Below are 72,089 nucleotides of genomic sequence, written 5' to 3'. Positions count from 1 at the left end.
TTAGGAATGTTTATTTAGGTAAGAAAAAATAGGGAAAAGTGAATTTATATTTGAGTGAAAGATATTGGGAATGAAAATGTGATTTTTTTGGGTCTTTTTGGTGGTTGTTTGGTGTGTTGATGGCATGAGCTTGGGTGACTTTTGGGCCCAAATGAGGTGAAGGGCTGGCTGGTGATTGCTTTGGAAAGCAATAGGCGTGGGCCATTTGATGGCTGAAACAAGCATTGTTGCTGGCAGGCGAGCTGGGAGGCCCACGGTGGGAAGCTGGTGGAATGAAGGCTGCTGCTAGGTTGGGCTTTGGAGGCTGGCGGGCCGGGCCTGGTGCAGAGGCAAAAGGAAATTGATATATGTTGAAGGAGGCTTCGGTGAGGTGCTGGCGTGAAGGCTGGAGTGTGAGCTGCTTTAGCTTCAAGTTGATACAAATGGACAGCTGGCGGCATGGGAGCTGAAGAAGCTGCTGAGGTGGAGCTGCTTGGTGGGAATGTGATTGCTGGACGTGAACTGATGCTTGAGCCAAAGATGTGGAACGGGCCTGGCCGTGGGCTTGGCATCTGCTGGGCTTCACTTTTCAAATTTGCCAATCTTTCTCCTTCCAACTCCACTTCTTTTCCTTTTTTGTTTTCTTACTTTTCACCCCAACAAATACAATATATTCCTTAATAAAATAAAAAAACACAAATTAAATTAAAACTAAATATTTTCAATAATAAAATATACATCATAAGTTCCATGAAAATATTAATTAAAACTTAATTTATATTTAACATTTGAGTTCGAAAATACATGTTTTTACTTCTAACTTAACAATATTATTTTTAAATAATTAAACTATAACATTTTATAATAAAATATCTATAAAACATATAAAAATCTAGAAAACAACAATAAGACTAACAAATTAAAAATTACATAAAAACTTAATAAGTTAATTAAAAACTCAAGAACTAAGCAACAATTAGCATATAAAAAGTGGTAAAATAACTCTATTTTGTAGAGTTATCACACCCCCAAACTTAATATTTTGCTAGTCCTCGAGCAAAAGAAAAATTAAAAACACAGCTTTTTTTTTTGCTTTTTTTTTTTTTTCTATTTTGGTGATATCAAAAATGTCCTCAAAGATTGCATATTGAAAATAATTTTTAAAAAAAAATATATGAATAAAAATTAAGTTTATGTAATTAATTCCATAGTCAATCTTACTTTGAAAATATATTTTAAATTATAAGTCCAAAACTATTTATCAAGTTATTATGTGAATTTTGGAAAAATTGTTGTAATAAACTATTTATTTCACATATTATGATGAATAATTTTTTTTCAAAATTTCATTTTTTTAAGCAAAATTGACCCAAGAATTAAACACAAAGCTTAAGAATGATTCATATATTTTTTAAACTAAAATCAAACTCAATCAAGGGTATTATCATAGGAAAACGGATATCACCAAAGGGGTTTTTTTTATTTTTTTTATAATTTTTTAATAGTTTTTGATAGAAAATAAAGTATAAAAATACAAAACTATATATATATTACTAGAAAGATAATATTTTTGTTTTTGTTTTTGTTTTTTTTTTTTTAAAGAAATTCTACCATTTTCAAACATATGAAAGAAGTAACCATGTAAACCCACTACCCTCAAACTTAATTTATGCATTGTCCTCAATGTATCAAAATACAAATATAAATTGAAGCGTGAAAGAGTTTAGAGTTTAGAATGGTCGTACCTCATCATGGAGCATGTCAAGAGTGCAACAAAAAAGAAACAAAAATCAAAACAAGAAGTTAACATAAAACATAAATAAAACACACATTTACCAATAATTGATGAGAGCGATCAAGGACCATGGTAAATAGGATCCTCAAGAAGGATTTCATCCACTTTAGCAGTTTTCAATTCTAAAAATGGTTTCAATTTTTGTCCATTCACTTTGAATATATTACCATTATTAGGATTTTCAATTTCAATGGCTCCATGTGGAAAAACAGTGCGAACAATGTATGGACCTACCCACCTAGAGCGTAACTTCCCCGGGAAGAGATGCAAACGAGAATTGTATAAAAGGACTTTTTGACCGGGAGAGAAATTTTTTCGCAAAATGTTTTTGTCATGGTAAATCTTCATTCGATCCTTATATTTTTTGGAATAGTCATATGCATCATGCCTAAGCTCTTCTAACTCATTTAATTGAAGCTTTCTTCTCTCACCTGTTTTGTCTAAGAAAAAATTCAATTGCTTAATTGCCCAATAGGCTCTATGTTCTAGCTCAACGGGTAAGTGACATGCCTTTCCATACACAAGTCTATAGGGGGACATTCCAATGGGTGTTTTGTATGCAGTTCGATATGCCCATAATGCATCAATGAGTCTTAAGGACCAATCTTTCCTAGATGGATTGACAGTTTTCTCTAAGATGTGCTTAATTTCTCTATTTGATATTTCAACTTGACCACTAGTTTGTGGGTGATAAGGTGTAGTGACTTTATGTGTAATATCATATTGTTTCATTAAATGCTCAAAAGATCTATTACAAAAGTGTGTACCGTTATCACTAATGATAGCACGTGGTGAGCCAAAACGGGAGAAAATATTTTCTTTCAAAAACTTAAGCACAACTTTATGGTCATTTGTGTGGCATGCAACAGCTTCAACCCATTTAGACACATAATCAACACCAACAAGAATGTACAAGTTACCAAAAGAGTTAGGAAATGGACCCATACAATCAATGCTCCAAACATCAAATATTTCAACAATAAGGATAGGATTCAAAGGCATCATGTTTCTTCTAGTTACACTTCCTAACATTTGACAACGTTCGCAAGATTTGCAATAAACATAAGTGTCATGAAAAATAGTAGGCCAATAAAATCCACATTGTAAAATTTTCAAAGCAATTTTCTTACCACTAAAATGTCCACCACATGCATGATCATGACAAAAAGATATGATTTTAGTTTGATCACAATTTGGAATGCATCTCCTTATTATTTGATCAGGACAATATTTAAACAAATAAGGATCATCCCACATGAAATTTTTTACTTCAGAATAAAATTTAGATTTGTCATGCTTAGACCAATGAGAAGGAATTTCACCAGTGACCAAATAATTCACAATGTCAGCATACCAAGGCAAAGAAGATACATGCATGAGTTGTTCATCAGGAAAAGTTTTAGTTATAGTGGTGGATTCATTATTAGTCTCAACAACAATTCTAGACAAATGATCAGCAACAACATTTTCAGAACCTTTTTTATCTCGTATCTCTAAATCAAATTCTTGTAAAAGCAAGATCCAACGAATTAAGCGAGATTTAGCATCTTTTTTCGACAAGAGATATTTCAATGCAGCATGATCAGAATAGACAATTATTTTAGATCCTAACAAATAAGACCTAAATTTCTCCAATGCAAACACAACAGCAAGCAATTCTTTTTCATTTGTAGAATAATTTAATTGAGCATCGTTCAAAGTTTTGCTAGCATAGTAGATTACATGAGGTAACTTGTTAATTCTTTGTCCTAGAACGGCACCGATAGCATAATCAGAAGCATCACACATTATTTCAAAAGGAATATTCCAATCAAGAGGGCGAATAATAGGTGCACTAGTCAAAAGGGATTTCAATCTTTCAAAGGCAACATGACAATCATTATCAAAGACAAAAGCATTTTCTTTTCCTAGCAAATGACATAATGGGCGTGAAATTTTGCTAAAGTCTTTTATGAATCTTCTATAAAAACCGGCATGGCCTAAGAATGATCTAATTTCTTTTATTGTTTTAGGTGGGGGAAGTTTTGAAATAAGATCAACTTTTGCTTTATCAACTTCTATTCCCTCAGATGAGATTACATGACCTAAAACAATTCCTTTTTTAACCATAAAATGACATTTTTCCCAATTAAGAACTAAATTCTTTTCTTTGCAACGAATTAAAACAAGAGAAAGATGGTGCAAACAGTCATCAAAAGAATTTCCAAACACAGAAAAATCATCCATAAACACTTCAAGATTTCTTTCAACCATATCAGAAAATATTGCAATCATACATCTTTGAAAAGTTGCAAGAGCATTACAAAGACCAAAAGGCATGCGACGATATGCAAAGGTTCCAAAAGGGCAAGTGAAGGTAGTCTTTTCTTGATCTTCAGGGGCAATGGGGATTTGGTTATATCCCGAATAGCCATCAAGAAAACAATAATATGCATGGCCAGCTAAACGTTCAAGCATTTGATCAATAAAGGGTAAAGGAAAGTGGTCTTTTATAGTAACATTATTTAGCTTTCTATAGTCTATACACACTCTCCACCCCGTTTGTACTCGAGTAGGGATTAATTCATTTTTCTCATTTTCAACAACTGTGATCCCAGACTTTTTAGGCACTACTTGAACTGGACTAACCCATTGACTATCAGAAATAGGGTAAATGATACCTACATCTAACAGTTTAAGTACTTCTTCCCTAACGACCTCTTTCATATTTGGATTTAACCTTCTTTGACATTCTCGAGAGGTTTTAGCATTTTCTTCTAGATGGATTCTATGCATGCATATGGATGGGCTAATTCCCTTGATGTCTCCAATGGTCCAACCTATGGCTTCCTTATGTTTTCTAAGGACATTTAACAATTTATCTTCTTGTTCTTTATCTAAAGCAGATGCTATGATAACAGGCAAGGTTTCAGACTCTCCTAAAAAAGCATATTTTAAATTTTCTGGCAAAGGTTTAAGGTCTAACTTTGGAGACTCGGAAATTGATTGAACATGATCTAAGGGTGAAAATGGTTCAACTTTGGTTTCATTTAAGGGTATAGACTCTAACAAAGAATTTACATCATCATTAAAATCATCAATATGCAAGTTCATACCAAAGTATTTTTCACAAAAATCAAGTAAGTCACTTCCATCATCTTCACACATATTCTCTATCATGTTAACTTCATGCACTTCCTCACACTCAACAGATTTAGCAACATTAAAAACATTTAATTCAACAGTCATGTTTCCAAACGATAATTTCAATACATCATTACGACAGTTGATAATTGCATTAGATGTAGCTAAAAATGGTCTACCTAGAATGATGGGTATTTGAGCATGAGCATTTTCAACAGGTTGAGTGTCAAGAACAATAAATTCCACAGGGAAATAGAATTTATCCACTTTAATTAAAACATCTTCTACAATACCTCTAGGGATTTTCACTGAACGATCGGCTAATTGAAGTGTTATAGAAGTTGGTTTTAATTCTCCTAGACCAAGTTGCTTATACACAGAATAAGGCAGTAAATTCACACTAGCTCCTAAATCAAGTAAAGCTTTGTTAATAAAATGATCGCCAATGATGCATGAAATTGTTGGACAACCGGGATCTTTATATTTCACAAGGCTTTTATGTTGAATTATGGAGCTAACTTGTTCAGTTAAAAATGCCTTTTTTGGAACATTTGTGTTTCTTTTAACAGTGCAAAGGTCTTTTAAGAATTTAGAATAGGCAGGAATTTGTTTAATGGCATCTAGGAAAGGAATGTTTATGCTTACTTGTTTGAAAACTTCTAAGATGTCACTATATTGGTTGCCTTTCTTAAGTGGAATTAATCTTTGTGGAAAAGGAGCTTTTGGGATGGAAGGAAGGATTTGAGCATCATCTTTTGAAAGGTCATTTGTGTTGGAACTTTGAGGTTGGCTTTGGTCTTTTTCAACTTGAGGTGTGTAATCGGGTTTGACAATTTGTTTTCCGGACCTAAGAGTTGAGATAGACTTAGCTTCTTCTTTATGACTAGGAGTTCCTATTTCATATTGGCCTTTAGGATTTGGGATGGGTTGGCTAGGAAATCTTCCTTTTTCTCTCTCGGTTACAGCACTAGCAAGTTGACCCAATTGTGTCTCGAGTTTGGCAATGGATTGAGACTGATTTTGTAAGATTTGTTGGGTGGATTGCATGAATTGTTGTAAGGTGTCTTCTAAGGAAGATTTTCTTTGTGGAGGGTAAGGTTGACTTGGTTGGGCATGATTTGGATTTGGCAGGTGGAATTGGTTTCCTTGATTCATTTGTGGTTGGTTTTGTCTCCATGAAAAATTAGGATGGTTTCTCCAATTTGGATTGTATGTGTTGGAAAATGGGCTATCAGAAGAAGGTTTTCCATATGAATGTAAAGCATTAGCCTCTTCAGAAAATGTTTCAACAAAAGAAGGACATGATTGAGCATTATGACATGAACTAGCACATAAAGAACAAACATCTTTTTTAGGTTGCACATGAGAATTCATAGATTGACTTATTACTAAGGCTTCTACTTTTCTTGCTAATTTATCAAATGATGTTCTTAAATCACTTTCTTCTTTTATTTCATATTTTCCTTCTTTTTTTTGTGAAGGGTTGGCTCTAGACCTAGGCTCAGAATAATTCCATTGTTGTGAATTAACAGACAATTCTTCAAGAGCGTCCCAAGCCTTTTGCCCTTGCAGTTTTAAAAATTTTCCAGTATGCATAGATTGAATCATTTGTCGGTTGGAAGGGGTTAAACCATCATAAAAATATTTCACAAGTCTCCATTTTTCAAAACCATGGTGAGGACATTTTAATAATAAATCTTTGAATCTTTCCCAACATTCATAAAATTCTTCGTTATCTTTTTGATAAAATTCGGAGATTTCTCTTCTTAAATTATCAGTTTTGGACATGGGGAAAAATTTAGCAAGGAATTTATTAAAAAGTTGATCCCAAGTAGTGATGGTTCCAGTTGGAAGTGAGTTTAACCAAGCTTTGGCTCTATCTTTTAAAGAAAAAGGAAACAACCTAAGTTTAACCGACTCATTTGAAAAATTTTGAAAACGAAAGGTTGAGCAAATTTCCAAAAAGTCTTTTACATGCATGTATGGATCCTCTCTTTCTAAACCATAAAATGATGGTAACAATTGAATGATTGATGGTTTAAGTTCAAAATGAGTGGCATTAGTAGTAGGCAAAACAATGCATGACGGAGCATTAGATGAAATAGGTGAAAAGTATTCAAGAAGAGTTTTTTCTTGCACAACATTAGGTTCTTGTTCCATTATGCTTAAACTTTCAAAAACACTTTCAATTTCACGTAAAGACACTAATTTTTTCACCAAACGATTTTTTGAATTACGATGTCACTGATGCATACAATGTCACAAATTTCTCAAAGTAACACAAACAATCACAAGGAAACAAATTTTTGATGTGGAAGATCAGTTAGAACCGCAACCACAGAGCATACTTATAACAAGAATAAATTATAATATTTATATATATTTTTTTTTTTGATTTTTATGATTTTTTTTTTTTTATGGTTTAACTTGTTCCCAGGCCTATTTGATTCCACTTACTCACAACTTAATAACAACTCCCCGAGGTTAATTAATAAGCGTGGATGGGAACTTTGCCAAATTTCCTTTAAGCAAAAATTGCTTATGTTGAAAGAACAAGCTTTGTTTTTTTAGTTTTTTTTTTCTTTTTCAAGTATTTTCTTAAACAATAAAATTACAACTAACTAAATGCGATAATTAAGAAAAAAAAAATGACAATAGCAATAGTAAATAGTTATATAAAAATTAGGAGGCACTTATGCCATCAACTAAATGATCAACAAAAATAAAATTAGGAGGCACTAATGCCATCAACCAACATTAATAATAATAATAATGATAATAATAATAAAAATTAGGAGGCACTAGTGCCATCAACTAAGATAAATAAAAATAAATAAATAAATAAAAGCTAGGAGGCACTAATGCCATCACTAGAGATAGATTGCTCAAGTATGTAGGAGGCAAAAATTGCACTCAACTATCAAGTATTTAGGAGGCACAAATGCACTCAACTAAAAAAAAACATAAAAAGTAAAAGAAAAAGAAAAATGGTTAGGAGGCACTAATGCACTCAACTAATAAGTAAGTAGGAGGCACTAAATGCCATCAACTACCAAGATATATATATATAATATAATATAATATAATATATATAACAATATAAATAAATATATGTATAACTTTCTTTTTTTTTCTTTTTTGATTTTTACTTTTTTTTGATTTTTTTTATAGATATATATATTTTTTTACTTTTTTTTTTTTTTAAAGATGATAATGCAAATAAAAATAAAATAACTAGTAGAAGAATTTTACTTACCTTGTAGAAAGATCGTTTCTTTCTTGCAACTCCCCGGCAACGGCGCCAAAAACTTGTTGGACCCAAAAGATGGTGTTTTAAAATTTAAACTCGCAAGTGCACGAATCGTTTCGGAATATAATGTTCATGTAAGTACGAGGTCGAACCCATGGGAGTTGACTAACATCAAAAGAAACTATTTCAAACAAAGCAATAATATTCTAACCTAGTTCCAAATATTTGATGAGATTTTGTTTTAGAAAAATAAAAGACAAGTAATAAAAGTATTAATGATAAAAATGGTTTTCAAATGAGATATGTAAAATAAAATTATTAAGATTTTAGAATCCACAAAATGCAAGTTCAATAGTATTTATAAGTATATTGATTCCCAAGTTTTAATATAGTTGAAATAAATCACACTATATATTTTTTTTAAATATATTTTCTATTCAAGCACAAGTTACTCTTTAAAAAAAGGTAGGATTTTTCTTCACTTATATAAGATATAATTTCTAAGCATTAGTTGTGTTACAACCTAATGAAACTACAAAAAATCAAAGAGATTATGTTTAGGCAAAATATGATACTTATGCTCTAAGAATTAGATGTGAACAATTTAATGAAAAACATTTAATCAAAGAATATCATATTTTTGCATAATGAAGAACTAAGTGTAATATGCTTTAACACTCAATAATAGATGAAAAATGCATATCTTTGATAGAAAAATCCATAAACAATGTTACACAAATGGGAAATCAACATACAATAAAAAATACTATCTAGTTACATTTTGCTTCATCATCATCTTAATAACCTTTGAAAAAGATTAGAAGCTCATAACTAGATGAAAATTACAAAATAGCATACTTGACATGCTCTTCAAAAGATGAAAATGGTAGAGAGAAACTAGTGAAAAGAAGAGAGAAAAATGTGTAGAAGATGTGGAAAAAAAGATGAAGAAGAAGAGCTCCCCCCTATGGTCTTACAAGACTCTATTTATAGGCAAAATATGGAGATTAAATTAATCAAATTAAAATGAATAAATTGATTAATTTAATTGTGTTGGGAAGTGGTAGGATAAATAGAGTAAGTGTAAGAGTATTGGAGAGATGAAATGTTTAGTTGGGTAAAAGATTAGTGAAAAGCTAGGGTAAAAAAAATAAATTAGGAATGTTTATTTAGGTAAGAAAAAATAGGGAAAAGTGAATTTATATTTGAGTGAAAGATATTGGGAATGAAAATGTGATTTTTTTGGGTCTTTTTGGTGGTTGTTTGGTGTGTTGATGGCATGAGCTTGGGTGACTTTTGGGCCCAAATGAGGTGAAGGGCTGGCTGGTGATTGCTTTGGAAAGCAATAGGCGTGGGCCATTTGATGGCTGAAACAAGCATTGTTGCTGGCAGGCGAGCTGGGAGGCCCACGGTGGGAAGCTGGTGGATTGAAGGCTGCTGCTGGGTTGGGCTTTGGAGGCTGGCGGGCCGGGCCTGGTGCAGAGGCAAAAGGAAATTGATATATGTTGAAGGAGGCTTCGGTGAGGTGCTGGCGTGAAGGCTGGAGTGTGAGCTGCTTTAGCTTCAGGTTGATACAAATGGACAGCTGGCGGCATGGGAGCTGAAGAAGCTGCTGAGGTGGAGCTGCTTGGTGGGAATGTGATTGCTGGACGTGAACTGATGCTTGAGCCAAAGATGTGGAACGGGCCTGGCCGTGGGCTTGGCATCTGCTGGGCTTCACTTTTCAAATTTGCCAATCTTTCTCCTTCCAACTCCACTTCTTTTCCTTTTTTTTTTCTTCTTACTTTTCACCCCAACAAATACAATATATTCCCTAATAAAATAAAAAAACACAAATTAAATTAAAACTAAATATTTTCAATAATAAAATATACATCATAAGTTCTATGAAAATATTAATTAAAACTTAATTTATATTTAACATTTGAGTTCGAAAATACATGTTTTTACTTCTAACTTAACAATATTATTTTTAAATAATTAAACTATAACATTTTATAATAAAATATCTATAAAACATATAAAAATCTAGAAAACAACAATAAGACTAACAAATTAAAAATTACATAAAAACTTAATAAGTTAATTAAAAACTCAAGAACTAAGCAACAATTAGCATATAAAAAGTGGTAAAATAACTCTATTTTGTAGAGTTATCAGTACTCGGTGCTGCGGGTAAAGGCAAAGAAGTGGTTATAGCGCAATAAGTTGGAGAGCTTTGGCGGAGGGCATACATGTCAAGGATTTAATGATCATATGGGATCGGGCCTATACTGGAAATTTATTAAGTATTTATTTTAGAAAGTTGTTTTGGTTTTATGGATTGAATTTTAAGTTGTTTATTTTACTTTATTTATGAAAACTACGAAATTCTAGAGTTTCATTTTTTTCTTAACGTTTAAGTGATGTTTATGAACTACATTTATAAATAAAAGAGTATTTTTATTTTAAACATTAATTATGGTAATTTTCAATTTAACACTTCAAGAAATTGGGGCGTTACAATGTTGCTAATGAATTTTTTGGCTTAGGTGAAAAATTAGATGAATCTGTGTTAGTTTGAAAATTGTTTGTGTTTTACATGACAGGTTTAACATCAAGCTAATGGCTATGGAGGAGACTAAAGATTTGAATTCCATGAAAGTGGAAGAACTAATGGGTTCTCTACGAACTTTTGAAGTGAATCACATCTTCTAAACCTTTTGTTCCTAACAATAAAAATTTAGTTCAATGCAGGGAGTGTGATGGTTCTAGTCACATTCGGTCAGAATGTGCAAATACCTTGAAAATAAATAAAAAAGGAATGAATGCTATTTGGAGTGATAATGACTCTGAAAGTAGTGATGAAGATGGTGAAAATGTTGATTTGACATCTGTGTTCTGTAGTCTTCCTTGTTTTTTGCAGGAAAATAAAAAACTTGTTTGCCTAAACAATAATGTCTCGGTAAATAAAGTTATTGAAGATATGACAGATACTAATGATATTGATGACATTGATTCTGATGAAAAGTCTTTCGCTGGAAGAATCTTACAAAAAAAATGTATGATGAATGGATTAAATTATGTGTTGCAAATTGGTCAAATGCAAAAATGATCAAATCTCCTTCATGCAGAAAATGATGAACTTGAATCAAATGCCAAAATTTTGTAAACTGAGCTTTTTGATAAAAATGCTGAAATTATCCGTCTAAAAAAGAGCTTGATCTTATAAAGAAAAATGTTAAGATGCTTAATCTAGAATCTACAATTTTTGAGGAGGTCCATAATGCAGGTCAACGAAACAATGCTGGATTGGTATCTAAAAGGTCTTAATCAAAGGGGAAAACAGTGTTTGTTCAAGCCCGTTCATTACCTGTTCTGTCTTCTGATCTAACTCTGTTGGTTTCTGATCCATTAATATCTCAAAATGCCCCATCAACAAAGAGACAGATAGGTAAGATTCTTACGTCCAATGAAATGACTAAGAAATTCATTCCCACTTGCCATTTTTGTGGATTCAAGGGTCGCATTAGACCAAAGTGTTCTACAATGATGAATTTTTTCAATTCAAATTATTTTCATCATGCAAATTTCAAAAAGGTGCAAAAGAAACATCATGAGTCTAAACAAAAATGGGTCAAAAAGGGTGTGAATAATTATCTTGCTGCATTTACTTGTCATAAGACCCATACATCTAATTCTTGGGACTTTGATAGTGGATGTTCTAGACATATGGCATGTGACAAAAATATTCTCATCAATTTCAAGGTTGTAAATTATGGTGCAGTCACTTTCGGTGATGGTGTAGCAGGGAAAGTTCTTGGAAATGGAACCCTAAATTTAGAAGGGTTACCTAAACTGAAAAATATTATGTTGGTTGATGGATTGAAAGCTAATCTAATTAACATAAGTCAGATTTGTGATCAGGGATATACTGTCAATTTTTCTTGAGATTGATCAAAATAGAAACTATGTTCTAAAAGGATTCAGATCAGTTGATAATTGCTGTACTCTCTCTCAAAATATGTCATGTCCCTCATCCATAAGCAACCCAACTGATCTCTGGCATGAAAAACTCGGTCACATTAATTTCAAAATCTTGAAAAAACTGTGAAATGCATGTATTGTTTGAGGATTACCCAAACTGGGTAAAGAGTCTACCAGTAAGTGTGAACCTTGCCAACTTGGTAAGCAATTAAAGATCACTCACAAAGTTATTTTAGATGTGAATACCACAAAGGTCTTAGAATTTGTAACGCCCTACTACCTTAGAGTCGTTACTAAGTGAGTTTAAATCGTGCAATTAACTCGCTAAACGAGATTCATAGAACAAAAGTGTGACTAAGCTAAAATCAAAGTCATATTTTTTTAAAATAAACTCATTTCATTGAAAATTATAAAAGTTTAACATTTGGGATCCCAAAATACAGTTTAGAAATATTTACAACTCAAAATGTAATCACGATCGACTAAATGACAAAATCCAGTTTATACATTCATCTCCCAAAAATGCCCCTGACCGTGGCAGTCAGGCTGACCAAACATGTACACGTCGCCTCGTGCTCGCCATACTCATGATTGGTTGATTTTCTCCTTGCCCTTACCTGCACCACAGAGCACCCGTGAGCCGAAGCCCAGCAAGAAAACTCACAACAGACAACATATGCATATCAAACACTTATCAGTTAAAGAGGCCATCAACTGGCTAAACACATACGGCCATGCCCTCCCAGGCACTTTACCATGCCCAGGATTCGCAGTCCATACCATGAGGATATCCCAGGTATCCTTTAGGATCTATCCTAGCAACTCACACTCCGCATGCTGAATGCTGCTTCTGGCCCTGGCCCCTTGCCACACACGGCCTTGCACTCCACGTGCCTATCGCCGTTCCCGGCCCATTGCCGTTCTCGGCCTTTGCTGTTATCGGTCTTCACCGTTCACGGCTCATGTCGTACAATCATCACATTCACATATGATAAAGCTAATCAACAAGCTAAACATACATAAACTCAAACAAAGGGTCAAACCCCACAACACAGCCATATAGGGCCGAGCCCTGCAACTCATGCTCTACAGGAAACAGTAGTTTTATTACCTGTGTCCCAAGCTTCTTACGCACCAAAGTCACGAGCACAGTCCTCTAACTCGAGCCTCTCCGAAAACCTAGTCACAACACATTTAAAACATTCTTTAATACTAACCAATCCAAACCATTTTCCGGGACCAATCTCGTACTCTTGGGACCTCTAATTTCCCAAAACAAAGTAGCGGAAACATCCCCCGAGCCCTGGGCAAAAGCCCTAAAATGGAAAATTTCCCCTACCCAAAAATAGCCTAGCGCCGCAACACTACCCATTGAGGGCCGCGACGCCCCTACGCGAACCCAGAATTCTGGGTTTTCCCCTGCATTTCCCCAAGCCAAAACACTCCCAATTCAACCCCAATGCATACCTACACTCCAAAATCAATCCAAAACCTCAAATAAACCATCTAGCAACCTATAAACACCAGCAACAAGCACAAACACATAATCACACCCAAAACTCACACTTTGGTTTCAAATTTCAGAAGTTTAAACCAGTAAACCAGAAACTTAAACCATGCTTCAAAATTCTTAAACCACACCAAAAACAAACCTCAAAATTGCATAGAATTCTTACCTCAAGTGGAAAATTCGACCTTAAGCTTCCTTCAATTCCAGCTTCAAGCTAAATCCTCTTGTTTCTCAAACTGAATTCCCACATAAACCAGCCACAAACCAACTTTCAATTTTCATGCTCACACTCTAAAAATCAAGCTTAGAAACTTAAACAAAACAGAGATAAATTCTTACTTCTGAATAATTCTTGGCCTATACTTGGTTTTAGTTGCCTCAAACCAACTTAATTCTCCTCCTAGGTTTCACAATTCCAGCCCCCTTCCTTTTTCCTCCTTTCCTTCTAGGTTCTCCTCAAACTTCCAGCAAGAACAAGAGCTTCTAGGTGTAAAACGTGAATGACCTTTTCCCTCAGCCAGACTTATCCAAATCCATGCCAAAAGACCACTTTACCCTTCCATCTAATTTCCTTTCCTAACTAAACCTCAAGGGTATCCTAGACATTTCATATCCCTCACAAATATACCATTTTCTCACCTAGAATAGTTATACTTAATGGTTACAAATGGTCACTCAATTTACTAAAATACCATTAACCATTAATTAAAGTCCACAAACCCAATTAATAAAATTCCCAGAATACCCCTAGGCTCCTACCGAGCTGGGTATTCAATCCCGTTGTGACTTTTAATCTAATTAGCTCCCTAGGACCGTCTCGGCATGTGCATCACAATTATATCACCATTATATCATATAAATCACATATTCATTAAATTCACATAGATTAACACAGTATAACAATTATTGCCCTCCAGGCACACTAATCAAGGCTCCAAGCCTTATTAGCAAATTTGGGTCGCTACAGAATTGCTTCACATGGATCTAATGGGTCTAATTCAGGCTGAAAGTTTAAATGGAAAAAGATACATCTTTGTGTGTGTAGATGATTTCTCTCGTTTTACTTGGATTAATTTTTTAAGAGAAAAATCTGCTACTTTTGAAGCTTTCAAAACTCTGTATTTAAAATTAAGAGTTGAAAAATATTGTAATATTGGCAAGATTGTTAGACTACGTAGTGATCATGGTAAATAATTTGAGAATATTGTGTATGATGAATTATGTAAATCTTGTGGTATATCTCATGAATTTTCAGCATCCAAAACTCCTGAAAAAAATGAGGTTGTTGAGAGAAAGAATCACACTCTTCAAGAAATGGCAAGATTAATGTTGAATAGGAAGAAATTGTCCAGAAGATTGTGGGCTGAAGCTATTAATACTGTTTGCTACACAATAAACAGAGTGTTCTTGCACCAAGGTACTGCCAAAACTCCTTATGAGATCTGGAAAGGTAAACATCCAAAGGAACATAAGGCCCTTATTCAAAACAACACATGGGCACTTGCACCTGCTACTTCTCACATGAATATTGTTGGATGTAAATGAGTCTTCAAGGTGAAAAAAAATTCAGATGGTTCTTTCCAACGATATAAAACTCGCCTTGTCGCCAAGGGATTTCATCAATGTCCTGGTCTTGATTTTGGAGAGACCTTCAGTCCTGTTATTAAGGCATCCACAGTTCGCATTATCCTCACCACTGTCATCTCTCACAGGTGGGCAATTCATCAACTTGACATCAATAATTCTTGCCTTAACGACCACATTGATGAAGATATTTTTATGAGTTAACCACTAGGCTTTGAAGACATTGAGAAGCCCCAACATGTGTGCAAATTACACAAGTCTGTCTATGGCCTTGAACAAGCTCCTCGTGCTTGGTTTGATAGATTAAAAGCCAACTTGCTCGCTGGAATTTCCTCAACTCTCGGGAAGATATCTCCTTGTTCTTCTACAATTGCCAAGGCATTATCATCATTGTTCTCATTTATGTGAATGATATTATCATCACAGGGAATCACACGGAGACATTCACTGGATTCACCACTCGGTTACATAACATCTTTGCTCTTAAGGACCTTGGTGATTTGCATTACTTTCTTGGCATTGAAGTTCACCGAGACATTACTGGCATTTATTTATCTCAGTTGAAGTATATAGAAGATCTACTCAAATCTATCCATTTTAGATGGTGAATTGCTTACTGAACCCAGCATGTATCGAAGCATCATAGGCGGTTCCAATACTTAACCCACACTTGGCCTAACATTAACTTTGTTGTCTACAAACTTAGTCAGTTTCTCAAAGCTCCTATTACTGTCCATTGGAGTGCTGTCAAACAAGTACTAAGATATTTTCAAAGGCACTATTGAGCATGGTCTTCACATCAAATACAACATTCATCTCAATATAATTGGATATTCATATGTAGATTGGGCATGTTGTCTCGAGATAGAAGGTCTGTCGCCGTCGCTGCCTATTGTGTATATCTTGGAGAAACTCTAGTTTCTTAGTCATCCAAAAAGCAAATCGTTCTGTCTCGCTCAAGCACGGAGTCCAAATACAGGGCATTAGCACATGTTGCAGCTGAAATATTGTGGATTCAAGGATTTCTTCAAGAACTTGGGCTATCTTGCCCCACTATCCCTGTCATTTGGTGCGACTTTCTCAGGGCTAGCGCTCTTGCCTCCAATCTTGTATATCATGTACAAACAAAACATATTGAGTTGGACATTCATTTTGTTCGTGATAAGGTTATGCATAAGAAACTTGAAGTCAGGTTCATACCATTACATGACCAAATAGTAGACTGTTTGACCAAAAGTCTGATCCCAGCTAGATTTCAATTTCTCATAGACAAACTTGGCATTGCTCACTCACTAGTGCGATGTTGAGAAATAAAATTCAGGCCTATTCCGTATAATAGAGTTGTAGTCCCCAAACATAACAAATTCCTGCTGTCACAAAATCATTGCACTGAAATATTCTCTCGGTTGTGATTTTGTAATGGTTTTTAGAGTATTCTGTAAACGTGTCATTTTCCATTTGTGGCTCCTTGTATTCCTTATTTAGAGTGTATATATATATATGGCCCCCGATTCCAAACCGCACATATTGTTAGCGGAATGACTTCTGCTCCTTTAATCTATTATATCCCAATTGTTTTATTGAAAAAGTGTTGGGTCAAGTACACTTATGTGTACTATTCTGACAACAGCTTAATAGGATGAAGACCTACTTTTTATTTTAATATACAATTTTTACTCATGACAACCGGTTTTGGTTACCGATTGGATTTTTTTATAATAAAAAAGTTAGTTAAATAGGGATATAATAAATGTCTTTCTATACCATGTATATCTTTCCATATAAAAATAGCTATCTGCACATTATTTACAAATGTTAGCACAGAGATTAAATAAAAGGTACACAACTTTTACTATAGGATGCACATTTATATTTTAATATTTTTTTGTTGCTAGAACTCATGGCCTTCAACATTTATATTAATTTTTTTGACTTGAAAGATGATTATCTACTATTTATTTATCTTTTTTAATTTTTGGAAATACATGGTTAAATTATTTTCTTAATAGTGAGATTTTGATTGTAAACTTGCTAATTTAAGTTTTAAAATTCTAGATATTTAAAATTCAATGTTCCAAATCATATAGGAATTGGGGTTATTTTAAAAAAAAAAAATTAGTTTATATTGTATGCAATATATTTATATTAAATTTGACAATGTATCATATTAAATAATTGAGTAAGTAACACAACATTCAACATGTTAGTGAATATAATTTTTCCATATAAAAATAGCTATTTGCACATTATTTACAAATGTTAGCACAGAGATTAAATAAAAGGTACACAGCTTTTACTATAGGATGCACATTTATATTTTAATATTTTTTTGTTGCTAGAACTCATGGCCTTCAACATTTATATTAATTTTTTTGACTTGAAAGATGATTGTCTACTATTTATTTATCTTTTTTAATTTTTGGAAATACATGGTTAAATTATTTTCTTAATAATGAGATTTTGATTGTAAACTTGTTATTTTAAGTTTTAAAATTCTAGATATTTAAAATTCAATGTTCCAAATCATATAGGAATTTGGGTTATTTTAAAAAAAAAAAAAATTTAGTTTATATTGTATGCAATATATTTATATTAAATTTGACAATGTATCGTATTAAATAATTGAGTAAGTAACACAACATTCAACATGTTAGTGAATATAATTTTTCCATATAAAAATAGCTATCTGCACATTATTTACAAATGTTAGCACAAGGATTAAATAAAAGGCACACAACTTTTACTATAGGATGCACATTTATATTTTAATATTTTTTTGTTGCTAGAACTCATGGCCTTCAACATTTATATTAATTTTTTTGGCTTGAAAGATGATTATCTACTATTTATTTATCTTTTTTAATTTTTGGAAATACATGGTTAAATTATTTTCTTAATAATGAGATTTTGATTGTAAACTTGTTATTTTAAGTTTTAAAATTCTAGATATTTAAAATTCAATGTTCCAAATCATATAGGAATTTGGGTTATTTTTAAAAAAAAAAAATTTAGTTTATATTGTATGCAATATATTTATATTAAATTTGACAATGTATCATATTAAATAATTGAGTAAAGTAACACAACATTCAACATGTTAGTGAATATAATTTTTCTTAGTTATATTTATTGCAATTCAATATAAAATGTTATTACATTGAATTACCTTATTTTGCTTGTAGTTAAATAATCGACATGTTCCATCATCATATGTTAACACAGCTTGGTTTGGCCTTGATCTTAAAATTGTTGCATAAGTTGCCTGTGTACTGCCAAAATACCACCGATCATAGGTCTGCCTTTCATGACGGTTGGTATTTGGATCTAGACCACCTCGAAGGGAGAAGTCTTCATTATAACCTATATGCTGGTATTGTATTGTTACAGGCTCTTGAAGACGTGATCTGATTGGGAACATGTGTTCCATAATCAACTGAAAGTAAGATAATTATTATTCATGCAATGATAGTGTTAAATAATAATTAATATATTTATTTTTATTGATTTTAACATATAAATAAAACATATATAGATCAATATGTTAGTCGGTTTGTTTATGAAAATATGATCAATACGTAAGCGTAGTAATAACAATTACAAAATGATTCCATGATTTAACTATTAAGAGATAGTGATCTTATAAATAATATCCAGTACACAATAACATTGCATCCAATAGGTTGCGCATTACACATGATCATCATAATCATTCCCAAAAGACTCCTGCGTTGAATAAGGCATGTCACTTTCACCTCCCGCGTGTTCATTCCCCGATTCTGTGTACCGATCGATACTAACACTGCTTGTGTTTGCCCCTCTTCCTCTTCCAGTTGTGCGGCCACGATTGGGACATGTTTGACTGTTGTGACCAAGGGCACCGCATGCTCCACATGCCCTTTGTCTGAAACCTGATCCGTCTGTTGGAATCCCATGCTCGTTGTCCCTTCGCTGCCCTGGATTTCCTTGACCATTTGTTCTGACTCTAACTGGGTCTTGCATTATGTTTGGATTTTCTCGGTAAGATCTCCTCGTGGATGTGCCCTGTGACACTCCTTGGATGTCTATACCTTCCTTGAAAATGGCAGTGAGACGAGCAATTTCCTCCTTTGCTGTGTTATAATATTGTGGTGACTTAGATGCGTAGAAGTTCATCATGGTAACATCTGAATTAAGTGCACCAAATCTTGACATTTCGCAATGCACAGACTCTTCTTGAATAGGTTGGCTTATCTCCATGTTTTTCGAATGAGATTTTGCATGCAAGCTCCATCGTTTGAGGAGTAGTGAATTTGGGATTATTCTTACGCAATAGGACTTCATCATTGCCCAAATATGTCTGCATGGGTATCCATTAGTCTCGTAGAATAAGCAACTGCATTCGAAATGGTTTGTTCCAAGAGTACGAGTGACCTTATATCTCGTTTGACCATCTCGAAAATTTCCAACATTGAAGATAGTGTGATTTGCATGATCTTCATAGCTGCTGATGAAATACGCATTTTCTCTTTTGATTTCCGATTCCACTTTGTAGTACATTTCCCGGGTGTAGAATTTTTCACATTGATCATAATAAATACTAAGAGCATCTGAGGATGGGAGATTGGGGAGTGTGTGCTTTGTTGTAAAGTCATTTTCTCTTTTGATGTGCCTTATTTTTGTCACCGCGATGTCAATGGCTGTAACGAACTCACGTAGGGTGTATCTCTTCAAAAGGAATTTTTTTAGGCAGAAATTCATTGACTCGCAGCGCTGTGTTGTTCTCATTCCAGCAACAAACTGCCCATGGAGGTAGGTTTCTGCCCACATTCGCTTTCTTCTGTATTGGAGTTGGCACCATTCGTTGTCTTCCATTTGATATGTCTCCATCAACTCTTTCCATTTGTTCTCAAACACCTCCTCGTTGTAGTATGAGTACATCAAATTATTGAATGCTTTCGTGAATCCAGGATCATTACCAGCCCTAGATGCATTTGTGCTTAGATGCCAAGCACATAATCGATGTGTGGATTCTGGAAGTATTTCTTTTATTGCCTCACGCATTGCATTATCCCCGTCAGTGACCACGACTGAACGTTTTTTTTTTATGGTGACATTCTAAGAATGCTCTTAGCATCCATGAGTAAGTCTCCATTTTTTCATTTATGAGCAACGCAAACCCAAAAATACAAGTTGAGAAATGGTGGTTGACACCCATCAAAATGCACAATGGCTTGTTGTACGTGTTGGTCATGTACGTTGTGTCAAATGCTATCACATCCCCGAATGCTCGGTAGTCAATTCTTGCAGTTTCGTCAGCCCAGAATACATTGGCGAGTCTGTTTTCTGTGTCAGCTTGGTGGTACACAAAAAAGTTTGGATCTCGCACAGAAAGACAATCCAAGAATCCTAATGCACCTTCCGCATTAGTTTCCAGTTTTTCTTCCCTAATTGCTCCTGCTACTCTATTGTACACATCTCTGACTTGACATGGCATTCTCTCATAACCTCCTGATTGCATAGCAATATGGGACATAATTTGAGAAGTCTTTATCCCGACTGAGTTCATCGAACGAACTTGTGCAAGCAAATCGTCAGACACCACACGATTATTCTTGAGGAATTGCAACTCAGGGACCGATACCATTTTATGATTATGTTCGTGGCTGAATTATTTTGCCAACCATAAGTCGTTATCTTTCATGTGAACCACTCTGAGAGCTGCCTGACATCCAAATCTTGTGTTTGGTCTTGATCGTTTTTTGCGATTGGGCATATCCACATATTCACTCCGTCTATAACCTTCTCTTGTACAAACCCACCTTCCCATTGATACTACCTCATTTCTTCTCTTCACGTCATCTGACCTTTTGCCAAACCCCATCCACTTTGCATATATTTCATAGAACGACTCCCACTTATCAACCGAATCTAGATACTTACCAACAATGTCCATTTTTTCTAGTTCGTTAACTGTATTAGTTATATTTAACTCATGTATTATCGAAGCCCACTCAGGATTTGAACTTGTATCAACGTCTACCATCTGTAAAGAAATTGTAAAACTTCTTAAATTTACCATGTTATATTTTTTTCAATTTAAATTACATGTGGATTATGGAATAAGCCCATTTATTATTGGGCATTTGACACACTATTGTGATTGGGCTACATCTTTAAATGAAAATGGGCCCAATGTATGTGTGTTGTACTTTTAGTAATACCCATATTGCTAGGCCATGAATAGTTGGCAAAAAATAATATTCAAATGTACTTTCAGCCCTTGGTATTAATATAAAAACTTATAATTTTTGACAATGGTGTTGTGTAAGTAATAATGTGGAATTGTATCAAATCCTTAAACATTATCCAAAAAAGAGGACTAAAAAAATAGACAAATGAGATTTTATTGATTTATCATGAGTTGTGATTTAGCAACTTATTTGAACACTATCATTAGAAATTTTGTTTTTTTAATAAATTATTGTCTCATTCAAGATTCTTTTAATAAAATGTATAATCTTTATTTAAAAAAATAAAAAAACAGTCATTGTGACTAGACTACATATATTACATATGTATAACCTAAAAATATTGTGATTTCATAAAGCCACACGTATGACTACATAGATTTAACTACGGTTAATATCATCATTATACCACCAACATATATGCACGTTTATGGAGCACTATAATCTTTACTAACATGTACAGATTATTTTTCGTTAATTAAGACTTAGATTAAAATAAATAAGAATGTATCCACATGCATGATTCACAAGTAAGAATACATTTCCAGTTAAAAAATTCGTATATTTAAAAAATAAATGCGTGATACATACCTTTGTAGATGTTGTAGTGTTACTTGTAGTGGTGCCCTAGCTTGACTACTTATCATGTAAGATGCCTGTTTTATTAAACAAAACATTGCATTAGGAAGGATATACAGATAGATTGCTCAACAATTTAATTGAAAATAAAGAATGTATTAGGGTGAAGAAAAATTACTAGTTATTAAACAGACCTTGAGATCCTAACTTTGCTTAACATACTTGCATTGCCATATCTATTTGATAGATACGAAACTCTAGAGCATCATCATCAAAGAGAGTTGGAAATATGTCTTCCAATTTTATTAATTTTTATTTTTTGTAATGAAAGTGTATTGATGGACTTGTGATAAACTCATGCATCGTAGCTATCACCTTATAAATTGACTTGTGCGGGGAAGGTTAGGTTATGCAATTAAATGCATATCTTTAATACAACAACTAATGACCATATAATACATTAAATTTGGCAGTTGAATCATGGATGTAACTACACTAATATTTTCTTGCAGTTTGCTTCCCAAACACCAATTTTATAGTATGTGAAGGAATTCCCTTTATATATAAAATCATCATTTAATGCTTGAAAGTGCACCTGAGACTAATCACCTAAATGGACACACACTTAAAGTAGATGTGACAATTCTTAAAGAGAAAAGTTAGCAAGTTTCTTGAATAAGTAAGAACACTTTTCTATGTTATAAAGCTTACCCAGTACATGCCTCACGGCTCAAAATTTTGTAATTAGTAGAAGAATAAAAGGTCAATTGTAATATTTGACTAACTTTAAAATAATACTTCAATCAATTATTTTAGTTCCAACTAAACTTCCAACGTTTATCTTAAAAAAAAACATAGAGTAACCATTTCTACCATTTGAATATAAGTACATAGTGCCATGATTCGGTTTTGCCATTCCTAGAGTATTTAAATTTGAGAAAATCTCTAGGAGGGAGTTGAAATTTGAGGCAGTATAAGATTCTTAGTTGCATATGGAGGGAGTGACCATGTTCTATGTCTTATTCAAAGGGCCAAGATCTGGTGTGTTCACCAACTTGAAAGCTGCCTATGAGGAGTTCTTAAAGACTGATGACAACATTTTAATCCCTTATCATTGTTTCGTTCAGGCAGTCGGAGCTTACAACTCATTCCTGATGGGCTCATTTAACCCTCTGAAACAATACTTTGTGGACTGTGGATGCATTATCGGCACACACGTTTTCAAGAATAACATTGGTGAAGAAGACGACGAAGGAGTTGAAGAAGAGGGTGATGAGAAGAAAGAGACCGACTTCAACGTGGAGGATGTCAAAGATAGTGCAGGAGAAGATGGGAAAATTTAGAGTCATTCTATTTTTTGTATTTCTTTTATAGTAGTTGGAAGTTATTATTATGTATGAATTTAGTGCTCTCTTGTCGTGTTAATTTTCAGTGTTCAGATGGTCTACTTGAATGTCTTTTGATAGTAGTTGGAAGTTATTTGTATGGATTTGAAAGTTCTTATTTATGTTTTGTTATATTTTGCCGTTCATGGTGATGTTTTGGACAACTTCTCCTGACTAAATATTTAATGTTATTTATTTAATGCTATCATGTCTCTTTCTAACAACTTGTTTAAAAAACTCAAGAACAATTCTAAAAAAATGAACAAAAAGTTAACTCATGTAGACAAATATAAAGGAACTTTAATACATTTAATACTCATAAAAAAGTTACAATCAAGATCATTTCCTCCTCATCATTTTAAACCATACGTGGTAACACATAAAAAGGACATCTAATGATGCCGAATTAGTTATCCTAATGCCAAGGTATTTCCAAATGCATGATATGCATGGATCACCCATAATGGCTTCATACACCATATGAAATGAGCCTATGAATCTTTATTCTAATGCTAATAATTAGAAGTAGTACAAAGGAGGAAAGTTTTCCATGATATCTCAGTCAATTTGAACAACATCTGGATCGTCAAGGTCCAAGTCGCCTAAGTCAGCAGCCCTCTCAGTGTGCTCCTCAACTTCCCTCAGTTTCTCGATGCAAGCTTGTGCAGCCTCCACTATGGCGTACAACATGCCAGCTAGCTCTAGAGAAGCAAGATGTCCTTTCTTTGCATGCGAACCACCAACACCACGAAGACGTCGATCTTGAGCTCGGAGTGACTCTTGAATGACGCAATTTGTACATCCACCTGTACCAGCCGAACGGAGACACCTACTACGGACTGAAGCAGGAGTTGAACGACGACCACTTTTTGACCCAGATGGGCTGTTCATCATCATAGTCCGGGGGGGGGGGGGGGTCGTGAAGTCTTCAGACGACATCTGTAGTGAATAACCACACGGCTAGGGTATACTTTACAACAAAAGTGAAGATGGGTTTCTAGTTGGGGTGTTAGGGTATAGCTGCAATAATCACTTGTTGGTCCATTTTATATCACCACTAGATTTTTTATAATGTATTTTTATTTTAGTGACGTATCAGGTAAAGCCATGTTTGATTGAATAGAAAGATAAGGTTCATCTAATAAACATGGTTTAATGGAATGTATTTGAGTTTATTATTTTGAGTTCATAGAAATGTTAACTCTATTTTTCCTTTAAAAATACATACTCCATTTTGCTATCATGTTGTCTTTTATGTTCAACATAGATAATACTAAGTATTTATTTTAGTCTCAGTCTAAAGTATTTTATTTTCTATCCAGTAAAAATTAAATACGGTATTATGATAAAAGAGGAAACTCTTGCACTGCACAAAGCATGCATGAGAAAAGTAAACAAAATGGGAAAACGTGTTAAAAGTAAATTTAGATAACTACTGTAAAGAATATTATATTCAACATATATGATTGCAAAAAAAATTTTGTCTTATGCGTACAATAAGGATATTTTTTACTTTATTGTATGTTTAATTAGTAAGTCATTATGTACATCTACTTATAGTTGAATGCATGCATTCATTATATTATACAAAATAATTAGATAGATAAAATAATAGCAATAAAAAATATTCTTATTGAACTAGTGTGATTAGTATGACTAACATCATGTCGGCGCTCTTTCGGGTGCACCGGCATCCACGCAACTCATTAGGGGTGACCGAGGGAATCGTTGGGGTGATTACCCAAGATCTGGACTCGTTTCGATTCACCGAGACAGGGGTTCGGTCTGGAGTGTCGAGCTGGACTCAATCGGATTGTCTCACGCATTAGTGTGACTAACATCGTGTCGGTGCTCTTTCGGGTGCACCGGCATCCACGCAACTCATTACGGGTGACCGAGGGACTCGTTGGGGTGATTATCCAACATCTGGAGTCGTTTCAATTCACCGAGTCAGGGGTTCGGTCTGGAGTGCCGAGCTGGACTCAATCAGATTGTCTCACGCATTAGTGTGACTAACATCGTGTCGACGCTCTTTTGGGTGCACCGACATCCACGCAACTCATTACGGGTGACCGAGGGACTCTTTGGGGTGATTACCCAACATCTGGACTCGTTTCGATTCACCGAGACAGGGGTTTGGTTAGGAGTGCCGAGCTGGACTCAATCGGATTGCCTCACGCATTAGTGTGACTAACATTGTGTCGGCGCTCTTTTGGGTGCACCGGCATCCACGCAACTCATTACGGGTGACCGAGGGAATCGTTGGGGTGATTACCCAAGATCTGGACTCGTTTCGATTCACCGAAATAGGGGTTCGGTCTGGAGTGCCGAGCTGGACTCAATCGGATTCTCTCATGCATTAGTGTGACTAACATCGTGTCGGCGCTCTTTTGGGTGCACCGGCATTCACTCAGCTCATTACGGGTGACCGAGGGACTCGTTGGGGTGATTACACAACATCTGGAGTCATTTCGATTCACCGAGTCAGGGGTTCGGTCTGGAGTGCTGAGCTGGACTCAATCGGATTGTCTCACGCATTAGTGTGACTAACATTGTCTCGGCGCTCTTTCGGGTGCACCGGCATCCACGCAACTCATTACGGGTGACCGGGGGAATCGTTGGGGTGATTACCCAACATCTGGAGTCGTTTGGATTCACCGAGACAAGGGTTCGGTCTGGAGTGCCAAGCTGGACTCAATCGGATTGTCTCAAGCATTAGTGTGACTAACATTGTCTCGGCGCTCTTTCGGGTGCACCGGCATCCACGCAACTCATTACGGGTGACCGAGGAAATCGTTGGGGTGATTACCCAAGATCTGGACTCGTTTCCCTTGAAACCATTACCTTAATAACCTCTGGTAACCCCTCAACTAAGGCAACCAAGGAATCCATTTGAGAAGATAGCTTCGTAACCTTCTCCATCAATAAGTTAATAACATCATTATTTGAGGTAGACGGACTAGTATCATTGTCATTCAGGACATCCACGAGTTTGATCTGGTATCAACAGACAACATTAGCCAACATAAAATACAAGAATCTTAATAAAAAAAAGGAAATATAAGAAGGTTCTTACAGTTTTGCACCCACTATAACCACCATTGTGACAAATATGATTCTTCACCCTTTTGCAAAAAGCATCATTCCAAAATTTAATTGGAGGAACACTCCGGTCAACAGAAAATTTGGGCACATCAATATGGTTAAAGTACAAAAGTTATAAAGTAAAATAAATATGGGTCAATAACCAATTAAACAATGTATGCAAAGTAAAGTTAAATAAAATATGATAAAGTGGATAAGTTAGATATTAAAGAAAATGATTACCTGAAGAAAACCAATGCATCTGTTTATGTGATATGAAGAATTAGACTGATACTTGCCAATGGATTTCATTAGCGTGCTATATGAGTGGTCGGCCCAGTGGTATGACCGAATCTTGGTGGGATCACTTACTGCATTTATGTAACTGGCTCGAATATCGGGTCCAGCACGAGGGACCAAGACGCTGCAAACAATCATAAGAATGAAATTCCCTATGAAAAAATCATCAGCCAACTTGTAATTATTAAGACTTCTCTCCAAATATGCAAGAGAGATTCGAGGTTTGCCACCCAAAATCCTAGCCTCCAGATCCTTATCACGGACTCTTTCATCAACTTGAATGGGAAAGTGACCATTCGGAATGTCCATTACACGTTGTAAAATCCTACTTGATAATAAAATCTTATGGCCATACAGATTGAGACAGTTACTACCCACATCAACCCCCTGAACAAGCCACTGAACGAGTGGACTGTACACATGTGGAAAATCAACATTTAAATATGAACCAAACCCTGCCGCTACTACCATTGCTTTTTGTTCATTAGTTAAGCAACTCACTATTCTAACTACCCGTTCAAAGGAACATCTTGTGAATATGTCACGTGAATCAACCTCTAAACAAACCTCATCTTCTCCAGACTTGCTAGAAGAAGCTGTATTAATTGCTTCTTTTTTTCCCCAAAATTCTTTGGGGAGGCTGTATTGAAAGCAGCCATCCACTTTCCAGCCAGCTCCTTCTGCATCTACACGAAACCAAATAATACCATTAATCATTGCTAATAAATAACACATGAAAAATACAAAGTGTGGTTATATTCCAAGTACAGTATCATACCCCAGCAAGCTAAATTCGATTCTACTCTCTTATAGTGGCCTCCATTTTGAGGGTAGTTTTTGTTGCCATTTTCTCAATTGTAGCACTCCTAATAGAATAGAACATAGTAAACATTAAATACAAAATAATGTGGCCAGTTAATCAATACTCAACAGACTAATTGAAAAAACAATGGTAACAAATTCTCACATTAAATCAGTCACGTTGTCCTTCTTAGCAGCGACCTTTTCGTTCTTAACCACACCCTTCTTGGCCACCTTATCATTAGTAGCCACAACACCACGCTTTCGTTTAATCGTCATTTAAAAAATGATCAATAATTTATGACTAGCACAGTGATTCAAGCAAAAAACTAAATAATTTAGCCTGCAAAAAGTCAAGAATTAGCTCCAAAATTAAGGACAATTCTACTTGTAAACTTATACAACCTCTAGTTCATATAATAAACTATTCCTCACTATTTTACTTGATTTGCCAGCATTTTTAAAATATATATTAGCTATTTTTTTTTAATAATTTGTCCCCAATAAATTGCTACTTACAAAAGATACATTTAACAAGTATAGATTACAATTTAACAACAAAGAGAGGATAGTACTACAGTCATGAATATTTGCTAATATTTTAGTGGATATCTTTTATAGTTTTTAAGCCTTGCATCAGCATATTGGGCAGCTAAGAAAATGAGTCGAGGCACGAATATAGGGCAGCCAAAACAAGTTGCAATGGGAGCATTTATGAAGCATTAAGATAATTATATAGTCTTTCTCTGTTTTCAGACATAGTTTGGAGAATATTTGTTATTTTTAGTCTTGAAAAATGGAAACAAAGAGAAAGGAGAATATTATTTTTTCTAAAGATAATGGTCCTTCACAGAAAAGATAAATGAATAGTAGATAATCATCTTTCAAGTAAAAAAAATTAATATAAATGTTGAAGGCCATGAGTTCTAGCAACAAAAAAAAATTAAAAAAAAAAATGTGCATCCTATAGTAATAGTTGTGTATCTTTTATTAAATCTCTGTGCTAACATTTGTAAATAATGTGCAGATAGCTAACATTTATCATTAAGACCAACCATAACTTTCAAATAACTTCAAGACACAGAATGTTGCACTCAGGCATCAAAACCCAATTATCAAAATGTTTAAAATATTTTACTATTTTGACTTTGTTAAATAGTAACTTGATAACAACACACTTTAGTTTTATACTTGTATAAAACAACAAGAAAATACACTAGTAATAATAAGGAACTTAACTGACCATGATATACATACATATCCTTTTCATATGTTTTCTGTAATTGATATTATCACATAGCCAATTTAGTTGTGTTAAGCTATTCATTTTTGCCCTGTTCTAAGTTCTTTTTGTCTTCAAGATTTCTAAGGTTTTACAAAACTTTTTTCCATTATCATTTTTATTATATGCAATGATGAGAAAATGGAAGAGCCAAATACTTTTGAAGACACACCACACCCAGATCACACACCACACATAGATAGTATAGTTGCTAGTGCTTATGAACTAATGAATTGCACAAACAAGTTTCAAGACCATGGAATCAAACACAACACTACACCTAACCGAGGGAGCAATTATGCATTATTAGCACTAAATATTTTTTATCCAAAACATTAGAACCAAGACTCCATTATGAGAAAGTTTGAACCTAGAAAATGAATAGAAAGCACAAACAATTTTTCACCCAAAAACTATTCAAAATAATCACCCTTACACTAATGATCATTGACAAAATTGCATACAAAGAAACAAACACATGTTTCGTACCTCAAGAACAAAAAATGCTAATTTCTCCATTGAGGGTTTAATGAATTGCACAAACAAGTTTCAAGACCAGGGAATCAAACACAGCACCACACTCAACAGAGGGAGCAATTATGCATTATTAGTACTATATATTTTTCAGCCAAAACATTAAAAACAAAACTCAATTATCAGAAAATTTGAACATAGAAAATGAATAGAAAGCACAAACAATTTTTCAATTAATGGAAGGTTAGCAACTAGTTAAAGGTTCACTTTTAAATATTTATTTCACTTAGGCCCTAAATTAGTCACTCTACTTGACAATGTATCAAGGAATTTTCTTACAATAGCAAACAAGTAATTGTCAGACACTCAACACAATAACAATAACTAAATAGAAATAATAAATAAACTAGTCTCTAAATACATATCAAATCCAACTAAATATCGAAATCCAGAACTTGGGTATATCACAATCAAAATAAGTCTATAAAATATAACAATTCAATCAAATAGGTTATGTGCATGTTTAAAACTCAATATATACTATTTAATATCATGCCTATACACCAAAATTAGAATGATAACAAAATTAGGAGTTCGACTCATGAACTAAATATACAGTACAACAACTCTAAACATGCAAAAAGTTTAATCACACATTATTATTAGGCATATTAATTTAATGTTGCAGAGCTAACCATTAACTACAAGATTTATTAAAAGGACATTTTTTCAAAGTAATTGTCATTGCAATTCTCACTTTATGCAAAATCTACTCATAAAAAGATAGTATACTGCTTATAAAATAGAAATGTGAATTAATTTTTTGTTTTCATCCATATAGTTGCATAAAGTATTCAACATAAAAAATGAACTTCCACTTTCGTATCAAGTATACTACTATTAGCAATGCTTTTAGTAAACTAAACTAGATTGCCTATTTGTTCCAAAAATTCAAAGTATCTGTACGAGTGTCCTCAGTCTCATATACAAGAAATCAAATTATTTTCCATAAACCCATTTCTACTCACATAAACAACACTTTTGAAAATAATCCACAAAATACAACAAAAACTTTTCAACGAAAAGCCTCTGCGAGTGAATCACAGTAAAGAACAATGAACAAGATCATACAAAACTTTATACCTGGATTTTGTGCTTGAGTAGTCTCTAATGCTTCGTTCTTCTCAGGTTTCTACACCGGATATTGAATGCCCCTACAATAGCAAGAACACTCGACTGAAAGTCACAACAGCAACTGATGGAGTATTAAAGGATGAAATCAAAACAATAAAAATAATGCAGGGGTTTTCTTCCTGAGAAGAGGGTAATGTTAAGAACTGCAAGATAATGGAAATGGTAACCGGCTCACTACAACACTGATTTTAGAAGAGAAAAAGCCCAATTCAATTCATATTTTTGTTGTTCCACATAATTATAGATTAAGATGAAGAAAATGAGAGAAGAAGTAATGAAGCGAGACCTGAGTTACTATCAAGCCAGATGGTCAATGAGTCTTGGTTAAGACTTTGATGCTTAGAACCCCAAAGGTTCCTAAAGCCTTGATCAAAAGTAATTGAACCAAATTTTAAACTTGGGTTGTACCCAGGAGAAGGTGGGCGCAGAGCTTGGCTTGAGGAATAATGGAAATGGTAACCGGCTCTCTCTCTCCAGCAATACCAATGTTGAATTGAAGTCATACCCCTACTCCCTAGTCTATAACTGTAAAATTAGTGAAAGTTGCACAGTCTTTTGCGCAGGCCACTCCCCAGCTATAGATTACATAAATGGTCACGATGAAAAGTATATAAAAGCACCAGAACCATTGGATCAATTAAATTTGTATTGGACGGCTGAGATTGTAAAAACGAATCATGTTTTGTTGCCGTACAAGGCGGGACGGAATCGTGGCCCTATATATATATATATATATATATATATATATAATCAAGATATGTTTCAGCCTTATTTGAGCTGAGTATCATTCATTTACTCCACCTTCCTTCTCTCTTTTCTCCCCTATTTTCAAACTTGGCTTAATTTTTATCATCTTGCTAAATATATGTCGTCGAGGAAGGAAGCTTCTTGTTTTAAATAGTTATATGTCTTCTATTTTTTAACTTGTTCTTTATATTTATATTTATTTATATATATATATATTATAGAACAAGTTAAAACATAGAAAACCTATTACTTATATATCTATATACATATTTATTGAAATGTTTGTCTAATTGACCATTTAAATGTCACTTATATCTGGATGCTTGTAGGCTTTGGGGAACATTTCTAGCCGATGTTGCCATTCAAATGCTAGGAACATATTATGCTAGAATCTTACGAGCAGTTTATGCTTTTGCCTAGGTATTGACACCGTTGCTTCATGCTTTGTACCTTTAGATTTTTTTTGCTCGTGATTGTTAGATATTTGATCTTTATTAGGAAACCCCTTATTTACTAGGATGGAGCTAGTGTCATCTTTTTGTTTGTTTCATACATAAATTGAATTTGATAATTGTCGGCATACTTTGTGCTCATAGAAAGCATTAATAATCATATATATCATGGTCCGGGATACATTTTTAATGATAAACAAGTGAAGTGACCTTCAGTGAATGGAACTTTAACATGCAGATTGGCCAAGAAATAAAAATGAAATCAAAATTTAAAAAAAAAAATGAATCTTGCTGTTACTTTGATATAAAATATTATGCTTGCTGTACGGTCTTGGAACTAAATATTTTTTTTTAAGAGTGTGTTTGGAAAGCTACCCTGTAATTGGAATCAGGTGTAATTGGGAGTAATTACTTAATTTAGCCTGTTTGTCTCACCATGTAACTACACAGTAACTATGTAATTTGAGGTAATTGAGGGGTTCCAATTACTCTTTCTAATTCTCACGACCCCGTAAGAATTTGGTATAATTACTAATTACTATCAATTTTAAATAGTATTTATTACATAATATTATTTTTTTGTGTAATTACTAACTGTTTTGTTAAACATGACAATAGTAATTCATAAGTAATTACTACTTAACATCCAAACACACTTTGTAACACACTTTGTATTTTAAAATATAGTGTAAAATTACTCAAATATGTAATTACTCACTACTACAAAAAATGTTTTTTAGGACTAGCATTGCGAGTGCTAAAAGAATGTTTTAGGACTCGCAAAATCTGGTTGAGTGCCTTTAAGTAATTTTTTAGGACTCCTATTGCGAGTCCTAAATTAATGTTTTTAGGACTCGCATTGCTAGTCCTGAAAATTTTTATTTTTAGCTTTTTTAAAAATAATTTATTTTTATTTTAAATTAAAAATGACTTTTTAAATGAAACATTTATATACAAATCTGAAAACTTATAAATTAAAATAATAAAACTAGTACATTATTTTCAATGAAACACAACAATTAACAACCATTCTAATTAATTCTAAAGATAAACAAAAATTTTATATAATTAAATCTACATGAGTCCATAAATTTTCTTAGAAAAACGGGCAGCATAACAACTGCAAATCGGACATCCCCAAATTTTAAAAACCTGCAAACACAACATATAAACAAAATCAGACAGTCCAGAAACAAACACAACATATTAGTTAAACATTAACTAATTTGAAAATGAAACACAAAATACCTAAACTATTAATATACCCTAAAAACATACCCAAAATAAAATAAATTGATAATCTGAAATATTAATCTATACACTAAAAACATACCCAAAATAAAATAAATTGATAATCTGAAATTATTATCTATACAATAAAAACATACCCAAAATAAAATTCAAATCAATATATATAATTAAGAAATAACAATTATATATTAAATAAAAAAACAAACTAAACTACCATGGTGGACGGAGGCGTCGAGAACCACCAGTCGCCGTCAACGTCGAGCCCCAGCCAGAAGCCTTGCGCCGATGAGCCCCTACGTCGCTCGAAGCCGTTGGCGAGAAGAACCACCTAGACCGAGCATGCGTCGGCCGAAGCTTGAAGTCGTCGCCCTTGCGTCGCTCGAAGCCGTAGTCGTTGCCGAGAACCACCCAACCCGAAAGTTCTCGCCCCTGCGTCGCTTGAATCCGCCGCCATCGCCGAGAACCACCCAGCCCGAAGATTTGCGCCACCGTTGGTCATCGTCCGCAACTGTTGATGATGAGTGGCTAAGGGTGTCGTGATCCACAGCTGTTGATGAGAGTGGCTAAGGGCTGAGTTCATTTGTTGAAGAAGAAAGAAGGAGGCAGCAGATCTGAAATAGGTTATTAGGTTTAGGTATTATATATATGATATAATATTTGAAAAATAAAAATAAAATGTTAAAAAAATATATATTGCTAAATATTATTTCCCAACACATAATAATTACTTCCCAATAAATAATTAATTAAATGACAACACTTAAATTTTCTATATAGGTTTTTTAGGACCCACAAATTTTTTTAGGACACTCATTACGAGTCCTAAAATGTTTTTTTAAAGACTCTCAATGAGTGTCCTAAAAAGTCCAGGAACTTTGGTTAAAAAAATCAAACTTTCAGGATATACAAAAGTTTTTAGGACTTGCACCGCGTGTCCTAAAAAAATTATTTAAGGACTCGCAATGAGTGTCCTAAAAAGTCCAGGAGGTGTTTTTAAAAAAACATCAAACTTTTAGGACACACATAGTTTTTAGGACTCGCGTTGCGAGTCCTAAAAAGTCCAGGAGTTGTTTTTAGGACTCGCATCTAGATCAGTGCCCTAAAAAAGTGTCCTAAAAGAGTGTTTTTGTAGTAGTGACTACTTTAGTAATTAAATAGCCTAGTAATTACACAATTGTTTCCAAACATGCCTTTACTAGTGTTTGGAACTCCTAATTACATGTGGCATGAGAAGCTTGCTGATATTTTTAATTATGGCGTTAGAGGAGAGGTCTTTAGGTATGTGCCTTTTATGTAGTGTGTGATAGCCCTGTAGTTTTGTCATTTGCTAAAATGGTGTTCTCTTCTGACCAAGGTGTAGTGTATGAGATGTCTGCTCACTTTAAAATTTCTGCTACTAATATATTAAATATTTATTATAGACATCGAAGAGGAAGATGAACAAGAAGAGAAAAGTTTGGTCAAGTTGATACTATTTCCTTTTTAGCTTTTCATATCTTGTATTAGTTTTTATATTACTATCTTAATTATTGTTTTTATTTTTAATTTTTAGTGCAGCGGTAAGAAAACTAAGGAGAGATTGATGAAGTACTCGATGTCTGGGCTTCTAAGGTAAACGATGGACGTCATAGAGGTAACTTAAGCTGTTTATTTTGCTATCTATAAGTAGTTAGTTCTATATCTTTGGACATACTTTTGATACATTATATTACTTCCTATAAATGCTTTTATGTTAAATGTGTGTGCAGATTTTTGAAGAAAATTGATTTGAATAAAAATCGAGAAGGATGGCAAGATAAAAGTCCCTTGAAACTGCACTAATACTTCGGTTCTTTAGAACTTTTGTCTAAGTGCTGATACGTAAACCACAGCTCCAAGAAATCATTGTCTTAGTGACGTTGATTCTTTAGAATCGTCGTCTTAGTACACTAACTTGGACGTTGATTCCTTAGAATTGTCGTCTAAGTTAAACGCCCACTTAGACTGTTCTAAATTGCAGACGTCTAAGCTTACTTAGACGTCAATTAAATGGAAATTGTCGTCTAAGTAAAAATATCTTACGCTACCCATTTAGACCTCTAAGTATTTTTTATAACAGTGTTTAAACACAACGTTGACAATTGTGTCCATTGTCTATTTTTTTTCTTCCACGATCAACAGCAACCCACATGAACTTGGCCAAGAGAGTTCTTAAAACTAAATCTTGCTAACAAATGGTTAATTTTGTTAGGGAATATGCCATTTTGATTATATGGTTTATGCAAAATACCAGATATATCTCTCAGTTTTTATAAATACCAATATGATACTCTCTATTTTGTTGTTCATATTAAAATAATACTCTCCATTTTATTATTCATACCAAAATGGTACTCTAGACCTATTTTTGGTCAAAGAACTTTTACCTCATACTTACATATATTTTTTATAATTAAGTTATTTATAATTATTTTAATAAATAAAATAAACTTAAATAAAATGTAAATAATAATAAAACCTAAATAAATTTATTTACTTAAATATAGACACTTGAATAAATAATAATACTATAAGTTTATTTAAGTTAAAATTAAATATTAAATATCAATAAAATGTAATACTTGATTTTATTTTCATCTTTTTATTTTTTTTATTTTTTTTTAACTTTATATGTTTTAAAAAATAAAGTTTAAGTGTTATTAATTTATTAAAAATAAATTTAACTATAGATAATATATAAATGAGTGTCAAAGGGTCTTTAAAAAAATAAGCTTGAGTAAAAATAGATCTAAGGTACCATTTTAGTATGAACAATAAAACAAAAAATATCATTTTGGTATTTATAAAAATTAGGAGGCAATTTTGGTATTTTTTTTTGTTAACAAGACACCGTTCAAGCCAAAAAAAAATCGTTAATATATATTCTACAAAATAGTTAAACTTCATTTACTTTTTATTGTGTAAGTTTTAGTAATTATAATTTATAAACCTATAATTTTCGACTTATCATAAGTAAATGAATTAATTATAATTATTTTGATTTTGATTCTTTAAAATTATTGCGTTCAAAATATCTTGTTAGATAATGTTTTTTATGTATAGAAATATGTACATCAATCTAATATTTGCAAATTTTTCATTAGAAAATAGCACCCACCGACAATTATTTTTTACTTGGTCTCTCTACAATAAGAATAATGTGTGATCAAAAAACAAGGTTTTAACCCTACCTAGTAAAAAAAGTTTTACCCATATCCTACCCTATTACTTTACAATCTTTCTGTGGGTAGGTTACGTGTATTACTTTAAAGGATATAGGGTACCTATGAGTAACCCTACCTCAATAAAATTTAAAATAAAAATCAATAAAATATGCTTATAAAATTAAATGAAATATAGTATGTATTAAGTATTAATGTAATATATGGGAGTTCTTGGAAAGACTGCTAAAACTGAAAATGAGTTGGTGTTACTCTATAAGGATGAAAAATGTTGGCCGGCAAGAGTTAAGTATAAATGGCTCCAAATCGGCGACAAAAACACAACTTTCTTTCATCATAGTATTTCCCAGTGGAAGGGACAAAATTGATTATGGGAATTATGGATAACAATGATATTTGGGTTGAAGATATGGGTAAGGTTGTTGTGGATTTTGAGTCTTATTTTGAAAAATTGTTTAAGTCGGATGAGCCTTCTATTACGGATTGAGGGACTGTCTTCGATACGGTTTCAGTTCGTGTCTCACCGGCTATGAATGAGCAGCTCCTTAGACTGTTTGTGGATGAGGATGTGAGAATGACTTTGTTTCAAATGCACCCCTATAAGACACTACTACAAAAATGAGTTTTCCCGACAGTTTTTAACTGTCGCTATTGAGCAACGACGACAGTCGACTAACTGTCGTATTTGCCTATGCCGGCGTAGGGGTAGCTACATCAACAGTTAAACAATGTCGCTGTTGCGAGCAACGCCGACAATTATTAGGTGTCACTGTTGCTGGCAACGCCGACGGTTATTAAGTGTCGTGATTGGCTCTCTATGGTGACAGTTTTTAACTGTCGCAAAGTTTCCACACCAGAGGACATTGCAGATATGTTGTTAATGCCCCCTGGTTTCGAAATCAATGAAGTAATTGTAGTAAAAGAATGTACATAAAAAATGAAATTAAATTAACATTGGTAACATTAACTTTATATTTGATTAGTTCTAACACTTTCTAATAAAAGAAATACATAATTCCAAAAAAATTTGTCATAAAATGGATATCTAGCAAAGTTCCAAAAAAACAAGTTTGTCATAAAATATATATTTAGCACAGTATGCACATCAAAAAGCTAAATTAACTCAACCTATAATTTGTTAGCTGATTGATTCTGTATTTGATTAGTTCTAACAATTTCTAATAAAATAAATACAAAGTTCCAAAAATGACTAAATCTTCTCACATAACCAACCTATGGTGTTTTGTATATCACAAGTCAGTTGTGACTTGTGGTGTTATTATATATATACATATATATTATATGCATATTTATCCTAAAAAAATCATGTTTTTTATACAAAATGTCCATAACATTGTTAATTACAATAATATGACTAAATTTGAACTAATTATCCAAAATTATGAGTCTCATGCTTATTTTAATTAGTTAGCCAAAATATGAATAGACTTATCATGTAGTATTTAAAAACTCCATGACGTATTGTGCCCATTCTTCATGTACTTCAATGATATTTTTCTTTGTGTAAGAGTTCTTCCCGCCACACTAAAACAAAAATTATTGCATTATGAGAATATTGAGATAATGTTAGAACTTTAATAATAAATATTATATTAACTTACATTACTAGTTAGCCATTTTGTTGGAGCATCATTCATGACAAAGTCTTTTATCATCCTTATAACATAGAATCCACATTAAACTGATTTTAATGGTTGAGGAGGACACTTAACACTTCTCCAAATCATAACTTTATGAAAAAACATACCAGTGATTGTAGTAATTCATAATGTTATAATCTCTCAATCATAACATAACCTTATGCCTTTCAATCCTATCATTGAATAAATAAACCATAAAAAGACTCAATTAGATATTGAATAAAATTAATATAAGTTAAATATATATATAAATCTAATTGTGTCATTCTAAGAGATATTTTGTCAAACAACTTGTGTGCATTAGAAATGAAACATAGTGCCAATAATACAAAGAGAATGAAACAGTTCAATATACTTTTCAAAGATTTTATTAATTCTTACTATAAATATATAGATATATCTTTTCCAAATGTCCACAATAAAAACAGAGAAAATGAAACTTAAGAATAATTAATTAGTTCTATCGATATGTATATGTATATATATATATATATATTTGATCATATAACAGTAAAAAGACATCAAGTAGAGGTGGTCACATGCATTCAGCGATCAAAAATTAATATGCTATGAAGAATTATGCTCATCCAAAAACTAGTCAAATACTTAAATTTAAAAAAGCTAACTAATTTGTAGGATGGTAAATTCCATATAAACAAAAGACAAATATTTTAATCACAACAACATGCAAATGACAGCAATCCAGAAAAATTCCATAAAATTCCGTCTAAACAAAACAAGAAAAATGCATCCAGCAATTCTCGTGTAGCTATATAACCATGTTCTAGCAAAGAAAAAGGTTTATGATGATATTAATGTTAATGTTATGAGCATTTTCTTTTATGAATCTAGTATCGTATTCTATAGTACATAACGCCTATAAGCCAAAATAAAATAACTAATTCGTTACCTTCTTCTTTCTCAAACGCACAGTACATTTTCTTTTAGGAATTTAGTATTGTATTATACAGTAATTTGGTTCTTTGCATCATTATCTCAAACACTTGAGGGAAAAAATTGTTAGTTTAAGTGTTCCATATAGCATAGTTTCTCTACACTACATTCAAGATAAAAACAAGCAAACATAAAAAATAAAAATAAAAACTCAAAAACTACTCATACTCCAGAAACTAACCCAAAAAATTTCCCAAAGTTTCAAGAAAAATTTGAGAGAAACAAATACATAAAAGAAAATAGGCAAAACAATAAAAACTTACAAAGCAGAGAAGGTTGGAGCCTGGAACCAGTGAAGAGGGGACCGAGGTGGAGTCATTGTATCAAATCATCACTACTACAAATATAGGTTTTCTCTGCGCTTTTTTTCTAGCATTAAACTAAAAACGCAGAGAAAAGCAGAGAAAATGTTCAAATGAGTAAGAAACACGAAGTGGGAAAAAAATAGACTTTTCTCCGCGGTTCCATAAAGAAAACCGCAGAGAAAAGTGTACCACTTTTCTCTACGGTTTTCTTTATTGAACCGTGGAGAAAGCCCTTATCTTACATAAAACCCTCGACTCACAACATTTACTTATTCTTCTAATTTCTTCCACTTTAGCAGACCTGAGAGGAACGGCGCAACCCTTCTTCCCCAGCCACGGTTAGTGCTATTTTCACCTTTTTTTTTTAGTTTTTTTTTTTCATTTTCTTCCATATTTAGGCTACAACTCATGTAAATATACATATATATTGATTTGTTTTGAAGTTTTAGGAAAAAAATGAAGATATTTTGATTGAGTATAATGTGTTTTAAATGTATGTTTATAGGGTGATTTTCAAGCTTTTTTTGAACGTTTGTGAATGATTAAAAGACATTTTTATTGTTCAAATCAATTATTGATCACTAAAACTTGACTTTTTTTGTTTTTTTTTTTTTAATTATTTTGGTTTTTTGTTATTTTTATATTATTTATCTAGTTTATATGTATTTTGATTATGTTAATATTAATTATGTTTACTCCTTAAAATGTATTGTATTTGACATAATTTTTTATATTTTTTATGAAATGTATATATATAATATTAAAAATTAGTTATCAAATTAGGTTATAATATTGAAAAAATATATATAATCTGTTATCCCCAAAAAATGGAGATCGATGACATGGCAATAGAGGTGACAAGTGGCAGTACATGCTCCGTAAAAGACACATTAAATAGTCAATAAATACATTGACTCCTCAGAGTTGTGATAAAGTGACTCGGTAGACTGATAAAGAGTTTTGACTGCTTGAGAAGTGTCATGACCGACCAGGCATGACCTTGTCCAACCAGTCACATGTTTGTCTTTCCAGGAGTGACATTGTCCTACCAGCATGCACATGTCCTACCAGCACTGGCATGCTAGAGGAGAGTGCCATGTTAGAGGAGAGACATGGCATGCTAGAGGAGATTGCCATGTTAGAGGAGAGACATGACATGCTAGAACAGAGAGAACGTGCCATGTTAGAGGAAAGGGGTCATGTCCGAGCCAAGTGCACCCGAGAAGCTCAATGCCAACACCCTTGTGTGTCCGGTCGGACCTTGGTTCGAGGAGTATCCCTAAGAGGTGTGGTCAGACCTTAGTCCGAGAAGTAGCCCCAAGAGGTCCGGTCGGACCTTGGTCTGAGGAGTACCCCCAAGAGGTGTGGTTGGACCTTGGTTCGAGGAGTACCCCAAGAGGTGTGGTCGGACCTTGGTTCGAGGAGTACCCCAAGAGGTGTGGTTGGACCTTGGTCCGAGGAGAGCCAAGGGTGTGGTCCGAGGAGAGCCCAAGGGTGTGGTCCGAGGAGAGCCAAGGATGTGGTCTGAGGAGAGCCCAAGGGTGTGGTCCGAGGAGGAATCCAAAGCATGGTCGAACTTTGGTTCGAGGAGGAGCCCCAAGTGGTGTGATCGAACCTTAGTCCGAGGAGAGCCAAGAGGTGTGTTCGTACCTTGGTCCGAGGAGACTCTAAGGGGTATGGTCCGTATGCATGTGTTCAGCATGCAGCATGCATGTGTTCGACTAGAAGACAATATTCATCAATCAAATGGACCAGACTACGTCAAATTCCCAGAAACGGCTTCAACAAGAATCGGTCTGGGCACGCGCGGGAATATCTCATTTTTCCCCACAAATTTGGTGTTCTGTTATATTTTGAATATTTTTGTAATTTAAATATAATAAGAATAATAAAATATCTCGATTCTAGGGGATATCAGTTGTATGATCCTAAGCCTATAAATACATGGCTTATGAGATCAGAGGAGGTTTCTTCTTCTTTTGAGACTTTTTGGGAAATTTTGGGTCTGGGTTTTCTAGAGAGAGAAAGTGCTTGTATCTAGAAAAATTCTTCTACTCTTGTAATCTGTACTGAAGAAACTCAGTTGGCTCAGTCCATCTGATCTTGAGTACGGATCTATAATCACAACTCTAAGTGGATTAGGCTATTACCAACATATTGGGGCTGAACCACTATAAAAATTGTTGTGTTATTTACTTTCTGTTCAAAACTGTCTGTGTCGTTTTATTTCTCTTGAAGGCTTTATCGCTTTTGACGTTCTCACGTCGTTAACCAAAAACGCGGTCAACATAATCGGAATTGAAAATAATTATATATAATCGAAATTGAAAAATATTTTTTTATTAAAATGGCTTTCTCTGCGGTTGTATTAACAAAACCGCAGAGAAAGGTACCCTTTTCTCTGCGGTTGTGTTGAATAAACCTCAGAGAAAATGGTACCTTTCTCCGCAGTTTTTTCAACACAACCGCAGAGAAAAGTGTGACTTTTCTCTGCGGTTTTCATACAACTTTTCTCTGCGGTCGAATACACTGTGTTTTTCAATACTCTCGAAAACCGCAGTATATTAAGTAAAAAAACTACAGAGAAAGACCTTTTTTGTAGTAGTGCATACACAAAAAATCCCAACGTTGCAGTAAGGTCTTGAGAAATATTTACACGCACATATGTCCATAATGCTTGAAATCAAACTTCTATAATCTTATTAATCATATACACAAAATCAAACTCTTATCTATCCATCCAAACTTTCATAATAAAAAAATTTAACAAATGAAATCGGTCTTTCAATTTATAAAAATTAGAAGAAAAAAAGGTGAGGAAAAATAAAAGGGTCATGGTGAGAAGGAAAAATGGGTTACTGTAAGCCATATCGATATAAATAATAGAGATTGGCTCACCTTTCTTTTCTTCACCGATGATGAGGTTGACAAATGAGGGAATAATAGTTTCTCTAGCATCTCTGCTAGCTTTGACCAACACGAAACTAGTGAAAGAAGAGAGAGAGAGAGAGAGAGAGAGAGAGAGAGAGAGAATGGGGGGAAAACTAATGGATTAGTAAAGAGGGTGGAAGGGTGAGAAGAGTATTATATTTAGGGCTTCTTTTGTTAATGAAAAAATTGGCGGGGATAAAAGGATTTTCCCCCCAAAAAAAAAATCAAAGTGCTAAAATATTTGCTTAGCCCGCCTTTTATCTTACAACCCCTTTGCCTTTTTTTTTAAACCTAACCGATCGTGACAAGTTTTATTTTAATATTATATATTATTAATAAATATATTTATTACATAATTTAGTTTATTTTTAAAATTAAATTATTCATTAATTATATTAATTAATGAATAATTTAATTTAATTTAATTTGAACTTCAGCGACATGTTATAACTGTTGGTATTGAGCTTTTATTAACTGTCGGCATTGGGTTCAACTACAATATTTTTTAATTGTCAGCATTGGTCTCGAATTAACTATCGGCGTTGGGGGTAAACTACAACAATTTTTAATTGTCGGCATTGGTCTCGAATTAATTGTCGGCGTTGGGGTCAATAGCGACAATCAAAAGCAACGCTGACACTTATTCACTGTCGGCATTGGTCACTACTACAAAAAAGGGCAATTGTGTCAGTCAAACGCGTCAGTCAACGCAGTTGACTGATGCTGTTGACCAAGAATTAGCATTTGTGGCAGTTGGACACTGCCACAAATGAAGGCCCAATTGCGTCATAACGTACACTGACGCTGTTTAATGGAACCGTTTGTGTCAGTGGGGCACTGACACAAACGGGCTGTTAACGGCGTCAGTGGCCCACTGACGGTAACGGGGCGTTTGCGTCAGTGGGGCACTGACGCGAACGGCAAAGTAAAATGCGTGTTTTACTTTTCCGTTTGCGTCAGTGCCCCACTGACGCAAACGCCCGTTACCGTCAGTGGGCCACTGACGCAACTGGGTCTCCCATAATAAAACCCTCATCGTCCCAGCCGAGCCCCATTTCACTCCTACCATAATTTCAGACCATTTTCCTCCCAAACCAGCGGCGCCCAACCGAGGTTCTCCCCATTTAGGTACGTTTTCAGCCATTTTTTTTTCAATTTTAATGTTAAAATAATGATTTATATATGTTTATGAAACTTATATACAGTTTTTTTTGGATTTTTTTGTATAGATTTTGTTTTTTGAAGATATAATTTGAAAACCCATAATCTTCATTGGATTTTTGGGGTTTTCGACATCAAGAACCCACATTGCACAATTACCACAAGTAAGTGTAATTTTATTAATTTTTATGATTTAAATATAATTTTTGTGAATTTTTTTTTTTTATAAATTGACTATATTTCGGATTTTTAATTTTTAGATAGTTTTATTAACTTTTTTTTTTAAATTTAATTAAATTTCGAATTTACTATGTAAATGAGTATATATATAGATTAATGTATATATTTTGTATAAGTGAGACTTTGTATCTGGTATGATGAGAAGTCTTGGCTTTCATGAGCAGTGGATTGTGCTTATTCATAAGTGTATATCTAATGTTAGATACACAATTATTCTTAATGGAAACCATGTGGGTGATTTTCTTCCTACTCACAGGCTTAGACAAGGCGATCCTTTATCCCCGTTTTTATTTCTCATATGTGTGGAAGGACTCTCTTCCCTTTTGAAAAGAGAGGTGATGGAAGGTAGTATTAATGGATTGAAATGTGGTCGTCAAGGACCAACTATATCTCTTTTTTTTTGTCGATGATAGTTTTTTGTTTATTGAGGCAGAAGAGGAGGGGTGTGTTCGGTTTAAAGAAGTGTTAGGGTGGTACGAAAAAGCGTCGGGGCAACTTGTGAATTTAAATAAGTCTGCAGTTTGGTTTTCTCCGTGGATGCCTATAGAGGAGTGTAGGCTGCTTGCCAATGCTTTGGGGGTTCCGTTGGTGCCATGCCATGAAAAATACTTGGGCCTTCCTTGTGTTTGCCGGGAGAAGCAGGAGTAGTCTATTCCAAAATATTAGGGATAGAGTGTGGAGTAAGTTGTTTGGCCAGAAATTCAGATTGTTCTTAGTTGGGGAAGGGAAGTTCTCATTAAATCAGTTATCCAAGCAATTCCCACGTACACAGTGAATTTATTCAAGTTATCGGTGGCTTTGATTAATGAATTTCATAGATTGTGTGCTTGGTTTTGGTGGGGTGGAGACAATGAGAAGCGTCCTATGCATTGGTGCACTTGGGACTGATTGTGTTGGCATAAGGCAGATGGGGGTCTTGGTTTTAGGAATCTCTTCTTATTTAACCAATCTTTGTTAGCAAAGCAAGCATGGCGTATTCACAATGTTCCAGATTCTTTGGCTGCTAAAGTTGTTAAAGGGCTTTATTTTGCAAACACGTCTTTTATGAAGGCCAAGCTTTCGAAGTGGGCTTCCTTTTTGTGGAAAAGTGTGATGTGGGGTCGTGAATTTTTAGAGGAGGGGTCTCGTTGGGTTATTGGTGATGATAAATCGGTGAAGATTCAGAGTGATCAGTGGATTCCTAAGAAAACTACAGGAAGGACAATTTCTTTCAGTGGGAATCCGAATCTTGAAATGGTTAGTGATCTTAAAGATGAGGTTGAGGTTTGGAAAGTGGAGGTTATTAAAGAAATTTTTTCAAATGATGAGGCTTGTGCGATTCTTTCAGTCCCAGCTTGTTTGAATATGGGGGAAGATACATTAATTTGACATTATCATGATTCTGGAATGTATACTATAAAATCGGGGTATTGGAGCTGGTGCGTCAAAGGGGGATCGGGCAAGCGTCAACATCTTCGAGACCGTCTTAGTGGTGGAACTATTTATGGTCTTTGAATTTACCTCATAAAATAAAAAAAATTATTTGGAAGGCATCATCTAATTGGATCCCCAAAATGGCTAACTTAGCTAAACACGGTGTCCCTAATGATATTATCTGCCCCATTTATCATGGAGAGGTTGAAACTACCTATCATGCCTTATGGGGCTGTTCATCTTTGAAGAGCATAAGAGCAAACTTTCCTATTCGTATCATAGAGATTATAGGTTGTGGTATGGCTTTGTATGAATGGCATGAATGGCTCCTTGATTGTATGTCCTCTCTGTCTAAGGAAGAAGGAGAAAAAATTATTGTTCTTTTGTGGAGAATTTGGTACAGGAGGAACAAAATGGTCCATGAACATGTTTGGATGGATGACAAGTATGTGGTTGAATGGGCATTGAAGTATCTTGGTAGATATCAAGAGGCTCAAGTTAACGTAGAGGATCCTTCTCCAGGTCCATTTGGTGTTGTGAAAGGTGGTCAATCAATGGGTTAGGGTACTGTTCTGGAGGGTGTGGTAAAGTTGAATGTCAACGCTGGTAATTATAACAAATGGCCCAAAATATTGTCATAAAGAAGTTAATATTCTCTTTTTAAAAATTGTACAGAAATGATTATTTTATATTGTTGATTATCTAAATTGCTCTTTTTTATTATTTTATTTATTTATTTAGGAATGTATAACTTTAATATAGTGGTATATGTATATTAGTTTTGTTTAATTAGTTTTTATTTTAAAGTTATATTGATTTTTTAAATTTTTTATGGGTTGTTGGTATATTATTTTCCAGCTAGTGTATAAATTTTTTGTGGTATGGTATATACCTATTCTATATAATAAGTGTGTAGATAACGGAATTCTTGGTTTTAACAGTTTTTATTTTTTTAAAGTTAATTTTATCATAATATTCTTATATTTAACAGAATATTCTTATATTTAACAGTAGTTTGTAAATACTGAAACTTAAATAAATAATTAAAAAAATTAAAATATGATATTTTTGAGATATTTTACAATAATAATTATTTAAAAATAATAAAATCATACGTTTTATAACTTAAATAAAATTTAATTAAACTTAAACTCACTTATTAGAATAATATAATATTAAACATATAATATAATTTATTGTGAATTAGCAACAAATTGTTTTTTTAAAAAAAACTAGCAAGAAATTTAAATTTAAAATCTACATATAATATTTAATATTACATTAAACATATAATATATATTATCTTGTTGTCACTCCCAAATTCAAAAACTAGAACAAACATAAACTTAAACAAAAATAAATAAATTATTTAATTAAAATATGATAATTATTTCAAAATTTATATAACATTAATATAAATTTAATAAAAATAATTAATAAATTCTATAAATAATACTGCTGGTATCTAGTATATATATATATTATGATAGTTGGTTTCTATCTTATTATACATAATGGTATTATATAATTTTGTTAGTATAGTATATACATTTTTAAGTAATAATTTTGTAAGTTTTGTTGATATATTATTTTTTAACTTAGTATATATTTTTTGTGGTATGATATATCATTCAACAACTCATAAAAAAAGAAAAAAAATCAAAATAACTTTAAAATAAAAACTAATTAAACAAAACTAATATACATATACCGTAATATTAAAATATTTATAATAAAATAGTAATTTGTTAAGGACATATTTGGTAATATGTAATATTAAAAATGTAATTAGGCTATTTTACTGCAAAATTAAAAATATAGACATTTACTTACTTTCACACACCATTAAAAATCATTTTGCACAAAGTATAGTAAATGAACTAAAATATTATCATCAAGAAGTTAATGTATTCCTTTTAAAAATTGTAGATAAATTATATTTTTACATTGTTGATTATCTAAATTGTCATTTTCTATTTTTTATTTATTTAGGAGCGTATGACTTTAATATAGTGGTATATGTATATTAGTTCTGTTTAATTAGTTTTTATTTTAAAGTTATATTGATGTTTTAAGTTTTTTATGAGTTGTTGGTATATTATTTTCCAACTAGTGCATATATTTGTTGTGGTATGGTGTATATATATATGTGTGTGTGTGTGTATGTATTTATGATAGTTAGTTTCTATCTTATTATACATAATGGTAGTATATAATTTTGTATCATGGTATATACATTTTAATGGTAATATATAATTTTGTTAGCATAGTATATACATTTTTTAGTATTAATTTTGCATGTTTTGTTAGTATATTATTTTTGAACTCAGTATATGTATTCTGTAGTATGATATATCATTCAACAACTTATAAAAAATAAAAAAAATTAAAATAACTTTAAAATATGAGGAAATTACATTTTATATGAGATTTTTAATAGAGTGTGCAAAAATATGGCTTTTTTTTTAAAAAAAAATTAATCTATGGTTTTTTTTAAGAATTTTCACTTTTATGGGTTTATTTTCCCATATTTTTGTATAAAACTTGGTTTATGCCATAGTTTTACTCTTAATCAAGTTTTATTAATTTGGAAGGGTATGTTTGTAATTTGATTATTATTTTTTTAGCTTATTTATTTGTTTATATTGTTTTTATATTACTAATTTTATATAAAAAATTTCTTTGGTTGTTTTGCAAATTTGTGTTTTGTAATATGAATTGTTTTTAAAATTATTTTTTATTTATTATAAACATTTTTTCCTTTTTTATTAGATTGTACGTTTTTTTTAAATCCTGGGTAAGATAACCAGTTACTTGATTGATCTTTGACAGTTATGTAAAAAAAAAATCCTAGAGCTAAGTTAAATAACATGTACCAAGAAGGGTAACCAGATATCCTGAGATGAGTAATTTTCTGGCACAAGAGAGGTAACCAGTTACCATAAGAGGGGTGACGGATTACTCATATTAAATATGAAAATAAACATCAAATTTGAAGGAAAAAGAGGAAGAATACTTTCATTAAAAAAAATAAGAAGAAGTAAATATGATTTTAGTAACATAGGTAACCAGTAACCATAAAAAACCTATAAATATACACACACATCAGAACGTGAAGCTAACCAGTTACACCCAGAAATATACACACAAAGAACGTGAAGGTAACCAGTTACCCATTCACATTTTTATTAGTTTTCTTTCCAAATTTTGGTATTCCTATAAGTGTTACAGTAAAAAGAAAATGCTGAAAAAATTGATTTGAATTTTTTACATATAGTGGAAAAAACTATAAAAAAAAATTACAATAATAAAAGATAATAAATTAAAAAATAGTAAAATAATTATGTAATGTTAAAATATATGTGTGAAAAAAATAAAAAATAAAATGGAATGAGAAAAGAATAAGTACAAAAATGAAAAAAAAACTGATGAATAAATAAAAATAAAAAGAAGAAGAAAAAGAAAAATAATGGAAAAATGAAAAGAAAAAAATGGTAGAAAAAATGAAAAAAAAAATAAAGAAGAAAAAAAGCTCATATGTGTGGAAAAAAAATAGAAAGAGAAAATAATAAATACAAAAATGAAGAAAAAAAAAATGAAAAAATGAAAGAAAAAAAAAAGAAAGAAAACTGAAAAATATGAAAAAAAAAAACAAAACAATACAAATTAAAGAAAAAAAATAGATAAATGAATAAAAATGAAAAGAGGAAGAAGAAGAATAAGAAAATGGAAAAATGGAAAGAAAAAAAAAAGGATGAAGGAAAAAATTTGTAGAAAAATAGAAAAAAAAAGTAATGAAAAAAAGAAAGAAAAAATAACTGAAAAAATAATAAAAAATGAAGGAAAAAAATAAAAAATAAAAAAATAGAATAAAATTATCTTCAAAATAAAAAAAAAACATAACTATGATAAAAAAATGTGACATTTCCATATTTTAGTTAACTACTAATTATGTTTCTTATATTTTAATTTTTTTTTAATGAATTTTTCCATACAAATTAAGAAAACATTGATGATATAAAAACCATATTTTTGAAAAATTTCCTTAAAATATATACTAATTAAACAAAATTAATATATATATATACCATAATATTAAAATATTTAGAATAAAATAGTAATTTGTTAAATGATATATTTGGTAATATATAATACTAAAAATGTAATTAAGTTATTTTATTGTAAAATTAAAAATATGTACATTTACCTACTTTCACAAATTATTAAATGTCATTTTGCACCCAACTCGTCAAAGTCGGCTCGGGTCTTGTTGTCAGTGACAATGAAAGGCATTGCCTTGGCTCTTCCGCTGTGCCGATGAACTCAACCTTTGAGCCGCATGTGGCTGAGGCGAAGGCGATTTTATAGGGCCTTGTTTTGTGTCTTCGGCTGGGCTATAAGGACATACGGGTTGAGTCGGATTGTTTACGTGTCTGCCAAGCTCTGAATTAAGCTTCCCTGTAGTTATCCGAATTTGGTGGTGTGCTGAAAGAGATCCAGAGGATGCGTCAAAGTTTTGCCACTATTTCCATTAATCATTGTAATAGAATCGTGAACACTAGTACTCATTCGTGGGCTAAATTGGCTCTAAGCTTGTCCAACACTAAGGTGTGGTGGCCAGGTTTGCCTCCTGAATTGTAGTCAGATGTACTCTGTTTGGTTGTTATTCGATGAAGATGATATCTTTTCAAATATATAAATATATATATATTAAGGTTAAAAATCACTAATAAAGTAATACTAAAATTAAAAGGAATATACTAAATGCATTTATATTATTTATATTTGTAAGATTAATTATAATATAACATAATCGGGTGAAGTATGGTAGGGTAATAGGATTGTAAGATTAATTAGAATATAACATAATCGGGTGAGGTTTGGTAGGATAATAAAATTGGATACCTATCCTATACTTGCATCAGGTACATATCCCAAAATTTTGATAATAATTATAAAATATTAAAACTAAATTCGAAGGTTTCGATCCTTGGACCCTTAGCACTCAAAACAAGGATTTACCACTGCACCACACCACCATATTAATTTAAAAGTAATCAGAAACAAATTTGTATAGGGACCCAAAATTTTATTATTTCTTGGGCCCCAAATAACTCAAGACCAGCCAGCCATAAGTAATACCTTATTTATTAGGTTAGGGTACTCATGAGTAAATGAGTTTACGAGTAAAATTGTCATCCTCGTATTTAAAAAGGTTTGGGCCGTCTGAATGTATTTGAACACATGCAAAAATAACTTTAATGAAACAATGTGTTTGAACGTTTTTAATTAAATAAATTACCCTCTTTTTTTTTTTGCCACTTGCACATATTATAAAAATACTTCAAGTGAGAATTTGAATTCAAAGGATGTTATAACTGTCCTTTCAAAATATAATATATATGTAATCTAAAACTATTTAATATAATTAATAGCAGTATTCTTTCATTACAAGTGAAGAGATGGTTTTATTTGGGTTGAAAGAGGAAACATCATTTTTAAGACGGACAATTTCCAAAGGAAAGAAAAAAAAAAAAAAAAAAAAACAAGAATAATATGATTGAAAAACGACATGATATAATTTTAAGTGACCTGACATTTTTTTTATACATGACAACACAAATGGTTTCAAAAGAAAAAAAATTACTTTTATTTTTAAATAAAAATTATAAATATGTTTTAAGGATAAATTTCATGTTATAAATAAGTTGAATACTTATCATAAATGAACATCTACTGTTAAATGTAAGCCTAACTAAACATTGTGTAGCATGGAACATCGGAGGATTAGAGGGTTTTGAACCTGCAAAAATACTCAATGTTTATACAATATAGCATTTAAATAACTAAATTTTTTATTGGTGGAAAAAAATACAAAAATTGCTAAATCGTTGCATTTTTACTGTATAGATGTATTCTAAGTTATAAAGAAGAATTAAAGTTGTATAAAAATATATAAAAAAATAACTTAGGGTGTGATTGGTAGTTGATTTGGAAATGATTTTATGATTTTGAAAACTCAAAATTTGTGGGACCTACCAAAATATTTGTGTTGACTGCGTTTTTAGCCAACGACGTGAGAACGTCAAAAACGACAAACCTTCAAGAGAATTCAAACGACACAGACAGTTTAATAAAAAAAATAAAGAACACACACAATTTTTATAGTGGTTCAGCCCCGATCAGTCGGTAATAGCTTAATCCACTTATAGATTTTATTATTTTATCTACACTCAAGATCAGATGAACCAGTGTCAACTGAGTTTCTTCAGGGTAAATTCTCAGAATAAAAAAGAGTTCTCTCTCAAGAAAACACACTTTCTCTCTCTAGAAAACTCATACCAAAAATTCAAATTGCCAAAAGTCATTTTCTGATCCCCTCAACCCTCTATTTATAGGCTTGGGATCAGAAACTGATATCCCCTAGGATCGGGATATTTTATTATTCGTATTATATTTAAATTACAAGAAATATTCAAAATACAACAGAATCCCCAATTTGAGCGAAGAATGAGAGATTCCCGCGCGCATGCCCAGACCGATTCTTGCTGAAGCCGTTTCTGGGAATTTGACGCAGTCTGGTCTATTTGGTTGATGAATATCATCTTCTGGTCGAACACATGCATGTTGGATACATACAAGTGCTGGTCGGACACATGCATGCCATTTCTCTATCTGGACAACCATGCACTTGCTGGACATATGCATAAGGACCAGACCCTTGTCTCTCCTCGGACCAAGGTCCGACCACACCTTGGACCTCTCCTCGGACCAAGGTCCGACCACCACCCTTGGGCTCTCCTCGGACCAAGATCCGACCACCACCCTTGGGCTCTCCTCGGACCAAAGTCCGACCACATGCCAAGGCTCTCCTCGGACCAAGATCCGACCACCACCCTTGGGCTTTCCTCGAACCAAAGTCCGACCATGCTTTTGGAGTGCTTCTCGGACCAAAGTCCGACCGGACACACCCTAGCCCAAGTACTCTCCTCGGGTGCACTTGGCTTGGACATGACACCTCTTAAGCAGTCAAAACTCTTCACTGATGTACTGGGCTGCTGCTAAGCCAGATCACCCAACTATTCCATGCCACCTGTCATTTCTATTGCCACATCATCATTTTCAAATTTTTGGGATAACAATTTGATTGGTAGATTGTTTTTGAAAGCTATATCCTAATCAGAATTCTAATTTTGTGTTGTAATTTAGAAAACAACAATTTCGTGTTTTTCCTGTTTTGTGATTTTTTCTCAAAAAACTTAAAATCAAAATCAGGGTTTGTTTATTCTCTCTACTCCTATCCTCTGTATCATTGCTTGTATTTTTTTTGTTTTTGCCAATTTTTATGACTTGAGTATGTTCCCACTAGTAATAAGGTGTTTATGGAACATTTTATGACATTTAGGATCCCCAATTCAAAAATAAACTCTGCTGGTATTTTTATAGATGACAATGCGATATTGTTATGAATTTAATCAATAATTATTATTAAATTTTAATTTATCAATATAATTAAATTTTACTTAATTAAATCTATTGATAAATCAAAATTTAATATTATACAATCTATGTATATAAAATATATAAAATTAAAATAATATGCAGATTCAGCTGTTCCAATCACGTATACAGTTTCTGTTATATTTTTAAATTTAATACCAATCACAGATTCATTTTTTTAAAACTCAAAAACAGTTTACTGACATTGAACCAATCACATTTTTTTCTTTTAATTTTTTTAATAAAAAATATTTCTATTATTAAATAAAATTATTATTTTAATTTTATAATTAATTTAGGTTATTTTTGTATATTTTTATATAATTTTTATTATTTTTTATAGATTAACATGCATTTATATTAATTTTTTTTAATTGTTTGGATAGTAAAAGTATAACGTTTTAATAATTTTGGGTACTTTTCTTGTAAAAACAAAGTTTGAGTATTTAAATGCAACATTTTAGTAATTTTGAGTATTTTTTCTATAATTTTTTTAAGTATTTAAGTGCTATATTATGTAAACATTATGTATTTTTGTCGCAAAAATCTTGTTGGATTATTATGAAGACCTATTAGTTGTACCTTCATCTATCTATAATATATATATATATATATATATATATACTAGATACAAACAATGTGCAAATGCTTGTTGTTTACTTAGTTTTACTTATAGAATTTTTCAATTATATTTATCAAATTTATATTACTGTCATATAAATTTCAAATAAATAAACAATATTATATATAAAAGAATGACATAAATATAATAAATGAAAAATTAAACAAAAACATTGTTTGTAATTTTTTAAAATTATATATATAATATGATAACATTTTAAAACACAAATAATAATTTTTTTAATAAAAATAAAGATTATGTATTATAAATTATTATTATTATAATATTTTATAATATTCAAAATTATATTAATATAATTATTAATTATCTAGTAATATTATTATAATAATAATATTTGAATTCATATTAATATAATTAATAAAAAAATAGGCCTATATATTATTATCAAAATAATATTTATAACATTTAAATTTACATTTGTTACACCTAGATTTCGAGAATATGAATCTTTGATCTCGAAGCTCAAGCTCGTAATGTGTAAGCTCGAGACTAGCACAATCGTCATGTGGTCAGCAGGTCAGAGACAGTCTCGCTAAGGCTGTAAGTGACAACCCCGTGAGCTCGAGGATTATGTAGCCTCGAAGGTGCTCCGAGCTCATAAGTTAGGCTCGCAACTCATTGTAGCAATGGTTCAACATTTATATAAACTTCTTGATTCATTTCCTGCCCTCAGACAAGATGGTTCGAGATCAAGAGGTGTGAGCTCGAACAAGATGGTTTCATCAATAATTTCTTGTTGGGAGCATAGGCGAACTATGATGACGAGCTCGTAATTGGAAAACGGTCTTGTTCGTACGTGATCCTGGTGTCCTTGCTCGTCGGCCGTGTGTGAACGTACTAATTGTTATAAATTCCCTATGTTTAAGGGATCTGATGTAATTTGTTATTAAATCCCACATATTATGGGATATTACCGCGTACGTGATAACTGTATGCATTGAATGACATTATTTGATTTGATTTGAATAATAACTTCCCGAGATATGTGGGAAGCAATTCATAAATCTCTTCTATAAATAGAGAGGGATAAATCATTTGTAAAAGACCGAAAAATTAATATTGGGATAAACTCTATACATTTGCTTCCAGAGAGCTATCAGAGAATTCCAAAGAGTTAATAACACTGACTCGTGGACTGTGCATATTTTAACTACTGAACCACGTAAAAGATCCTGTCTACATTTTTTATTTGCTTTGGTATATTTTTGTTTAATTGCTCTTTTTCTTTAAGTTGACGAAAAACAGCGTCAACAGTTTGATGCTTTCATTGAGAGCTATTAAAAAAGACGTGAGCCTGTTTAGTTAGAGAGCCTCTCAGATCATCAATGGTCGCTGCAAGTAACCCCAATATACCTGAGGAGGAAGTTCCTCATGATGAGGATTACCCATGACGGCCTAGAAAGCAACCTATGGTGGATCCCGATCCTGATGAAAGGAGTGACTCATCCAATTCTCGAGGACCACCTGCCCCCAGGCCCGACGAAGATATGTATTACAATCCTGAAAGGTATGTTCCAATTGTGGAACTTGAAAATCGCCAACTGCGCAAATAGTTGGCAGAAGCAACGAAACACAATGAAGAGTTAGCCAGACTAGCTGCTAACGCCCAGGCCCCTCCTCGAAGGCCTAAGGGACGTCCTCGTAAGGGCACGACCACCAGGAGGGCGGAGCAGGCGCTGCCACCAATGTCCCAGCCTGTTCAGCCAAGACTCTATAGGAGTAACCGGGCTAAGGGTACTGCCAACCCGACTGCAGAAGCACAAACAGGAACAGGGAATAACCGAGCCCCCTTAGTGGCTTGGACCCCAAATCCTGATGTTGCGCAGAACGTTCCGGATCCTGACCGGGAAAATTCGGGGCCATCTAGGCCCAACAATGGGAGATAGCCACCATCTCCCATAAGGCATCCCTCGCCAGTCCAGGAAGTTCCACGACCTGCACATGAAGATAGGAATCGACGGGCTAGGCAAGGATGGGGAAATGAAAGAGAAGCTAACCGAGATCACAGGGCTCCTCAGCCTATGAGAAGCCAAATGTCACGATCAAAAACTACTGGGACAAGGAGGTCAAAATGGGACCCTTCTCGCAATAACCGAGAAACGAGCTATGTAAGTGAAAGCTCGGATTACACTAGGTCCATGAGCATTTACAGCACGGAACCAAGGAATGTCGGGAACTGAGGAGACCACCCTGATCTGCGAGAACACTTAAATCACAATCGGGGACGTGACAATCCCCCGAACCTAGATCTACGAGACCTTCTAAATGGCCGCAAACAGCTGGTTTACAATCCTGCACCAAGATAGGGAGCTGGAGTTGTTATCAACGATAACCAGCCCCCTCAGGTCCAGGCTAGGCCTCCCATAGATTTAGTCCAAGAGAGGATTAAACAATTGGAGAGAGCATTCAGGCTCTTCCAGAATGAGCGTAACTGGGAGAAGGATGAAGAGTTCGATGAAGAGCTCGAGCCATTTTCCTCGCATATCTCCAACACCCCATTTCCTCAGGGATTTAGAATTCTTCATGCTCCGCCATTTGACAGAAACTCGGATCCATATATCCATCTGAGCACGTTCAACAATATCATGCGAGCCAACAATGTGGGCTACGAGCTCAGATGTATGTTGTTCCCAGCCACACTCACAGGACCATAAAAAACTAGTTTGAGAAGTTCAAAAGGCATTCGATCGCGTCTGGGGATCAATTGTCTAGGGACTTCAAAAAACAATTTAAAGATATGGTTGGCATTAGGCCCGAGGCTTCACCCTTGACCAATGTCCAGCAACAACAAAATGAGTCACTCAAAGGTTACCTCACAAGGTTTAACTTAGAAGTGGCTCGAGCTCAAGATGTTGACGATAGTGGTCACTTGATGGCAGTTCGAGCTGGTGTAATTCCAGGAAGTTCCCTCTGGGAAGACTTACAAAGGAAACCTGTCAGGTCTTTAACCGAGTTCAATCGAAGATCCCAGAGGTTTGCTAATGTAGAAGAAGCGAGGTTAGCTCTGAACATGACCTCCCAGCCTATGACTACAACGATGAACATGAACTCTACTTCGACCTCGGCGGACCCCTCAACTTCGAAATCCCTCAGGGATAACCCTTCCAAAAGAAAGAAAAATGAAGGGAATAACCCTGAGGTAGATGGGGGAAAGAAGAAGAAAGGAGAAAGATAATTATCCGTATACAAAGTGTATACCACGCTCAATGAGTCTCGGGAGAACATCTACCTGGCTAATGAAAACCAGGTTCCATTCAGACGACCTGACCCCATGAGGAACCAAAAAGCAAAGAGAGATTCTAGTAAATACTGTAGATTTCACCGAGATATCAGACATACAACCGATGAGTGTCAACAATTAAAAGATGAGATCAAAGGTTTGATCTCGAGGGGTTATTTCAGACAATACGTAAGAAACCAAAACCCCAACCAAGCTTCCACTAGCCAAAGGGCAACGGTTGCACCACCTGCCCAAAATAGTAACTCTCGAGCTCGGAAGGATGAGCGACCTCCTCCGATTGATGGAGAAGATGTAATAACCATCTCGGGGGGACCCCATGTCACAAGATTAGGCAGAAATGCCCAAAAGAGATATGTAAATGAGCTTAAGACATGAGATGGTTCTCCCTACGAACCCGAACCAAGAGCTCTGAAACAACAAAGGGTTGAAACTCAATCCATAACCTTCACTGAAGAGGACGCATCTCATGTCTAGTTTCCCCATAACGACCCCCTGGTCATAACCCTCCAGCTCGCGAACAAGAGGGTACACCGAGTCCTGATTGATAATGGGAGCTCGGTGAATATCCTCTATAAAGCCACTCTAGAAAAGATGGGACTCGCGCTTTGCAACCTAAAATCCTGTGCAACGGCATTGTATGGTTTTTCAGGAGAAGGGATTGCCTGTATGGGATCCATTGAACTCCCTGTGACCTTGGGAGACTATCCAGTCTCGGTAACCAAGATGATGGAATTTGTCGTGGTGGATCTCCCATTTGCCTACAATGTACTAATCAGTAGACCTGCCCTAGTTGGGCTGGGGACAGTATCATCTGTTAGACACTTAGCCATCAAGTTCCCGACTTTTAGCGGCGTCGGGACTCTGAAATAAGATCATCTTGCGGGGAGGGAGTGTTATAGCATCTTCGTTAGAGGAAAGAAGAAAACAAGTGCACAGGCACTTGTGATAATACAGAACAAGGATGGGACGATATTCGAGATAGATGAAGAGATCGACCCCAGAATAGAGGAAAGGACTGACCTTGAACCTCTAGAGGAGCTCGAGGAGATCAAGCTCGAAGATCCCACGAAGATTATAAAGGTGGGCAAGAATCTTTCTGAAGAAGTGAAATAGAAATTAATCCGCTTCTTAAAAGAAAACCAAGATGTATTCGCATGGTCGCATTTAGACATGGTGGGAATCAGTCCAAATGTCATGAGTCATGCACTTAACATCGACAAGAGCTTCGCCCTGAAGTAGCAAAAACGAAGAATCCTGGACGACGACAGAAAAAAAAGGCCCTTAAGGAAGAAGTCGACAAGTTAAAGGCAAATCGATTCATACGAGATGCATTCTACCCTGATTGGATTGCTAATCTAGTGTTGGTTCCGAAACCTAATGGAACATGGCGAACTTGTATCAACTATTCCGACCTTAACAAGGCATGCCCCAAGGATTGTTTTCCCTTACCTCGGATTGATCAGCTCGTAGATGCCACGGCATGTCACGGTCTCATGTCATTCATGGACGCCTATTATGGATACAAACAGATCGCCATGCATGCACTAGACCAAGAATATACGAGCTTTGTAACTGATAAGGGACTATACTGCTACATTGTCATGCCTTTCGGGCTTAAAAAAGTTGGAGCAATGTACCAAAGACTTGTGGACAGAATGTTCTCCTAGCAGATAGGTAATAACATGGAAGTTTATGTTGACGACATGTTAGTTAAGTCTAAACATAATGATAACCATGTGGATGATATCGCAGAATGCTTCACCGTATTGCAAAAATATAAGATGAAACTCAACCCACAAAAATGCTCTTTTGGAGTATCTTTGGGAAAGTTTCTAGGTTTTATAGTGAACGCGCGAAGGATAGAGGTTAATCCTGACAAGATCAAGGCATTAATTGATATGCCCTCACCTCGAAAGCATAAAGATGTCCAAAGTTTAATTGGACGAATGGCGGCATTAAGTCAATTTGTCTCAGAATCTACAGACCGTTGTCTTCCTTTCTTCAACCTTTTGAGAGGGGGTAAAAAGTTCGAATAGACAGAGGAATGCGAGCTTGCATTCCAGGATTTAAAGAAACAACTCGCCGAACCTCCGATCTTGTCGAAGCCTATCACAGGAGAGGTCTTATACTTGTATCTCGCTACTACCGAGCACGCCATTAGTGTTGTGCTCGTCCGAGAAGACAAGAAGGTACAAAGGATAGTGTACTATGTCAACAAAAGGTTATTGAGGGCAGAATTGAGATACCTATTAACGGAAAAACTATCTCTCAGCCTGATCCACTCATCTCGAAAGCTCTGACCTTATTTCCAAGCACATCCCATTCATATGTTAATTGATCAACCACTACGGCAGGTTTTGTCTAAACCAGAAGCTTCAGGGAGATTGTTAAAGTGGGCGGTCGAACTTGGACAGTTTGAGATCACATATCACCCGAGAACAACTATAAGGGGAAAAGCCTTGGCGGATTTCATCGTAGAATGTACTAGAGTGTCCAACGACGAAGTGATAACCCCAGCTCGCGAGCTGTGGAAACTTTATGTCGACAGATCCTCCAACGAAAATGGATTGGGGGCAGGGATCATACTGAACACTCCAGCAAGAAGTCGTTTTCATTCCGCCTTAAGGTTCAACTTTGAAGCGTCTAATAACAAAGCTGAATACGAGACATTATTGGCAGGACTTCAAATAGCCAAGGAACTCAAAGCAAAGGCTATACACTGCTATAGTGATTCACAGTTAGTGGTCAACCAAATTTTAGGAGAATATCAAGCTCATGGCATAAATATGGTTGCGTATTTAGAGAAAGCCAAGGCTGTGCTCGGAAAGTTTGAGTTTTATGCCATAGAGCAAGTTCCCCGAGAGCAAACTCAAATGCAGATGCATTGGCCAGGCTCGCTATGACTAGCGAGGCCGATACACTGAACGTGGTCCCAATAGAGTTTTTATTGACCCCAAGTATCAGCGATCCTGACGAAGAAGACGTATGCATGATTGACTCCCAACCGACCTGGATAACCCCAATAGTCGATTACCTCAAAACTGACATTCTCCTAGCAGAACGTAACGAGGCCCAGAAATTGATGTATCAGATCCTGAGATACACTATTATGGAAGGAAGGTTGTACCGAAGAGGCTATTCTATGCCACTACTCCGATGTGTAACTCCGCCTGAGGCGAAGAAAATTCTGGAAGAAATTCACGAAGAATTTTGTGGAGATCACACAGGGGGCATAGTCTATCTAAAAAGGTGATACGACAAGAATATTTCTGGCCCACTGTCAAGGCAGACGTGTTCGAGTATGTCAAGAGATGTGATAAGTGTCAGCATTTTGCTTCGATTCCATGAGCCCCACCTACCGAGCTCACCATGCTAACCTCTCCATGGCCATTTGCGGTATGGGGAATCGACCTCATAGGCTCATTGCCAACAGGCAAAGGTGGAGTGAAGTATGTTGTGGTCGCGGTCAATTATTTTACAAAATGGACCGAGGCCAAACCCCTAGTGTAATGACCCAACTAATTCTAAGACTTTGGACCATTAAAACTACTATACATAGACATTATTTTCGAGAAAACATACATAAGAAACATTCACAAACTTTATTAAAAACTCTAAAGTAAATGTTGAAATACATAAATTCGGGGTATGGGATCCCATTGTTTGAAGATAAAACATAACTTAAAACTTAAATGAAATTATTTACAAAGCTAAATGCGGAAAATACATAAAAACATAATAAAAAGACAAAAAATAACGTCATCCTCAAATCGTTCACGCAGTCCATCGAATCCATTCTTCCTCAATACACAAGCCAAGTTACCACAAATCCTTCCGCCGCCATATCTATTTTCCTACATACATAAAAATAAAGGAATGAGCCTAATGCCCAGCAAGGAAAATCTACTAATAACATAAAACATATACATAAACTATATCATAAACATATACTATAAACATATGTCATATACTACAATGGCCATTATACTACTTGGGGCTTGTTAACTAAACAAGGCATATGCCCAATAGATTGGTGGAGCTTGCTAGCCAAGCAAGTCATATGCCCATAACTTACTGGGGCTTGTTAGCTATACAAGTCATATGCCCAAGGTCTATAAACATACTATACATAATGTAAACATAACATAACATAACATAAGATAACATAACATATCACATAAACATATATAATTCTATCCTATTTTCCTTACCAAAACCCAGATATGAGAACAAGGACGGGATTTGGAACACTCCTAAAACCAACAATAAGAATGTGAGTATTTCTAAAGAAGGAGATGATAAAGAAATGAACTAAACCACCAAGAAGAAACTTACCGAAAAGAAATCTTAAGTTCAAAGAACTTAAATACCTAACCAAGAATGGAAAACAACGAGTTAGGATTTGAGTAAAGAAAACTAAAGGGAACTAAAGAAACATACAAAAATGAACTTAAGATTAGGAATACCTTTGGATGTACTAGAACCGAACTATACCTCGATATAGAAAAACACACTATTTATCTTACTTCCCAAGTGTTTATCAAGCTTAAAATGATAAAGCTTATATCCCAACCCAAGTGTTTATCACTCTATAGTAACCCTAGCAGCTTGAAGGCTCTGAACACAGCTTGAAGAATGAGAGAAATGGCTGGGTACTAGGTCCTATTTATAGAGTTCAAGGAGTGAACTACCTCCTTTTAACTTGAATAAAAATAATGAGTATTAATTGAAAAATATTTGAATATTCGTTCAACAGAGGCTTAAGACTCGGTCAAAATGTTCAGAGGCTGGTTAAGAGGTTAAGGAATAAATTGAGCTCAGTTTCAAAAACGTTTGAAAATATAGCCCTAGGGCCGATATATCGCCCATCATAGGTGATATATAGCCTGGGCTTATGACCTGAGTGCCCGTCGCTTCGTTTGTACGAAGTTAACGTATTTTTCGTATTCCCCATGTGGCGATACATTGACTCCTAGGATGCGATATATCGGCATACGTGAATATATTAAACATGTAATTGAACATTTTCAGCATAATTGAATTGATTAATCAGGTTTGACTGAGTAATAGGGCTGCCCATAAATCACTGTGGGCTGACAACCCAACCCAACCCACACCGAAAATGGGCCGATTTGGGCCGACCCCTATTAGGCCGAAGTCCATTCGGTGGCATATATACTAAGCCGAATAAATACGGCTTGGCCACAAGCCCATACACTAATAGCCAACCCAACCCAATGTACCCGTATATATATATATAAGGCAGCTGTTATATATACATATATATATATTATATTATTTACTTTTTTGTTTTTATTATTATACACTAAAAATTAAAATCCTACAGAGTACATATAAAACCTAAATATCTAAATCTCTCTCTCACAGAGTCACGGTCTCACCTTCTTCCTCCGCCGCACCCCTTCACTTCGCTTTACTCTATCTGAGAGAGAGTCACTCTAAAATACACCACCAGCACCAGCAAGCATCTGCCCCCTCATTCTCTCTTAGTCACTCACGGTAGTTCACAACAGCTCACTCACGGCAGTGCCAGCAACGGCACCAGCCACCGCCCACTAGCTCACAGCAGCGACGGAACCAACCTCTCCACTCTCAGGTATATATTTATTATATGATCAATATGTATATATATATCTGCTAATATATATATCATAAAGAAAGAAAGTCATATATTGATAATATGTGTATATATCTGCTACTGCTAATATGTCACTCACCTTCTTCCTCCGCCGCACCCCAGCTCACAGCAGCTCACTCACGGCAGCGCCAGCAACGGCACCAGCCACTGCCCACCAGCTCACAGCAGCGACGGAACCAGCTTCTCCACTCTCAGGTATATATATATATTATAATCAATATGTATATATATATGCTAATATATATATCATATAGAAATAAAGAAGTCATTCATCATGATCATATTCATATGTATATATATATGCTAATATATGTATATATATACATATTTATCGTATAATATATATATGCTACGATCACACAGAAAGAAAGAAAGTCATATATTTTTCCTAACTTTGACCACTATGTAGTCTGTACCGTTTGTTGCTAGTTTGCCTAACATAAATTAATGCTTTTTATCACTTTGTATATGTGCCTATATTATATATATATATATCTAATATATATCATATAATATATTAAGTAAATATATTTGCTAATATATATATAACTAAATAATCAAATTTAGTATCTTGTTTGTTTACTGATTTAGTATTTTAATAACTATTTGTATTTTTTTAAAAATAAATTGAGTAATGTTTGTTTTTTTATTTGTAGACAATCCAATCAAAGAACTCCTCAGCCTCAAAGAACTCACTGTAAGTTTCCTTCCCTCTTTAGCATAATATACATACATTTATATATATGTTGTTTTTGTTTGATTAGAATTGCTTTAATTATGCTTGCTTAGTTTTTTTATTTATTAGAAATTTAGATGGGTATTAGACTATTATATTTTAAATCCAGAACCTTAAGTGTATGGGCTGGAAACCAGATGTAAGAGACAGATCTATACAAGTATGCTCTAGACTTGCAACAAATAGTTGATCTGGTCTATCAGAAAGTTTTCTGTCCTTTCAGGTATAACAAAGCCACGCACAACAAGGTTGTTGACTGGTATCATAAAGGTTTTGCTTAGCTGTTATTTTCTTTTTAATTATGATTGGTTTCATTATGATATTGCTTAGTGAGTTATTTTTATATGTTGTATGTGGTAACTTATAATTGATAATTGCTTGCATTTTTTTACATGTATAGGAATGATGGATAAGTTTCTTGCCCCAACTTCCACCCAATTAGGTGAAGTGCTTGATACCACAAACACTACCCCAAACACCACCACAAACATTACCCCAAACACAACTCCTATTGAGCTTAAGTCACCTAAAAAAGAAGGCAATGATGAACCAACCAAATCTAGGAAAAAGCCAACTAGGAACTCTACTGTTTGGGATCACTTTACAAAAATGAAGGACGGGAATCCTAAAGACCCTAGATGCACTTGTAATTATTGTGGGAAAGATTATGCTTGTGATAGTAGGAGAGTTGGGACAAGTAGTTTGTGGGTCCATTTAAACAACCAATGCAAGAAGTATCCATATAGGGTAGCTGATAAAAAACAAAAATTGCTTTCATTTCAAAGTGCTAATGATGGAGAGGGAAATTTGTTGGCTGTGACATTTAATAAGGAGAGATGTCGAAAAGCCTTAGCTTGATTTGTGGTGAAGGATGAGCAAGCCTTTAATGTTGTAGAAGGTAAAGGTTTTAGGGAGTTTGTTCAGGAGTTGCAACCCAAGTTTCTTGTCCCTAGTAGAATGACTGTTACTAGGGATATATACCAGTTGTTTTGTGATGAGAGTGTTAAGTTGAAGAAGGAGTTAACCAAGGTTGGGCAAAAATTATGTTTAACAACTGATTGTTGGACATCTTCCACTCAAATGGCTTATATGTGTCTCACTGCACACTATGTTGATAGTGATTGGCATTTGCAAAAAAAATTATAAATTTTTGTCAAATTTCTAATCACAAGGGTGAAACCATTGGTAAGGTGATGGAAGCTTGTTTGCTTGGTTGGGGAGTAGAAAAGATCTTTGCTGTGACTGTTGATAATGCATCAACTAATGATGTAGCTGTTGGTTATGTAAAGAGGAGGGTTAATGCATGGAATGGGTATGTTCTTGATGGTGAGTTTATGCATTTGAGGTGTGGTGCTCACATAATAAATCTAATTGTGAATGAGGGGTTGAAAGACATGCATGATTCAATTGCTGCCATTCGCAATTGTGTGAGATATATTCGGTCATCTCCTGCAAGATTGCAAAAATTTAAAGCTTGTGTGGAAAGGGAAAGAATTGATTATAAGGGGTTGTTGGTTTTAGATGTCCCTACAAGGTGGAATTCCACTTTTATGATGTTAAATGTGGCTCTTAAATTTGAAAAAGCCTTTGCAAGGTATGAGGAGGAAGATGATAAATTTTTAAGTTTCTTCATGGAAAATGAAAATGGGAAGAAAAGGATTGGACCACCTAGTTCTAGTGATTGGGAGAGTGCTATGATTTTTGTTAAATTTCTTTCCACTTTTTATGAAGTTACTCTAAAATTTAGTGGCACCTTGCATGTAACTTCCAACAACTTCTACCATGAGATTTGTGAGATTCACACTCAATTGAGTGATTTGGCTGCTAGTAGTGATCCTTTGTTATCGACCATGGCTGCTAGTATGAAAAAGAAATATGACAAATATTGGGGAAATTCAGAGAACATCAATCCTTTGTTGTTTTTGGCTGTTGTGCTTGATCTAAGGTATAAGTTGAAGTATTTGAAGTATTATTTTGAGACTGTTTATGATGCTGAAACCGTTGCTAAGATTGTTGTCAAGGTGGAACAAATCCTTCAATGATTGTACAGTTGTTATAATGTTGAGGGTGAGAGTGATGGTGATAAGGTTAGTTGCTGATTTTTTTTTTCATTGGTTTTAATATGTTATTGTTTGTTGAGTTGTTGTTTGTATTTCTTTTTCAGGTTAGCAAAAGTGACTCACCACCAAAGAGTGATGGCAAAGAAACTCACAGGAGGAGATTATTGGAAAATTATTTGCAAGAACAACAAATGTTTGTGACTGAGAAAATGAATGATGTTGACATATGCTTGGCTGAAGAACCAGTCAATCCAATGACTTCCTCATTTGATATCCTACTTTGGTGGAAGGATAATTCTAATAGGTAGAAGATTTTATCTATGATTGCTAAAGATGTTCTTGCTATCCCTGTGTCTACTGTGGCTTCTGAATCTGCGTTTAGTACTAGTGGACGTATTTTGGACTCATTTAGGAGTTCTTTGAGTCCAAAAATGGTGGAGGCACTAGTATGCACTCAAAGTTGGTTGAAGGGGAGTCATGAAGGGATTCAATCAATGGAGTATTTGGATGAAATACAATCTTATGTGTTTCTTGAAGAAGGTAAATAAACTAAATAGATTGATTTGATAATAGTGTTCTTTGTTTTATGCTTATTTATTTTTCAATAAATTATTTAACTTATGTTTTTTTAATGTAGAAGAAAACAAACCCAAGACCAAGGCAACATCAAAGGAGAAGACCAAGACTGTTATTGTTGATTGATGGATTCAATTTTTTTTTATTTTGCTTGAACTTTTTTGGACTTATGTTATGGATGATTGTAATAACTTTAGGACTTATGTTTGGATGATTGTAATGTTTTGGGTGGTTAGATTTTAACCACCAAGACTTATTTTTCTTGTTTTTATGTTTTAATTTGATCATCTTTTTTCAAAATTCTAATAAGAATTATTGATTTTGAAAATTAAACTTCATAAAAATTTTAAACTTTTAATATTTAAAAATTATGTATAACCCAACCCAACCCAACCCACAATGTAAATAGTAGGGTTGGGTTATACAATAAAAATATTTTGAATGAGTTATGATTCTCTAAGCCGATGTAATTGGGTTGGCTCATTCAAATGTCCTCAACCCGGCCAACCCAACCCATGTGCAGCCCTACTAAGTAATACGAGATTCCAGCAAGTTCTGAAAGGCTAGGGCTTCTAGAAACTTCTATTTTTGAATTATCCATTTAAAATGTTTAAATCCTCAAATAAACAAGATTGTGACAAATTTCATGCTCTTAATGGTCTTGGATGGTTCTATAGTTTTCTAGAACTTTCTTTTATTTAAACTATAGTTAAATTCTTAAATAAACATGTACACAACAAGTGTAGTGATCTTATTAATTCTATCTAAACCTTATAGTATAATAAATGACATCTTTATAATCAACTATATTAATCAACCTTATGTTATAATTAATATTCTTAAACTATAGGTTAAACTTATAAAAACTGTAAGTGTTGCTACGAGTGTTCAACTAAGTCCCGGCTTGAACCAAAATCCACAGTAATAAACGTACTATAACTACTACTAGCTATTACTACTACTACTACTACTATCTAACTAGCTAAGTAAATTTTGAGGACTCTACAATTCTCCCCTACTACAAAGAATTTTGTCCCCAAAATTTACTTACCAAACAAATCCGAATACCGAGCTTGCATGTCCTCCTCCAACTCCCACGTTGCCTCCCATTTAGAATTATTAGTATTACTCCATAGGACTTTGACTATCGGAATACTTTTGGACCGTAACTGCTTCATCCCTCTATCTAGGATGCTAACCGGTCGTTCCTCGTAACTCAAGTCTTTCTGGAGTGCTATCGTATCATACTTGAGGACGTGAGATGAGTCTGACACATACTTACACAACATCGAGATGTGGAACACATTGTGGCTATCTGCTAAAGCTGGCGGTAGGGCTAATCTATATGCAACTGCTCCCACTTTGTTCAATATCTCAAAAGGACCTATAAATCAGGGACTAAGCTTGCCTTTCTTTCCAAACCGCTTTACTCCTTTCATAGGAGATATCTTTAGGAAGACTTGATCTCCGACTTTGAATTCCACATCTTGCCGCTTGGCATCCTCATAACTTTTTTGACGGCTTTGAGCAGCAAGCATACGCTTTCTAATCAGTGTTACTACTTCCTAAGCTTTTCTAACAGTTTCGGGACCAAGAAACTGCCTTTCTCCCACCTCGTCTCAATGTAACGGCGATCGACACCTTCTTCCATAAAGTAACTCATAAGGTGCCATCCAGATCGTTGACTGGTAGCTATTGTTGTAGGATAATTCTATCAGTGGCAAGTACTTATTCCATGATCCTCCGAAATCAAGTACACAAGCGCGCAACATATCTTCTAAAATCTATATGGTACGCTCAGATTGACCGTCGGTCTGAGGATGAAATGCCGTACTAAGACTTAACTTAGTACCCATGGCTTGCTGTAAGCTTCCCCAAAATCTCGACGTAAACACCGATCCTCTATCAGATACTATTGTCACAAGCAGAAGCTGAGGCTTCTCCCTCACTTGTTACAGACCAGCTTCTTAGTGCTGGAACCCCTTATAATGTTTTGATTGATTCTGGTGCTACACATTCTTTTATTGCTAGTAGTGTTATTGATAGACTGTGTAGACCCTGTGATTTTTATGCTGTGGGGTTTGGTACTTTGTTACCCATTGGAGAGTTAGTGGTATCCAGGAGATGGGTCAGATCTTTGCCAGTGACAGTAGAGGGCAGAGAGTTGTCAGTGGATCTGATAGAGTTGGTTATGACTGACTTCGATATGATACTGGGTATGGATTGGTTGGAAAAGTATGGGGCAACCATTGATTGCAGAAGGAAGATGGTCACCTTTGAGCCTGAAGGTGAGGATCCTTTTGTGTTTGTTGGTGCTGTGCATGGACCTCGTATTCCTATGATTTCTATGTTGAGGGCTAGGGATTTATTTCAAGGGGGTTGCATTGGATACTTAGCCAGTGTGGTTGATACCACTCAGGTCATGCCAGTGTGGTTGATACCACTTAGGTCATGCCAGTGAGACTAGAGGATACTAGACTTGTATGTGAGTTCCTGGATGTATTTCCAGAAGATTTTCCAGGGTTGCCGCCGCATAGAGAAATTGAGTTCGTTATAAAACTGGCACTAGGGACGGAGCCAGTGTCTAGAGCACCTTATAGAATGGCTCCAGCTGAGTTAAAAGAATTAAAAGTACAGTTGCAAGAGCTGTTAGATTTGGGTTTTATCAGACCTAGTTTCTCACCTTGGGGTGCGCCAGTTATGTTTGTGAAGAAGAAGGATGGTTCTCTGAGGATGTGTATTGATTACAGAGAACTGAATAAGCTGACAATTAAGAACAAGTATCCTTTGCCAAGGATAGATGATCTGTTTGATCAGTTGCAAGGTAAGAAGGTATTCTCAAAGATCGACCTTCGTTCTGGTTATCATCAGTTGAGGGTCAAGGAGGGAGATATACCGAAGATTGCTTTTCGTACCAGGTATGGGCATTATGAGTTTTTAGTCATGTCATTTGGATTGACTAATGCCCCTGCTGCTTTTATGGATCTGATGAACAGAGTGTTCAAGGATTATTTAGACCAGTTTGTGATCGTCTTCATCGATGATATTCTAGTGTATTCTCAGACTGAGTCAGAGCATGAGCAGCATCTGAGGTTGGTTCTACAGAGATTGAGGGAACACAGATTGTTTGAAAAGTTCAAGAAGTGTGATTTCTGGTTATCTCAGGTATCCTTTCTTGGGCACATTGTCAGTAAGGAGGGGGTTAAGGTAGATCCAGCAAAGATTGAAGCGATCAGAGATTGGCCAAGGCCAAAGAATGCTTCTGAGGTTAGAAGTTTCCTTGGATTGGCAGGTTATTATAGGCGTTTCGTGGAAGGGTTCTCAAAGATAGCTAGTGCTTTGACTGAGCTGACACGCAAGAGCCAGAAATTTGTGTGGTCAGATAAGTGTAAGAACAGCTTCCAGGAACTGAAGCAGAGATTGATTATAGCTCCGATTCTGAGTCTTCCGACAGATCAGGAGAAGTTTGTGATTTGCTGCGATGCTTCTCATCAGGGTTTGGGCTGTGTTCTGATGCAATCAGAGAAGGTAATTGCCTATGCTTCTCGTCAGTTGAAGGAGTATGAAAAGAGATATCCCACTCATGATTTAGAGTTGGCGGCTGTGGTTTTTGCTTTAAAGATATGGAGGCACTATCTCTATGGAGAGAAGTGTGAGATCTATACAGACCACAAGAACCTGAAGTACTTCTTCACCCAGAAAGATCTTAATATGAGGCAAAGGCGTTGGCTGGATTTAGTAAAAGATTATGATTGTGAGATTCTGTATCATCCAGGAAAAGCCAACGTGGTAGCTGATGCTTTAAGCCGGAAGGGTCTGGGACAGATTTATGGTATGAGGCTGATAGCCAGAGAGTTAGCAAATGATATGACCAGAGCTGGTATAGAGTTGCTGGTGGGCCAGTTGGCTAACATTACGCTACAGTCTACGCTGTTGGAGAGGATCAAGGAGGGTCAGCTGAGTGACCCATAGCTGATCAAGATCAGAGAGGATGTTTTGGCTGGAGCATCCATAGATTATACAGTGTCTGAGTTAGGCTTGCTGAGATAAAATGGGCGGATATGTGTTCCGCTAGACACTGCTTTAAGGCGAGAGATTCTGGATGAATCTCATACTACACCTTACTCTTTGCATCTAGGCACCACAAAGATGTATCAGGATGTGAGATCGTTGTATTGGTGGCCAGGGATGAAGAGAGATGTAGTAGAGTACATGGCTAAGTGCTTGACTTGTCAACAGGTCAAGGCTGAGCATCAGAGGCCGGCAGGGTTATTGCAGCCTCTGGTTATCCCAGAGTGGAAGTGGGAAGACATCACAATGGATTTTGTGGTGGGCTTACCCAGGACTGTTGGTCAGCATGATTCTATTTGGGTGATAGTAGATCGCTACACCAAGTGAGCTCACTTTCTGCCAGTGAGGACTACTTATACAGTTGACCAGTATGCAGATCTCTATGTGAGAGAGATCATGCGCCTCCATGGAGCTCCTAGGTCGATTGTGTCAGATCGGGACCCTACTTTCACTTCCAAGTTCTGGGGAAGTTTGCAGAAGACCATGGGAACACGGCTGAAGTTCATTACTGCTTATCATCCTCAGACAGATGGGCAATCTGAGAGGATGATCCAGATATTGGAAGACATGCTGCGAGCATGTGTGCTGGACTATGGTGGATCTTGGAGTAAGTATCTACCTTTGATAGAGTTTTCCTACAATAACAGTTATCAGTCTACCATTGGAGTTACACCTTATGAGATGTTGTATGGTAGGAAGTGCAGATCTCCCATTCATTGGGATGAGATAGGTGAAAGGAGATACTTGGGTCCTGAGGCAGTTTAGAGGACCAGTGAGGCCATTGAAAAGATTAGAGCTCGGATGCTTACTTCTCAAAGTAGACAGAAGAGCTATGCAGATCCCAAGCGCAGGAACATGGAGTTCTAGGTAGGAGACTATGTTTTCCTTAGAGTCTCGCCATGGAAAGGGGTGAGAAGGTTTGGGAAGAAAGGCAAGTTGAGTCCTAGGTTTGTAGGTCCATTTGAAATCCTGGAGAGGATTGGTCAGGTGGCTTACAGGCTAGCTTTGCCTCCGGCGTTATCAGCTGTGCATAATGTGTTTCATGTTTCAGCTCTTCGGAGGTATGTATCTGATGTGAGCCATATTTTGAGTTATGAAGATCTGGAGCTTGAGCCAGATCTCTCCTTTGAGGAGCAGCCTATTCAGATACTCAACAGAAAGGATAAGGTCCTCAGGAATAAGACGATACCTTTGGTTAAGGTATTGTGAAGGAACAGCAAGGTCGAGGAAGCGACCTGGGAGTTGGAGTCAGATATGCAGAGTCAGTATCCCGAGCTGTTCAGGTAAATTTCGAGGATGAAATTTCTGTAAGGAGGGGATAGTTGTAATGCCCCAAATTCTCCGATGTGTTTTAATGGCTGGATTAGTTGGCTGGGAGGGCCATACTTGTTTAATTATGCCATTAAATGAATATATTCATGTTTATGAGAATTATATTATAATATGATGCTAAATGCATGCATGTGGGTCCACATTTTATGACAGGGGTATTTTGGTAATTTGGCTCATTGAGAGTATATTTGTATATTTTGGGTGCATGCTTGTGTTTAATTTTGAGGCCACATTATAATGTGGATTGGTTTGGGTTATTTGGCATGAGACGATCTTTAAATATAAATTATCGGTTTGGTCATAACAGGCTTAGGCTCGGGGCTCGGGGTGAGTCTCGGGGTGTTTTGGTGATTAGAGCGTTACCGGGAATTAGAGGGTAACAGGATAAGAATATTTGGTATTCGGGAATATTGAGATTAGCGGGAATTGGAGAGCGTTAATTATGATTAACGAGATAGGTGGGAAATACCAATTTTACCCTTGGGGAGACTTTAGAAACTTTAAATGACCTAGGGGCATTAAGGTCATCTGGCTTGGGTTATATTTGACTTTGGTTGGCTGTAGAAACATACAGAACAAAAAAAAAAAAATAGGGCATTCTTCTCCTTCAACTGTTCATCATTTTCTCTCCATTCTCCTTGGAAGTTTTTGGTCCCAAATTGTAGAATCAAGCTAGGAAATCAAAGCTTGGGGGTTATAGACTTAGTTCATCTATTGAGGAGGATTCAAACCAGCTTAAGGTAAGAAATTGTACATGAATTCTAAGCTATACTCTGTTTTGGTTTAAGTTTTCAACTTGTGGTTTTGTTGAGGATAGTTGAAATTAATGGAAGTTTTGGTTGGTGTTTAACTTGGGTTTTGATGAGGGTGTGATATAGATGAAGTGCAGGGGTTGAATTGGATGTTTGGGTGATGTTTGGGATTGGTTTCAAGGAAAAACGCAGGGGAGGAAAACTGGTTTCTTGCTATTTTGCAGTAAAGAGCCGCGGCCTGCGCTGGTTGCTGGGGAAAGGCCGCCTCTGTCTGAGGGGCGAGCCACGGCGCGGCTAGGGAGGGTCGCGGCCCTTAGAGGCATTTTTGGGTAGAAATGAGTTTTTGGCTTGGGGATGTTAGCCTTAGGCCTCGGGGTCGATCCTACTACCCGGTTTAGTAGTATTCGATGTCCCGGAGGCTAGGTTGTGGTTTGGAAACCCTTTGTTGTTCATTTTATTGATGGAATCCCATAATTGGTTATGACCAGGTAACCGCTAAAGGGCCAAAAGGTTGATCGTTCTCAAGGGTCGTTCTTATTATTATCTCTCACTTGAACAGGAGGTAAGAAAACTGCACCCTATGTATATATGACATGCGTGATTGTTATTGAGGCATGTTGATTGACAAATGTGGATATGGATTGCATATTAAATGCTAGTGAATGTTGTTT

General features: G+C 34.6%; 4 protein-coding genes and 1 non-coding gene across 5 annotated transcripts; 2 read left to right on the top strand and 3 right to left on the bottom strand.

Moving 5' to 3' along the window:
* Positions 1-1,575: 1,575 nt before the first annotated feature.
* LOC133806599 (uncharacterized) lies at positions 1,576-6,505 on the bottom strand. Its single transcript, XM_062244687.1, has 5 exons — positions 6,432-6,505; positions 4,637-5,864; positions 2,961-3,097; positions 2,206-2,348; positions 1,576-1,586 (listed from the first exon to the last, which is right to left on the bottom strand). The coding sequence occupies exons 1-5, from the start codon at positions 6,503-6,505 to the stop codon at positions 1,576-1,578; spliced, it is 1,593 nt and encodes a 530-aa protein (XP_062100671.1).
* A 58-nt stretch (positions 6,506-6,563) lies between these two features.
* LOC133807714 (small nucleolar RNA R71) lies at positions 6,564-6,670 on the top strand. Its single transcript, XR_009879612.1, has one exon. It is a non-coding gene; the product is annotated as a small nucleolar RNA R71 (small nucleolar RNA).
* Positions 6,671-18,894: 12,224 nt separating this feature from the next.
* LOC133806597 (protein FAR1-RELATED SEQUENCE 1-like) lies at positions 18,895-20,247 on the bottom strand. Its single transcript, XM_062244686.1, has one exon. It carries the CDS (start codon positions 20,245-20,247, stop codon positions 18,895-18,897), a length of 1,353 nt encoding a protein of 450 aa, XP_062100670.1.
* A 13-nt stretch (positions 20,248-20,260) lies between these two features.
* On the bottom strand, positions 20,261-20,830 carry LOC133806596 (protein FAR1-RELATED SEQUENCE 5-like). The gene has a single exon (XM_062244685.1). It carries the CDS (start codon positions 20,828-20,830, stop codon positions 20,261-20,263), a length of 570 nt encoding a protein of 189 aa, XP_062100669.1.
* A 24,158-nt stretch (positions 20,831-44,988) lies between these two features.
* On the top strand, positions 44,989-45,411 carry LOC133806595 (uncharacterized). The gene has a single exon (XM_062244684.1). It carries the CDS (start codon positions 44,989-44,991, stop codon positions 45,409-45,411), a length of 423 nt encoding a protein of 140 aa, XP_062100668.1.
* The last annotated feature ends 26,678 nt before the right edge of the window (positions 45,412-72,089 follow it).

The sequence above is a fragment of the Humulus lupulus genome, chromosome X, assembly GCF_963169125.1.
Source record: "Humulus lupulus chromosome X, drHumLupu1.1, whole genome shotgun sequence".
In the NCBI taxonomy this organism is placed as follows: Eukaryota; Viridiplantae; Streptophyta; class Magnoliopsida; order Rosales; family Cannabaceae; genus Humulus; species Humulus lupulus.
Note: the sequence above shows the minus strand (reverse complement) of the source record. Positions and strands in the feature narration are given on the sequence as shown.

Coding starts and splice junctions, on each gene's coding strand:
- LOC133806599 (XM_062244687.1), bottom strand. CDS start 6,505: ATGATTCAATCTATGCATACTGGAAAATTTTTAAAACTGCAAGGGCAA. Junction 5,865..6,431: donor TGGGACGCTCTTGAAGAATT/GTCTGTTAATTC, acceptor TCAACTTGCTAG/TGCTGTAACCGAGAGAGAAA. Junction 3,098..4,636: donor CTTTAGATAAAGAACAAGAA/GATAAATTGTTA, acceptor TATTTGGTCACT/GGTGAAATTCCTTCTCATTG.
- LOC133806597 (XM_062244686.1), bottom strand. CDS start 20,247: ATGCGTGAGGCAATAAAAGAAATACTTCCAGAATCCACACATCGATTA.
- LOC133806596 (XM_062244685.1), bottom strand. CDS start 20,830: ATGGTATCGGTCCCTGAGTTGCAATTCCTCAAGAATAATCGTGTGGTG.
- LOC133806595 (XM_062244684.1), top strand. CDS start 44,989: ATGGCTAACTTAGCTAAACACGGTGTCCCTAATGATATTATCTGCCCC.